General features: G+C 39.9%; 1 protein-coding gene across 1 annotated transcript; it reads right to left on the reverse strand.

The window, feature by feature from the left end:
- Positions 1-8,409: 8,409 nt before the first annotated feature.
- cntn3a.2 (contactin 3a, tandem duplicate 2) lies at positions 8,410-50,418 on the reverse strand. The gene is made up of 23 exons (XM_023266954.3): positions 49,873-50,418; positions 47,152-47,289; positions 46,311-46,446; positions 41,565-41,740; positions 39,691-39,786; positions 39,308-39,511; positions 38,359-38,461; positions 37,813-37,997; positions 35,882-36,018; positions 34,606-34,735; positions 33,971-34,121; positions 29,698-29,825; positions 28,276-28,445; positions 26,899-27,016; positions 20,535-20,693; positions 18,689-18,838; positions 18,525-18,595; positions 17,640-17,874; positions 17,025-17,134; positions 14,553-14,739; positions 14,159-14,271; positions 13,831-13,999; positions 8,410-11,482 (listed from the first exon to the last, which is right to left on the reverse strand). The coding sequence occupies exons 2-23, from the start codon at positions 47,204-47,206 to the stop codon at positions 11,385-11,387; spliced, it is 3,081 nt and encodes a 1,026-aa protein (XP_023122722.1). The 5' UTR covers positions 47,207-47,289; positions 49,873-50,418; the 3' UTR covers positions 8,410-11,384.
- Between the last annotated feature and the right edge of the window lie 8,287 nt (positions 50,419-58,705).

Here is a 58,705-nt window from a genome sequence, read left to right on the forward strand (position 1 = left end):
CACATCCATTCAAGTTACATGGTTCATTAAAAGAATCAAATTACAGCATTTACATTTCTGTTAAAACACTTTGTCAACAGGAGCCAGTTGAAGGCTGCAGTGATTTTAGTGACACTACAATGTATAAGAGTGAAGTTATTGAATATTTGTCTCTCTTTACTGTTGCAGCGGTTTTGCAAATTGCAGACGGACCCTGTTCACTCCATAGACACCAATGTTATTCCTGTAGCTTGAAAGACAGCTACTTTTGATAAAACTGGGCTTGTAGCACATTGTCTACCTTGCAACAATGGGAAAGAGGCACCGTTTATGTTTTGACAACCTAAATCTAACGAGTTATTGATGCTGGAAGTCCCAATCTGTGAATATCTTTCCAACTTTACTGAACTTGGGGCCACTACCACCTAAGGAGTGATATATTTAATTTTGAAAAAAGCATTTAGCCATACTTAAAGCTTTAAGTGCTTTATTAACACAGAACTAAAAAAATTTGTACTGTTTTATTATCACAGGTTCTGTCTGAAAAGAGGTGGCATCATTTTAAACAGTGAAATCAAACTAACAAAATGTAATGACCAACCAGTGAACAATACTGGATTCTGCAAAAACATAAACAACTTTTTAAAAATCTAAATCTTATCTTAACACAGTTAATGTATTAACTTATTTATGTGTGTATGCATGTATTTATTGATTTATTTAGTGCTGTTAACATATCAGAGTTCTGAGTGAATTTTTCTTAAGATAGACAAAGGCCATTTATTGATTACATATCCATCCATCCATCCATTATCTATACACCGCTTAATCCTCACTAGGGTCACGGGGGGGGGGCTGGAGCCTATCCCAGCTGACTCGGGCGAAGGCAGGGGACACCCTGGACAGATCGCCAGTCTGTCGCAGGGCCACATACAAAGACAAACAAGCACTCACACATTCACACCTACGGGCAATTTAGAATAATCAATTAACCTCAGCATATTTTTGGACTGTGGGAGGAAGCCGGAGTACCCGGAGAAAACCCACGCATGAACAGGGAGAACATGCAAACTCCATGCAGAAAGATCCCGGGAAAGCCGGGACGTGAACCAGGGATCTTCTTGCTGCAAGGCGAAAGTGCTAACCACTACGACACTGTGCAGCCCTTGATTACATATAGGCTGTTAAATGTTTATTAAAAACTGAAAAGCACTTTAACAAAACCAACTTAGGCATTTATTGATTCACTAAAATACTGTACAGTACAGACCACATCAGCATGATTATAAGCATCCTCTGGTAAATTAACAACCAGATACTGATGTCTGTCACCATATGGACTTCAGGAGATGACTGGGGGATGATAAACTGTGACCTACTGGTTGGATTCTCTCTGTTCTCATGTTTCTTACATGTTTGTCCCATGACAGCCGGGTCCTAATGTTTTTAGAGCAACACACCATACTATGACGTTTTTACAATGATGGTTCTACTATGGAACCAGTTTGACATGTTCAGGTGTTCTTTGTGTGAAAACTCAGAGATTTCAGGGATCAGAAGGTGGTTTTCAACTTTGTTAACTTTCTGCTTCAACTTTAAACTAAATTTCCTTGACTAAGCCAGCCCTCTGGACTTCCAGGAAGCTGTGTTCCTATTGGCTGTCCAGGTGGCTGTGTTCCTATTGGCTGTCCAGGTGGCTGCTTGGTGTTATCAGGAACACCTGAGCAGCTCATTGTCTTCCTGCTTTATTTAGCTGCATACAAACATTTCCTCTGTTTCTCTTCACCAGTGAACCGGGTTTGGCTCCGTTGCTTTAGTTTGTTCTTTAGGCGTTGGCTTGCAGCTTCCAGCAGTAAAATAGACTTTAATGTGTTTCTTGCTGTGTTTTAGGGCTTTGTACTGGATATTTGTCTTGGTAAATGAGGTTCTTTAGCCACAGTTAGCACATGGTGCTGATGTGTGCAGTAATTAGTGGATTTGCTGCAGCTGAGTTGTGTCTTTATCTTGGCTGTAGTGAGTCTTTAGAGGTTTTTGGTCAGACACATTCTGTATTCTTGTTTGAGAACCAGCATTGGTTGTCCAGAAGGTAAGAGTTTCTGTCCTGATTCTCTGTTCTCAGAGGTTCTCTGGTAGGCTGCAGGAGACTTTAGCGTTTGGGTTGTGTTAGTTTGGTTTTTGTATGGTTTCATTTGGACGACTATCTTGAGGCCCCTCCATGTGGTTTAGTGAGGTTTTCTGCAACAGTTCTACAAAGCAACCTGCAGCAGAAGAGACTTTGAGAGTTTTTAGGAAGTTCTGGAGACCAGACTTTAGAGCAGCACAAACATTTATCAGCAGTTTGAGCAGGAGAAGGTGATCTTCAGAGTAGAAATGAGACGGAAACCTTCTTGATCCGTGTGGTGAGGTCCTGTACCAAGAGTTTGAGCAGGTTGTGAAGAGTCTGTAGTTCTTTGGTCTGAAAGCACAAGAAGAGTCGACTCATTAAAGGAGAAAACAGGAGATATTGTTGGTTCTTCTGTCGCTCTGCAGTTTCCTTAGACTGAATATCAAGTTTATATTTTAAATGATTTCCCATGTGAGCCCAAGAAGACTTCAATAAACTCCCTCCATCCCCTGGACACAACATATTTTATTACCATGTTAAATCTTTTTTTTTTTTTTTTTTTTTTTTAAATGTTTTTGAGTTTTAATCATAGTTTTAGCTTAGTTTTTTCTCTTTGCTTGTTTAGTTTTGTCATCTGTGTAAAAGGTGCTAAACAAATAAAGTTGAATTGATAAACTGAATAATTGACTAACTCATGATTGTGACAACAGAAGTATTTTCATTGTGATTTAAGGGTTTATTTCATTTTTAAGGTTGGGGTTAAAATCTTGACAGAAAAAGAAGATTAAAGAAATAAACTACATAACAAAAAGCAGTTAAATCAAAGGAAAAAAATTAATCCAATAAAACTTTTAAAGTTTTATTATTAAAAAGATTTAAGAAATTTAAGATGTAATTTTCTAATTAAACATTTAATTTTTTAATTAAATGTTTTGTCTTTTTAAAGGTTTAATGATCTAATTAAATGTTTTGCATTTTTTAAAATGTTTAATATTCTTCTTGTTTAAATTGTATTTTTTAAATGTTTAATTCTGGGAAATATTTTATCTGTAATTTGTAATATTTGTATTTGAAAAATTTTGTTTAATTTCATAATGACATGTATTGTATCTTGTTGAATTATCTCATTCAATATTTTGTCTGTTTAATAGAGTTAAACATTAAATACAATTAAATGCTATTAAACATACAAAATAGTGAATGAGATAATTCAACAAGATACAATACATGTCATTATGAAATTAAACAAAATTTTTCAAATACAAATATTACAAATTACAGATAAAATATTTCCCAGAATTAAACACTCACTGACTCACACTGAAAAATAGCACAGAATGAATTGTTACGTGTTTATTTTATTTACAATTTAGGTTGGATTTTTTTTTTTTTGTGCGCAGCGCAGAGTTTCTGTGCGCGGAGACCGTGTCAGCAGTGCGCAATTGCGCACGCGCACAGCTTAGAGGGAACAGTGTACATGACATATTTCATGTTTAAAGTATAAAAATTTATATCTATAGCTTTTTTTATAGTGTGTACCTAAAATAAAAAAAAACTGAACCGCTTTATTTTTACTTGCCTTTGCTTTAATGTTGGTTAGTATTCAGATTGAGATCAGCTTTGGCCCCGAATCCTGTCATTTTAACACTGTCTCTGGACGCCGGTGCTCCCAGTCAATGCGGTGACACTGCAGACACAGCCCTTATCTCCCATGTGTTGCCTCACCCCATCCAGCCTGACCACAGCGGTGCACCGGGATGCTGCTACCATGGGGGGGCAGTATTGACATTTACAATCTGCAGCATGAACCCCACATGCAGCATCTGCTGCATTGGGAGGTAATACACACCAATCATGTCTTACCCAATATCTATATAAGAGCTATCAAAACCACATCTGAATCCAGATTCAGTTTTGAGGTAAACGTGTGACAGCAAAAATACCTTTTTGTTAGTGTCTGGTGCAAAACACAGTTACAGTGGCCTGGTGTTGTGATTCAGTGGTCAATAGCATGTGAAGAGTCGTGGCCAAAGTATTGACATACCAGCTCATTATGGATGATCTGTAGTGTGTGGAGAGAAACCTCTCTTTTCTTCACTTCCCCTTTGTATTGATCTCTTCACAGGGTCCTCTCCCTCTTATTATCTTAAAAGCATCTCTGCAACACTGGCTCAATCAATATTTCACAGTAGCTTTCCATGTCATTCTCTTGTTTTAGTGGAAGGTATCTGGACCTGAGCAGATACATGCCCAAATAAACCCAAGAAATGAATCAGTATTCTTTGCAAAAAAGCTGCAGCACAAAGGCAACTGCTTGATGTGTTAGTTATAGATTTTGTATTCTCTCAGCTATTGCATGTGACGTTAGTATTCAAAACATATGATTATCAGCACTGATAGTCCTTATTATATTCTATGACAATACAATTAGTAAATGCAGCAGAAAAAAACCCTCCATGGATGTGTTCTCTATCCACACAAAAGGGACGTTACTGCTGCCTTTTACTCCCATTTATATGCTTTTTCATAATATTATGCATTTTATAGCTTTGATGGTGCCCCAAGGCACCACTCAAATTCTTCCTGCAGTAAAAGACACTAAAACTGCTGATGCTGAAAATGACACCATCCCACACATAATTCAAAAAAAAGAAAAAAAAAATCCAGGAGAAAATCCTCAGTGAATTGTTTTTATTAAGTCCCTCATTTAGAAAACACAAATGCACCAAACGATATCATACATGCACAGCTTCAGCATATCAAGATCAGCTGATGACTTTTCAATGTGAAAACTTTCACTTTGCCACGATCTCACGGAGATCATCCGGACGTCAAAATACTGAGGAGTCATGACAGAAAGGCCAAGCGTTGTCACCCAGAGGCTTTTTTTTTGGTTTTGTACAAATTTAAGGGGAAAAAAATGACTCGTTTTCTGATCTATTTTGCCTTTTTCTCTGAAAATTGTAAAGCTGTACTTGGTATAAAAAAGAGAAAAGGTACGAGCAGATACTTGTGTCTATCCACCGTGAACTACCTTGTAACAGGTAGCGTTTGTGTCACTGCACCAAAAGGCTGTGTGTGATAGCAGCTGCTAGGAAACGTTACGCTCTGCTCATGTATTTTTCAGATTCCGGGTTTGACTGAGAATTACAATTGGAAGTAGGACACCACAGTTTGGTCTCCCAGTTGGGGGGGGGGTGGGCGGCTGTTGCTTCAGATCACAACAAAAATACATACAGTATGTACAGTCAGCACACTGTATGAAGGCAAGAGAGATCTCAGTGCACTGGCTTTTCAATTAGCAAAAGCACTTGCTCCTCACTGATATTTTCCAAAACAACAACACTTGACCTTTGTGCAGAATTTTTGGAAGGAGAAAAATAAAAGTAATCGGGAACCATATCAAACATTAAAAAAGAGAAGAGAAAAAAAATCATAGTCAAAACCAAAAAACATCTCCACAGTACCGATACATTACAAAACAAAGAGGTTGGCAATGCTTCTATGTACCCAAGACACAAGTCCATGAACCGTGCTTGTCTTTTTTCAGTTCATGTGATCAATAGAATCTGTCAGCAAGATGCATTTCCTCGTGTAAACATCTTGTTAGCTTAACAATGACATTCTGTGACAAAAGAATGTATACAGATTAACCACACGTAAAGCCACGAAAACAACAGAAGGGGGGATTCGAAGACAGCTCTCGGGTAGTTATCGACACTCATCTGGCCGTTCAATACAAGCCAAGATGCACCTGACGTGATCTTGGATTCTTTTTTTCCACCTGTTCCTTTGCTCTGGCAATTTGTCAGGAGAAACAGACATTTCAACTTCTCCACGGGTCAAACGTGTTCTATCCGACCTCCCACATCGGCCTTGTGTTATTCTATTTGCAAGTCCTCAGTGCTGCAGTTGCCCAAATCCTTGAACCACGGTTAAGCACAAGAAATGAGTTTCAACTATTTTTATAGCAGGATGCAGTGCGGTCTACTTGAAAACACTCGTCCATGACACCGTGGGCTCAGGTAATAACTATACACAATCCACACACTCTCGCACACACACCCTTCCTGGTGTCATCTTGATGGGATTGTCCTGATTTAGTTTTCCCTAAATCCTGATCTATTAGTCTTGTGACGGTGTCATTAGTGCCATTACTCCTGATGCCCTTTTCCCCACTGAAACCCCTCAGGCCTGCTCTAATTTATTAAGATGTTTTAATGTCTGCTAAATCACGGCACATATCAGGCTTTCCATTCATCAAGTCAGACTGTTAAATAGACCCTTGTGGCCCGCACTGACACATTTCTGATCCGTCTGCTCGTGCCATTTTTCCAGCAGCTGAACGACAGAAAGAGCGAAGCAGGTCTGAATACCTGAGCAGAGTGGGACGGGGTGGGGATGGGGGTTTGGGGGGGCGTTTCTGCTGAAAATACATTAAAGTAAACAGTGACGACACATACCACGTTTAAAAAAGCTCAATACGACCGACGAGTAAGGACAGATCCACGAAATATTAACACAGCTGACCGTACATTTAGCCAAATAATATCTAAGCTGGTGGCTAGATTTCAATTATCAGACTGGCACAATTGGCAGCACTTTAAACCTCTCGTCCCAACTGCGATGGCTGATGATGTGCGCTAACTGGCACTGGCTACGAGTTGCCCAGATGGATGTAGACGAGGGGTGCAACTAATGAATGTTTTCACTAGCAATGAATCAGTGGGTTGTATTTCCCATTAATCTCTCAGCCTCTGAAACGTCAGGAAACAGTGGAAAATGCACATTTCCCAGAGCTCAGGGTGACGTTTTCGGATCACTTAACATAAAAAGTTGCCATTTTGCCATATACTGCACTATATAGGCTGATAATTCTGGATTCTGATTGGCTACCAGGTGTCCTTTTGTGTCTCGCAACAAAGCAGGATAACCAGACTCATGCTTTTTGTTCTTATAAATGAGCACATCCGTCTTTAAATTGCTTCGACAAAACAGGCTTCACTCAAACTCCACAGCGTTCTACCACAACTTGCACTCTGAACACCAGGGGCAGAGACTGAAACGGGAAAATAATGCAGGTGAAAGTTCCCAAACAAGCTAAATAGATCTTCTTTTGACATTATTCTCTCATTTCTCTGCTCTATGTTACTTAATTTGTTGAAAATAACTTAAATAATTATTTTAATTAGTAGCTGGAAAGCCTATTTGCTTGCTTTTATTACTCATACTTGCACATTTCCCAGAGATCAGGGTGAAGTTTTCAGATCACTTTACTCCAAAAAGTTGTTAATTTGCCATTTTATCATAAATTGTGCGATAGAGACTGAGAATTCTGGATTCTGATTGGCTAGCAGGTGTCCCTTAGGATAACCACACATTTGTTCTTAGTTATTATAAATGAGCACCTCCACTTTTTAACTGGCTTAACTCAAACTCCACTTACTAGATTTTTCTGGAGCTTTCAATCACAACTTCTTGTCTTCGACATCAGTGAGGACGAAGAAAAAGTAGTTTAAAGTTCCAAAACCAGCAAGTAGATGAGATATATTGTCATTTCTTTACACTATGTTACTTCATGTGTTAAAAATAACTGAAATAATTGAACTTGGAAGCTCATTTGCATACTTTTTTTCCAAAACTTATTTCAGAGAATCAATACCAGCAGTCTCTGAAATGTCAGAAAATGGTAGAAAAATGCACCTCTCCCAGATCTCAGGGTGAAGTTCTCAGATCACTTAATACTACAAGTTACTGAATTTGACATTTTACCATTAACTGTACTGTCTAAACTGAGAATACTGGATTCTGATTGGCTAGGAGACACTTGCTCTTTGTTCCTATGAATGAGCACATTTGTCTAAAACTGGATTAACAGAATAAACTCAACTTAAACTCCACTTACTAGATCTTTATGGAGTGTTCAGTCTTAACTTGCAGTCTTAACAACAGGAGTGGAGATTATTTCACCATTTCTTATACTATGTTCCTTCATGGGTTGAAAGTAACTGAAATATTTATTCTAATTAGAAGCTGGGAAGCCAATTTGCTTGCTTTACTACTCATACTTATTTAACCCTCCTGTTGTCCTCATTTACAGGCACCAAAAAATATTGTTTCCTTGTCTGAAAAAAATCCAGAAATTCAGCAAAAAAATTCCCCAAATTTCTGAAAATTTGCAAAACCTTCAGGAAGAAAATTCCAATAATTCCTCAAAAGTTTCCCTTAAAAGTTTTATTTATAAAAAAAAAAAAAAAAAAAAAAAAAAAAAAAAATAATAATAATAATAATAATAATAATAATAATAATAATAAAAATCTCCCAAATTTGGCAAGAAAATTCTTGTAAATATTTTCAAAAATGAGTAAAAATCTTTAAAAAAAATCCTAAAAATATCTGAAGTTATTACATAGATATCAGTAAAACTTATATTTTCTTTGTGAATGTTCTTAAGAAACATTTTTAAAATTTCTTTTTCCCACCAAAAAATGTTCAGAGATTTCCCAAAAATGTTGAAAATGTGGACATCAGAAGGTTCACTGTAAAAATCTATATTTTTTCCACATTTTAAAACTTTAACCCGCGTCAATTTTGACCCGCAGGACGACATGAGGGTTAAGAGAATCAATACCACCCTCATCTGTGTTTTAACTATGGAGCCAGAAAAAAAATGGAGCCAAAAAAAAAAAAACATCCCGTACGACATGTTCAACCATGTTGAGAAGTGAGAAGGTAAAAGGGGAGAAATGCAACTCGGTACGGGGATAACGGCACTTATGTTCCGTCTTTCAATGAAGGCATTTGTAATGTTTTGCCGAGTTATAAACACAAATCCGCGTGTAACAAATAAAAGCAGAACAGCTTCACCTCCACATGCCTGGAGAATCGCGGTGTGAAGTGGGTGTGAAGTGAATGTTGGATTGTCAGAGGAGTGATACTCGCGGGAGCAGCCCCCTCTTCCACTGGCGCTGGACAGGTGTGGGGGTTTTACCATCTGACAAGCACCTCTGATGAAGTATGCAAACAAGATACTAAGTGAGTTTCAGAGGTGCTCGTAGGTGTAAGTGTGAATTTTGGACAGAGCCGAGCTCGCAGCTTCTCCCCACCCCCTGCTGATTTTGCACATCGACTCCCAGCTCCACAGTGAACACGCTGACGGAGAGCGGTATCAGTATTCTCTTTTAACTCTGCAAGAAGGCATCGAATTAGTAGGATTTTAGAATTAAACTCTCCTATAGCCTCATATATAGACTGAAAAACATTTAGTTTCACTGTAAAAGGTCCATAACCGGGTTAGAAACTCAGATTTGTGAAACATATCCCTCCCTGTGTTCGGCTGTTTGGTGCTTTGCTACACGTTACCTAGCAACGCAAGCAGCAGGAAGTCGAAGACATAATAACTGCGTATTTCATGACAATACTCAAAAAACAGGAAAAGGAGATAAGAAATTATATGTAAGTAACTGAAGGACTGGTAGTCTTATTTTGATTTAGAACAGTAAACTGGAGGCAAATGGATTGTAATGGACGTGTTTTTGTGTTTGGCTTGAACCCTCTGAACCCCAAAATCCACTGTTGGGAAAAAAAAAAGATTAAACTGTCAAAATTACACCATTTATCGGAACCACAAACTGTAAACACAAAAAGATTTGTAGGATTCTTAACTTTCTTTCAACTTTTCTTGAAACCAATTAACCAAATCTAAGCTTTAATTGTAGATATTTCATCAAAAATCACCTTATACTAAATTCTAATTTAAAAATTAGCCAAACATGAACCATTTGGAAGAATCGGATTCTGTAAAACATGAAAAATTTTCCACTCATCAGCGCATCTGAGAAGCCATGAGTGATTCAGCTGCAACTGACCGCCATGTGAGAAAAATTCAGAGAGTTTTTGGCTGAACCTGGGCTGAACTGCAGGCTGTGTATACACAGGAAGTAAAGAAACTAATAAAACATGCAAGGAATAAAATATCTGTAGTATGTGGAGTCACCATGTTGTAAATTACTGGTCAACACCAGGAAGTAGTTGAGAAAATGTTGTACATTTTTGTAAGATTACAAATTAAAGAATTTTTTGTTTTGTCGTCTTTTATGATCATGGCAGAATAACTGTCATATTGCACAAAAAACATTTTTCTGTTCTCTCTACTTCTAATAATATTTGTGCTGTTTCCATTGAGATGCAGGACTTTATACTGCAGTAAAAAAAAGAGCCAAAGTGTAATAAGAGCAAAAAAATGCTCGATAGATGTTTGGAACTCAGAGGGTTAAACTGAAAATACAGAGAAGCAACAAATTCCGACATTTTAGAAGCTGGAGCCAGTGAATATTTGGCATAGGTTCCTTGACAAATGACCCAAATAATTGCTGCCGATGACTTTCCGTTGACGGATTACTTCAGCGTTACAGTTGGGGGAAAGAGAAAGGAAATCACTGCTTGATGCACACCTCTGATGCTACTGCTGTGTACAGGCAGTTGTAGTTTGTGTGAATGCAGAGTGAAGTCTAATCCATCAATCAGCAGCCTATTACAATAACTAGTCTGAGACATTTAAACCCTTTAGGAGCCTTCATGGTACATTCAGCTCTCCACAATCAAATGATAAAAGGCAAACGGCCAACACAGACACTATGAGGTGTTTTATGACTTTCACCTGGGACACAACCAACTTTTAATGGAGCACGTAAAGATAAAAAAATGGCTGCAGTATGTTCCAAAACACTAAGTATCACTGACGAGTGTCTATAAGCGACGCCGTTACGAGAATCTCCAAAGGCACGGGCACGGGTGAATGGAAATGTTCCTACTCTCGATTTTACTTGCGAAGAGGAAAACGGAAAATTCTGAAATACAAAATTAAACATTTCATCAGGGCCCTCTGCAAGGTGCGCTGACACCTTAATAATAAGAAACTGTGAGGATTAAAATGTCGAGGAAAGCGTGCAGCTATCAGAGCAACAACAACAAGAAGGCTGAAACTACTTTGGCACATGAATGGAAGTAAGGCATCTGTATCATTCTAGAGTCAAAAGAAGAGTTGAAATGGAGCATTGTTCCCAACCAGGCAGAAAAAAAATGTCAAAACAGATCTATGTTGTAAAAAAAGAATGAAAAAGCAAGCTTTTAGTGTTGATTAAGAGTCTGACAGCACACCGCTCCACTCTGGCGCTGCTTCCGTACTTGCAAAATAACACCGTAAAATAATATGTGGTCAAAACCTGGCCACTTTTCACAAATTAAAGGAATAAAATACCAATACTGAATGATGAAAAATGGAGCAGAGTCTGTCATCGTGTCACAACGTTGACCTGAATGTAGATATTGTGACGGCGAGGAGCAGGGAGAGGGGGGAGGCGTCCAGACTCCAGGATCTGGAGCCGCGAGCGCTCATACCTGGAAAAACAGCAAAACCATGATCAGATATCATCCATCTCATATAGCCATTTATCATCTTAAATGTGAGCTCTCAGCTATTTTAGCTACATATACAACCAAAAACTGATTATACTGAGAAAACAAGATACTCAGCTTTTAGAAATATGCATTCTGATGTTTCACACTGGTGCTTAAAAAGTAGTAAAAACTCAATTATGTCCTGGATTATGACTGCACTTCTAAGTTAAAAAATGTAGTAAGGAAACAAGAAAACTGATGCAGTTTGCTCTCATTGCTAATTTTTCAAGACATTATATAAGCACACTGTAGAAAAAAAAATCCTAATTCTATCATAAAAACACAGTATCATAAAAACACATAATATAATACAAAATTTAATGCCATTTGCACGAGTATATTACCCACATTGGAATTCTGTGTGCACTTCTCAAAGCGACCTTTGTTAAAAAAAAAAAAGGTAAATAATAATAAAGGAAGATCAACAGCAAAAGAGAAACTATAGAAGTATACATTATAAGAATAAAATAAAAAACACATTATAAAAAAGTGCTCTTTTAAAAAAGTCTTTAAAATTACAAACATTATCTGTAAACGAACAGGAGCTGGAATATTGTTATTTAGAGAATAATTTAACATGTTATTTTTGGAATTTAAAAAAACATAAATTCCACACAAATGTATGTAAAATGTTAATTATTATTGGATTAAACATGTACCTCTGTATATAAAGGTTTATTCCTATACTATCAATTTTTCCTCATAATCTTAAAGCAAATTTTATTTGTTTTCATCTTTACTTTTACTTTCAACCTTTGTAATTCAGGGGACAATTTATGATGCAGTTTGCTCTTATTGTGCACTGTGAAAAAAAAAATCCAAATTTTACATTAAATAAATCTAAAATTTTACAAAAGTATTAGAAAAGTCTTTAAAGTAACAGAAAATATCTGTAAATTAATAAGCTGGCAGTTATTTCCAGTATTATTGTAATAAGGGCGAGTATTTTTTACAGAATAATTTAATACATTATCTATATATTTTTTAAAAAAGTTGGATTCCATACATCTTTATGCAAAATGCTAATCATTATCTGTGATTAAATATGTTACATTTTACAATCCTTTATTCTCATAAATTTTTCCTCATAATTTTAAATTAAATCATACTAGTTTTATCTTTTTGTCAACAATTCTGGGTACAAATTGAGCAAAGTTTTTTCATTACATACAACATAAGGCACTTTTTTAAGAGTCCAGCAGAGTTTCTGGGAGGTAAATGGGTTTAATTGTCGTAGCTATAAAAGGCAGCCCTGGGGGTCTTGTATTGTCACCATACTATCACCACTGGAGCTCACGCGGCTGCTTTTATTTTTGGACCTTACCCCCTTGACATTTACTTCAGCTATTTATTTATTGCTGGGAGCCGAAAGTCAGGATAAAGGCCATTTTTTAATATTTCAATTCCTTCAGTGGGGCTCTGCAGAATTATGTCTGTATAATTGTAAATTTTCACCTGAATAAATCAAACAAAAGGGTTTTGGAATCAATAGTGGTGTCAATCAATAGTTGTCTTTCAAAATAAAACAATCTTAAACGTGTTAAGATTTTATTGAAGGTGGTTGATTGGAATAATTTAAGAAAAAACTGTAAAACAGCAAAACATGTAATTGTACTGCTGTTGCATCTTATTTAAATTCTTAGATTTTATTTTAAATGTACAGTTTTTTTGTTTGGCCGCTGTTTGCCCATTTTTCTAACAGCGTAAGTCAAAATGTTCCATTTCGCCTGCTGATGTGTTTTGCCCACATCTTTTACTTTCAGGTATCCACAGACTCTCTGGGAAAAAGCAGCACATTTTTCAAGTGAAATTGAAATGAAAAGCCGGTGTGAAATTCTGCCTCTCTCAACTGCTGTTTTCAGGGATTCAACACAGAACTTCAACAATGCAAAGTAGCATTTAGAGCAGAAGAAGAGAGCATCTCCTGGAGTCCCGCAGGACAGTAATGGCATCTAGTAAAGAGTGAGTCTGCGACAGAGATGGATTGCGCTGCATATTTCAGCAAAATGTAAGCCCAGAAGAGCCCAATGGGGGTGGCTGGGGACATGAGTAATGGTGAGTCAATGGAGGACAAAATGTCCCTGTCAGATTTAAAAAGTGTTAAGTGACTTCATTTACAAAAGTAGGTAAATAACAAAAAAATAGACTTTCTGACAGAGGGAGGTCCCAGCGGATTTATAAGGGGGGACATCAGCACTTCTCAAGAGCAAAACAAACTCAGGTTACTCCTTGGATTTTTCTATTTTTAATCACCAAAGAACTCATAAGAATATCAACCGCGAGCTCACTTAGTTGGTGGATCCGTATGGGCTCCGAGGCCGGGCCCAGGCCTCCTTCACTCAGCGTCTGGATGCGGATGATGTAGTCGTCGTCGTCCTCGGGGAGGGTCAGCTCGGCCGTCCAATTGGCTGTTGTGAGCGTGTTTACCTCTTTGTGTCTCTGTCTTGTGTATGACAGCTAAATGGGAGGAGAGAAACAAGGTGGCTGCCACATTGTAAATATGTATTTTACAAGCCTGACAGGTTTAGAGGGAAGGTCCGGCCCTTCGCTCAGTCCGATACATAATAAAGGAATAAACATGGTACCGTGAAGCATACAGAGTAAGGAAAAACTCACTTGGTAGCCTGTAACTTCGGACTCGGATTCCGTTGCCACCACGGGTTCCCAGTAAAGAGACAGGTGAGAGCCAATTAGGGTCCACTCAACATTCAGTGGCGGTTGGGACGGCGCTGCATGATGTAAAAAATAATTCACTTCCATATGTCAGCACTGAAGCATAATGCTGTCTCAACAACATACCAGAATTATCATATTCCTCTAATGAGATAAGGCTACTTCCAAGAATAATATTGTGTCTACCATCTGACTTGTGTGATATGAACATGCAAATACGCCTCAACATGTATAGTATCAATATAGAATGGACTTCTTTTGAACCTTCATATTTCCCCCTGCGGCTGATAATCAGCTTGGTTACTGATTTAAAGCGCGACTGCGTGTTTCGACTTACGTGGCTTTTTTGTGGTGACATTGATTGCAGGCAGGAACGGGCCGGTTCCCGCTGTGTTGAAGGCGCTGACTGTTAGGAAATACTGCGTGTTTCCTGCCAAGCCGCTCACCGTGACTGAGGTTTGGTTCCAAGGTACTCTAACCTTCCCCATGGTCTCCGGTTTAGTGTCATCCTCCCAGTAAACAACCTATTTGAAACGGAGCCGCTTGTCATTTTGGGATATATCATGACATACGGGTTTGGACTGGAGGAAAATGTGTACATCAGTGTAGCACAAAACTGTATGTGTAGCTTTTTTTGATGTCTTGAGAGAAATGTGGTGTTTTTTAAATGATCGCCTCTGGGTGTATCTTCTTAAGAGAGATCATAGTTTTCTTTTATCCTCCCAGCTAGAGATTTGATCTGACGTTACAAATCCTTTATTTATTTACTTTTACAGGTCATAAATAAAGGATTTGCACAAGTCCAATACTGTTTCAGTATTGATCAGACACCAGTTGAAGAATGAACCAATAATTTATGTCAGAAATTAATCCTTATTGCCACGCATTTCCCACTATTAATTCATCTGCGATTATTCATTTAACCCACTGAACCAAAAAAACCCCCGGAGGGTTTGAAAAGCATATGGCTTTAAAAAAAATGTCAACATTAGTAAGAGCCAGAAACTGAAAACTGAAAAAATGATGGATTTTAACCTTTGTGGCAGTCCTTGAACTGACCATCTGTGACATGCTGATCCATCAGGGAAAACAACCAAATCCAAGCTTAAAATTCTAATATTTGATCAAAATCATGTTATCGTACATGTCTCATTTAAAAAATTGCCAAAAAAGAACTGTTTGTTCTAACCAGAGTCTGCAAAAAACTAAAAATTTTGCACTCTGTTTCAACTTAGAAGCTATCGTTGTCTCAACTGTGACCAGCAGTCAAGTCACAAAAATTCAGGGACTATTCAACTGGAACTGATGTTTAAAAATATAAGTAGTAAAATATCTGCAGTATGCAGTCACCTTTTTCCCCTCAGTATTGGTGAGACCTGTGGCACTTGTTGTAAATGTTGATTACAGGATGCATTCAATTTTAGTAAAAATAAATAATTCAATAAATTCAATTTCATTCTTTTCCTTTTGCATGGCATTATAAGTGTCTCATACTGCACACAAGACATTTCTGCCATAGAGGTGCAGGACTTTATACTGCAGTGAGAAATGAGCCCAAAGCGAGTAAAAATGCGACAGGAGCAAACAAAAAAAAAAAAAAAAACCTCCCAGACACTGCTTGGGGTTCAGAGGGTTAATTAACAAAATGTCAAAAGCCATAAATAATGTCCTGCCCAAGGTAACACCATCAAAGTTCTCTTTCTGTCCAAACAGCACTTTAAAACACAAAGCAGTAAATCCTCGCAGGTGAGAAGCTAAGACTGAGGAAGCATTTTTTGATTATTGACTGAATTAATTAATCAATTATCAAAATTAGCAATCAGCCTTTTTTTTTTTTTAACAGCTCGACTAATGGATTTATTGTCAAATTGTTTCATTGCTACAATACATCAGTGTTGTGTAATATTGTATGAAATATTTATTTTCCCACTAATGAAAGTGTGACTGATTGAAATCTACTTTTAAAGAGATACACTTAGTATCGAGAGCCAAGTGAAGTTATTCATCAAATAAATAAGCGACTGCTTTGCTGTTACCACTCCTACCCATTAGCATGACAATAATTCATTACAAATGACATCCATCCTGCTTTATTTACCGATATGTCATCATTATTTAGTGCTTGCTGATGTCGACATCACAGCTAAGATGTGAAACGGCACAAAGCTTGCTTTCCCGAACGGAAATATTACAGCAACTTTGGTTTTATTGAGCAAAAGAGTAAGAAAAAACATCTTACATTAAAGCCCTTTGATCAGCCTGATTATTCAGTCAGAAGCATGCAGACAAGGCAATCAGGCTGTCCCAGATTTTGAAGGTAAGACAGAATGCAATCAAGCGTTCTGGGTTTAAAAATTTAAAAAACAGTTTAATATTCCGATTTTATTTAGAGAACAATGACGAGACTGCAGATCAATTCCCAGAGAGCTGCTGCGTTCTACATTTCTCCAGTCTGTGCTATTTCTGATGTGGTCTGGTGGCATTTCTCAGTATTCTAACACAAGGTCTGGTATAGTGCTGCTATCATGAAGCTCGGTATCATGATATCCCGTAAACGACAGCAACATGAAAAGGCATGCGGACAGGCAATTTTCTTTTGTTCTCTTGAAAACGCTTTGACATGTTTTCCTGTCGTGTTGCTACAAAGAACTGTATAATTTTGGCTGTAACAGTCGCCCAGCTGAAATAGCCATTTCCATGGCGACACCGAGTTGGGAAGTGATGGCTTTGAGGTGCGCCGGGGGTGATGACAAGCATTTGAATTGTGTTGTGTGCGATTCTGTTTCCATTTAAAAGAGTAAAAATGTACCTCATAGCCCAGAACCCTTTCAGGGGTGAAGGAGAGAGCCTGCCAATTCACCTCAATCTCAGAGGCTGAGACACTTCTGGCCCAAACTCCCGCTGGCATCCCACTTGGCTCTGAAAACAGACAACAGGAGACTGAGCGCTGCTGCCGTCTTCCAACAGCACACAGAAAAGCAGAACAAATCTCTTCAATTTTTTTACATTTATAACTGTGCAGCTTTCTTGTTGATCTCTGCTTAGCTTAATCATCACACACAGGTGCTGCCAGTAAATAGACAAACGCCGCTCTACACACTGACCCCCTCTCAGCAGGATGAGAGGGAGCATAGATCTAAATGCCAAGCGGTTTTTACTTTGGCAGAGCCATTCAAAGGAGTGGTGATATTTGGAGGCAAGCAGCCTATTCTTACATAAATGTGTTGCAATTGTCTGCCTCATTTTTCCCCCTTTGTTTTTCTTGTTTTAAAGATTTCTGCAGATTTATTTTCCTGCATGTCTCTTTGTTGAGCTCAGTCCAATATAGCAAATGCAATAAAACCACTTTCATGATCTTTGTCCTCTTCCAAAACAGTAAAAGCTTCTGGAGCTCGGCTAAGACACCACACATTCATTCCGTTACCTATCTCTGCAGAGTAGATGGTGATCACGGGGCTGAAGGGACCCTGTCCTTTGCTGTTGTAAGTGCCAACCTTGACATGAAACGGGGAAAAGGGTGCGATGCTGTCGTTGCGGTACACGTATCGAGATGCACCGGGGGCGGAGGTGGCCACGTGGGTCCAGCTAACCTCTCCGAAGGCGCGGAAAGCAATGATGTAACCAAAGCTCTCACCATTCTGCAGTTCTTCAGGAACAGGCTGAGAGTGAAACACAAAACTATAGTGATATTAAAACATATACAAACCACTCACGTTCACGCCACCGCCGGGCTCCCACAATCACCGCCACGGCTCACACGGTGCCAAAAGAAGAGCATGACCCACAAATTGCTTTCGTGACCCACCTGATGAAATGAAATGAGCAGTAAAATGGCATTTAAAAAGGAAAAAAAAATCCACACTCATTACAGAATATCCGTGCAGCTTTTAAAATGAGAAGTTATTCCGCATTTAATGAAATGAGAAAACTCAAACAATGAGACAGCTTAGCACCTAATGACTTCTTCTGTGTTGACATTATTTTTCCCAGCTACCCGACTGCTTTACTTTACTTCTAGATGTGAGCATCCGAAATTTGGCAGAACGACAGTAATTCATCACAGATCTAAGCCTCCTAAATGACAATAACTGTCAGACTCAGCGTTGTGTTGTATACATTGCCGCTGCCTTACATGCAGACCCTTTAACTCAGAAATTACCACGACTGCAGCGCAAATTTATGACCCACGAGTCAAGCAGAGCAGCGGCTTTGATTTAGCGAGAAATACTAAGTACCTCTAGCCAAGGATAAAAAAGACTGACTGCAGGCACTTTGAATAACATACTAGAACATAAGACTGATGACTTACCTCCCACGTGATGACCAGTTCAGATCTGCTTCCACCTCCTCCACCCACATCACCTGGTGCCGCATCTGGAACTACAAAACGCTGACCTTGTTCACACCTCCTCATAAAAGCACTTGTAAAAAAAAGAAGTTGTAGTATGAAAGCTAAAAGGAAATGTACTGTACCCGCATCTTCCGTCCTGGTCTTGACGGATACAGGACTGGGTTCTCCAACGCCAACGCTGTTTTTGGCCAACACCCGAAACTCGTACTCGACCCAGGCGTTGAGGTCGACCACCGTGGCTGTCAGAGTGTTTCCATCGATTATCTCGGGGACTAGAAAAAATACAAAAGATATATGTACAATAAGCATGTAAGAAAACAGAGGAAAAAAGAGAAAGAATAAAGAATTACCCCCTTGCGGCTTAACACTTCTGCCAATCAGTTGAGTTCCAGTTTACATCCGCGACTATCTAGACTTGGCCTTTGACACTTTTGGCTATAAAATATTGTCATGTTGTCATTCTATCCTATTAGTAATTTGTGTGAAATTGCACCATAATTAGTGTGCAAATTATTCACCAAAAACCTGCTTTGTGGGGACGCAGTGACCTTTGAAAATTCTAATCAGCTCATCTTTAAAATTCAAGTGATTGTTTGTGACAAATTTGAAGAAATTCCCTGGAGGAGAGCGGGACAGATGGACGGATGGACAAGCTGAAAGCATAATGCCTCCGGCCTTGGCTCCCACTAGTGCGGAGGCATGAAATGTAAAGGTAGAAAAGTAATTAAACAGGTAGAAAAGAGAGGTTCGTAATTAAAGTGTGGAATGCGAGCTTTGGTCTTGACTTGTCGAAGCTGTTGCTGCTAAACACGAAGGACAGATGAAATGCAGAGGGCAGAGATAAGATAAGTTAGGGTCAGATGAGATTGTAAAGCTGTGAGTGCTGCAGTCTGCAACACACAACTTGAAACCGGCTTTAATTTGTTTGCTTCTTGGGGTCAGCAGTGTTGTAGACGACACTATATTGCCAATCATCTTCAAGTTTATACAGGCAGCTACAAACCAACAGTTGCAAACATCCAGCAGATCCAGAGCAACACATGTCCAATGCTTTTTCTCCTTTTGGTTTTGCTCTCTGCTAATTCCTGATGGAAATATCCGGCTCTTTAGATGCTAAATGTTCCAGTATGTTCACCACATACTAGCTTTGATCTTGTAGTGAAAAATACTGGTGCTGTCCAATCTGCCTTTAGACTTTTTCTGCTGAAAGGTCTGACTGTTGAAACTACAACCATCACTAATGTGAACCAAAACAGCTGCAAAACAACAACAAAAAAGAACTACAACACATTAAACAGCTATGTAGTCAGCTGCAAGATTGATGATTTATGTTTGGATTCATCATTTAAAGCTACCCTTTTACTATCAAACAGGCATCTAACACAAATATACAACAATATTCACTATGGAAGGTTTAAGTTGATTCAGTGTTTTCCTTTTACTTACTTCGACTGTATTGAACTGCATTGTTTTGTATTGTAACGCACACTTCGGTGTATTTTTAAAATGATACATTCTACAAACTAGCCTTTGAGCTAACTCTGGCAGATTTATAGGTATTATTACAAGCTTTACCTGTGAAAAATGACTATATTGCATTCCCTTTTTGGCACCTGCATTTGTCCAAAGACATCTAAAATATATACTTTCAATCTTTGCACGAACAAGAACCAAAATGGACCTGACCTAAGCAGATAAAAAGGGACACCGGCTTTGACTGAGGCGAGTGTATACAATAAAGTGGTTCAGATGAAATAATATAAAAAGCAGCAACTGTGACCTCCAGGTCTCTGGAGTAAGACCCCGAATCCCCACCATCTCCCGAGTCCTCTTAGTGTAGCTGACCCTACACACTGACCCCGCCGCCAAACGGGGAGGAGAAATAACAGAATTTGCCTGTGGGGATCTGTGAATTTTTCTGAAGATGTGCTAGAAGACGGAGATTCATCTGGAAGCGCTGCTGCGTACCTGTGTTAACCCTCTGCCAGCCCACGGTGAAGGGAGTTCTGGTCTGGATGAGGTAATTGGTGATGGGGCTGCCGTTGTCTCTGCCGGGGCTCCACGCCAGCTGAGCTGTGCTGTCTGTCACCTCCTCCACCGTCACCGAGTCTGGGGGGCTGGGGGGGCCTGGCTCAAACACAGGAACACACACTATGAGGCCATCGCACATATAGAGCCGCAGACGGCACTAAAAACCCGGACATGAATGTGTGTCCTCGCACATTCTGTGTGGAAAATATGAGCAAGACGTACATTTGCATAAACAACACATTATATTGCGACGTGCTCTTTGTATCTCGAAATCAACACTAGCGAGAGAACATTTCAGTGGAGAAAAAGAAATGCCCTTCACGAGGAATTAAAAGTTAATTCAAGATTTATCCTCCAATATTCACCCAACTTGTAATCCTTCCCTTTCATGGTCCTCCTGCTAATTGATCGATGAAACAGCCGACGTAAGTAGATGCAGGGAGTCAAATTAAAAGGTAAAAGATGAAAAAGGGCCTCATAGCCCTGAAGAACCAGAGTTTTATCATTTATTTTCATTATCCCACCAATTAAGCGGTGTGATGTTTTACTTTAGCCTCATCTACGGTTTCCTGTTCTAATGAACGTGTCGGCTCATCAGAAATAATAGACCACTAGAGAGCTGTGAGACAGACCGCAGAATAATAACGCCCCGCGCTCTGCTCACACTCCTCACCAGCCCTCAAGTGCTTTTCTAATCTGAAGCAAAATATTCTAATTATTAAAGTGTTAAATGATTACTTTAATCAACAATCAATGCTCTGGAAGCACAAACACATTATTTTCTGTTTGGCATTATGCAGCATTAAGGCGCCGTGTGCATAAATGCATAGATTTATCCGACTGCACTCCACATGAGCGCTTAACAAGTAACTGCTGAGCTTTTTGTTTACAGAAGCCTTGAATGTACTGCCCTCATACATTTGGCCTTAAAGCCCTGGCTTTAAAGATATTGATCTTTGTAAAACTCATTAGCAGCTCTTGATAAAAAAAAAACAACAAAAAAAACCCAAACTTTAATACACTGGCCTCATTAATACATATTAATGGAGCACACAATCAAGGATCAATTCCTTATCCTCTTAATTATATTTCATTGGCTGAGGCAAGAGGGTGCTGCCAGTGTCTCGAGGGTGTTCAAATAATCTGTTATTAATATGGACAGACTATCTGGGCTTTTATTGTGAACTTGGCAGGGGGAAAATTAATATCTGGCTGTATTTACAGACACGGCCATATTATTTTGATCTGTGCTGCATATTAACCAAATCTGTGCCCTATCAGATGTGTTAGAAGTCAATCTGCACAGCAGTATGGCACAAAAGTGATGAAACAATGATGAGAAAAAGCACAATTGTATCGCGGTGCAGTGACTGTCGCGAGGTGTATCTCCCCACACGCTATCTTTCAGGATAATGGTGATGATGATGATGCAACTGTCAAACAAGCCCGAGTGCTCAACAAGTGGTTTGAATGCTAATGTTCATGATGTTATCCTTACACCGTGACCTTCTCCATATTCACCATCACCACCCAGTGGAGTGTTTGTGAGGCAGCACGGAGTGGCATCTAAAAACATTTTCCAACGCCACTGTGAAAAAACAAGAACCCAGATGATCACTCGAGTGTCTTTGTGTCAGGAGCGATTATCATTGACCTTCAGCGCCGCCAGAGGAGGGGAGAGAAACAGGGTTAGAAATAACACCCTGCCAAATTATTCAGCTGGATAATACACCTGATTGCAAAAATATGTCCATTGCCAATAACAGCAATGATCACTATTGTTGTAAGTGGAATCATAAATGTGCTGCTGGAGCCACTCTGGCTTCATCACAGCAAAACGAGATTCATTTCCAATGTTGTCTTAACGTTAAAACTGTATCACAGCTGATATTTTTGCTGTTTTCAGGCCTAAAATCAACATGGCCATCTATAGCCAAACACCACATGGCATTTTTACAGAAAGATTCTTCTAAATATTATATATATAACTGAATAAAAATTAAATTGAAAGTTATTTATAAAGATATTGCAGTAAACCTGTTGACTACTTTATATTAAATAACTCAGAAAGCCTTGGAGTCTGGCCAGTCTTTTCTTCAGGAGGAAATGACATCATGTGGAGCAGGTCATGTGATCTGGAATTAACACACTTCCTGGAGAGGTGTTTTTGTAATGGGGAACTTAGTTGAAAGTGATTTCTGGGACACAGATAGAATTTGTTATTTTCCATATAAAAGCTGATATATTGCCAAAAAATAAATATCTGTCATGATTATCTCAACTTAATAAAAAGAACACAATCAAAACTATTTCTGAATCAGCTCATTTTATTATTGTTTATCTAATTAGAAAGTGGTTGTTATTAAATTCAGATGGTTATTTAGTTGACATTTTAGTGATATCCAGTCATTTTTTATTAATAAGTGATTGTCTCCTGGGGCTGCATAGTGGCATAGTGGTTAGCACTTTCGCCTTGCAGCTAGAAGATCCCTGGTTCGCGTCCCGGCTTTCCCGGGATCTTTCTGCATGGAGTTTGCATGTTCTCCCTGTGCATGCGTGGGTTTTCTCCGGGTACTCCGGCTTCCTCCCACAGTCTAAAAATATGCTGAGGTTAATTGATTATTCTAAATTGCCCGTAGGTGTGAATGTGAGAGTGCTTGTTTGTCTCTGTATGTAGCCCTGTGACAGACTGGTGACCTGTCTAGGGTGTCCCCTGCCTTCACCTGAGTCAGCTGGGATAGGCTCCAGCCCCCCCCATGACCCTAGTGAGGATTAAGCGGTGTATAGATAATGGATGGATGGATGGATTGTTTCCATAATAAATAATTATGGAATTTGTAAAGGGGGCTGCACAGTGGCGTAGTGGTTAGCACTTTCGCCTTGCAGCGAGAAGATCCCTGGTTCGCGTCCCGGCTTTCCCGGGATCTTTCTGCATGGAGTTTGCATGTTCTCCCTGTGCATGCGTGGGTTCTCTCCGGGTACTCCGGCTTCCTCCCACAGTCCAAAAATATGCTGAGGTTAATTGATTACTCTAAATTGCCCGTAGGTGTGAATGTGAGAGTGATTGTTTGTCTATATATGTAGCCCTGCGACAGACTGGCGACCTGTCCAGGGTGTCCCCTGCCTTCGCCCGAGTCAGCTGGGATAGGCTCCAGCCCCCCCCGCGACCCTAGTGAGGAATAAGCGGTGTATAGATAATGGATGGATGGATGGAATTTGTAAAGACATGATAATAATGAACATAAAAAAACATTAGTCTTTTTCCTTTTAATAAAAATGTATGCAAGATATATCCATGGACTTCAAAAGTCCCTCAGTTATACACTGACTGAAGTAGATTCTGCCTTAAAGGTAGAGGAAGCACTTCTAAATCAATACACTTTTTGCCAAATTCTTGCTGTGTCTATATGGAAAGGAAATCTGGTATTTACAGACAATGAATCTGGCATATGCAACCAAAATATGTTTACAAACCAAATGTATCTTTTCTTGATTGTTTTCTCACCATCCTCTCACATTATACAGCCAAGCAGATATATCTGGATATCAGTAAAGGTTTTAAACTACAGTAGTAATGTTGAAGTTTCTGTCTCCTTCACAAAATAAGTGTGGGAGAATATATTTTTTTTAGATTAAAGTTTAATTAATTTCCCTGCAACATTTCTAAATTGTTTTGAATAATGAATAATACACACAATGGGCTAATTTACATTTTTTGAGTTGATAGTTTTTTTCTGAAAACATCACAGGTGGTCAGAAGTAACTAAGTACACTGAAACAAGCACAGTATTTAAAACTTGTGCTTTACTTAACATTGTCATTTTTGTGCAGTTACATGCGTATCACAGTAAAAGCTATTTCTAATTTCACAGTTTATCTGTAAGATCTCGGTTAAAGCGCTAAATTACAGCCTCAGCTGTTTTTTTATCTACATCTTCATGGTCCAGAGATGGAAATGATCCAGTATTTCACAGAAAAAGCAAAGATTGGTGAAAATTAAAAACAAAAAAATACAAATTTATGTAGTATCTAAATTAAAAAAAAGTGATCCAGCACAAATAATTCCTGAAAATGAATAATGTCACAATGGATTCCAAAAATCCTTTTACAACCACTCAAATTTAGTTTGTGTGACCCTTTACAGGGTTCTCTGTTATGATGCTGCAAACCAGCAGACAAATTACATCAAAGTCAATAAAATTATGAAAATTTGTTCCACCCCATTCAGCTACATTAGTAAAATGCTGCAGTATTAATATTCTAATTATGGCCTCCAGTTATTATATTGATTGCAAGGCAGTTTTTCTGCCAAGCAAGTAGTTTTACATTTCATTGATGACATATTAGAGATCAAACGATGTATCAATACATCACCAATATGTCTGATAATCACAGATACAAAAATGTGTTATTTTACAGGACATAATGCAGAAAAGGGTGGATTAATATGGAAACGTGTTATCACAGCTGAGTTGTTCAGACTCGATTGCTTCAGCCTTTCAATGCTGTCTGCAGCACATGTAGCAGAGTACATATAGTGGTGTGGAGAAAAGCAGCATCGTCACAGTACGTTTATGAAATCCATTGCAGGATGTAATAAAAAATGACCAACCCCATTATTTTCCTTTTTCAATATGACACTAATAATATACAGTATATATATTCATATTAAAATGTAAAATAACTCCCTAAGATTTATACTGCGAACAGCCTCAAAATTCTGTATCAGTTGGGTTCTATTACATATATGGGGCTTTTACTTTACATTTCTACTTTTACTTGAGTAAAAGATGACTTCAATGACTGGTTATGGTCTATTACATCAGCATGGCATCTCAGAGAAAGATAGATCACAACCAAAGCATGGCTTCATCCCACTAGATTTAAGTCATTTGTGTTTGTTGGCTGGTTTGTATTCTTTATGTGCTTAGTATAGTGCTGCACATTGATTCAAATAGTTGCCCGTGCCCTTTATGGGTCACAAGAATAAAAGACAGCAGCGGTTTCCAAACAGCACAATGAGTGCAACACTGCTTAGACTGGAAAATAATACTCTAGTCGACACATTTGTTAGAGGTCTGCAGTTCTCTGCATTGATCAAAAAAATACATTTTTACCCCCCTTGACTGGTTTTCTATCCAGCTTCATGCTTTGCTGCCCAACATTTGAAGCTATTCGATCCAAACAATGAGACATCGATGACAGCTGTCGTGAGCAGGAAGAGTAAATAATGCACGGTCTGAGTCACAGTCAAGTTCTGTCTGCAATCAGTACTATGCCAATCCATTTCCCCGGCCTTGATGTTGCTTCTACTTGAAAAACAGCACTATTTCCACTTAGTCCTCAGCTGTTTGGAGAAGAGCGCCTATTAATGCCATTTGCCTTGAAGAACTTCAACATGCCAAGCTGAATAACTGGTGGGTATCCTTACAAGATAAAGATATGGATCCAACCTTTTCAAATCTTGACACCAAAATCATCCCTCACCTCATCTGACATTTAACATATTTGCGTAGCGTCAATTTGCTGGGCTATTTGATATATTGATATATTGATCGGAGCCAGAAACATCCCTCCTCTCGCTCCACACACAATACCGAACCTGCCACTCCCCGAAACGCATAACAAAAGTTATTTTGTTCTGCCCGCTGCTCTCAACAATTGTGCCTCTCTGGAGCAATACATACTGCATGAGTGAGCAGAGACAGGCAGCTAAACATTCCACTGACAAGCACATCGCAACGATATTGAAAATTGGTCATTAGAAAGAGAGAGAGAGGAAACTTATGAAAAAATGTAGAGCTGGTGTTCCTTGACTTTAACACAGTTGTTCAAGTTTCCTACTCCCACAAACATCCTTGAATGCAATATAAAAGAAAAAAGCCTCCTCTGTTTGATGTAATCAAGCGACTGCTACTGGAAATAAACGGGCCATAAGAACTGCAGATTCTGATGATATCCAGGATGATTTTCATGAGAATACAGGCATTTTGGCCACAACGCAATCACATCCAAGACAAAGCCATTTGAGTTTAAAAACCTACGAACATTACACGGCCTGGAAGTCAGCATTCCTTTTCATTCTCAGTAAGAAACATCCACATAATGTCTTCAAAATGTCTCTAACGTGGTTTTATTTGGGAGCGCTACAGATATGCTTTTATTGTGGCGACATCCATCAGACGCAGTTAAAGTCTCGAGTTTTAATATCTCCTTTCTGAAAAGAGGAGCCCATTAAACAATCCTGGCTGTAAGCCCTATTTTAATTAGTGACTGCAGAGCAGAGAGGAGGTTTTCTTACCTTTCACAATCAATACAGCCACGGCTGACAGACTCTCCACATCCGTGTCCACCACGCAGATATATTTGCCAGCGTGGTAAAGCTGAATGTTCCTGATCATCAGATCTCCTGCTGTTCTCTACCAAGGAGGAAAGAAAGCTTTATGTAGCATGAAAGATAACAGACCTTGTGACAGCTTATTAAAGAATGCAGTGAAGCATATCTAAGGTGCAGTAAATAGCGATCCCAAAAGCCTTTTTCAGATAGACGTCCGTTGGAATTTAGCGAAGGAGTTTGCAGGAGGAAAATTGCAAAATTTCCAAGAAAATTTCTGATTATAGAAAACCGGGTTCACATTAAATGGACTTTTTGTGTCTGACAAGGTCTCGGCTACCTCACTTGCTCGTTTCAAAGGTCACCACTGTGACCTTCAAGACCTGTTGCAAGAAACTGCACGAATAAGCTGCTACTTCTCACTCAGTCTTCGCTCCAGTGGAGACAGAAAAAAGACCCTCTAAGTTCTCATCTGAGAGGACACCCGTAAGCAACAAATGGTAAATTAGTGGTGAAATTGTTCTCTTGGCATTGGCAGCAAAATGTGGCAGTGGAGCCAATGTGGTTTAATTATGGAAATTAAATTCCCTGAAGCAGCAAAGTTGAGTTGATAATCTCTTTGGACTGGGGACATTCTAGCATTTCTGGGGAAGGAGCCTCTTTTCAGATAAGAACATTGTCAGTCAAACACACACAGGAAGAATGGGGTAATCTCAAAGGGTGTGAGGGGGTTCTGAAAGTGTTTTGTCATTTGGATCCCTGCCATGCTTTGATTCCTTTAAAAGACACCTCTAATAATGTGTATCCCCTTCCTGTTACAAGGGGCTGTGCAGCAGGCCATGTCAAAGCAGAATTTGAAGAGAATTCCAGCACCAGCCAAAGTATTAAAAAATAGATTACTTCAGAAGGCTGAGCTTGAGTAGGAGAAGTGTACTCAAAAAAGATGACAAGCTGTCACAATGGCTGAGCAACTAGCGCATTACCTACATGATGATTTTCATGTAGGAATTGTATTTTGACACGGCCATGGCCGCGTTTCTAAAAAAAATAGAAAGTACAGCTGGAAGCTTCGAGGATATGAATGATCTAATAGCACTTCCTTCCAAAGATTTTTACATTCCCACAGCTTATTATGCCTCCGAGGAGACTTTTAGAATTGCAAAAAGGATGGTATCACACCAACTGCAGCAAAAACTAGCAGCAGTAAATCTCTCCGAGAACCATGATGTCAAACCGCAAGCTGTCCCTTTTAACTAACGGCAAGGGACGGACTGGAGCAAGACGGGAAGAGGCGCCAACTGCCCATTCACACGTCCTGAAGAAGCACGACTGCGGGTCACTCACCCCGCCCACTAGCTCAAAGTGACCGTCTCCTTTGGCAATGAGCTGCCCATTGAAGGCCCAGGAGAACGAAACATCAAGGACGGGGTCACTGGCGACCTGGCAGGGCAGCACAATGCTCTCGCCCACAATGATCTCCATGTCCACCGGCCCCTGGATGATTCTGGTTGGATCTGCCCCAGGAAAAAAAAAGACATATTTTCAGAGGAGAAGGTGACAATCTTATATGGGACATGGGTTATTTCATTCCAAGCAAACGAGCAGTCCTTTGTAGACTTTCTAAAATAGAAACAACACTTGCTGGAACACAGGATCATGCTCTGTAGCACGGTGGTGTTGTCCTCTACATAAAGGAAGGTCTCATGAAAGTCTCAAGTCCAATAATGTGTGATAACACGCAGCTTGTCACTCCTAAAATGCCGTAATACTCCGGGACGATACAGCTCCCATAATCTTCTGAAATCCGGATGGCAATTATAATAGAACGTGGATCAGATATGGCTTCATGTAATGGGCTGCTTTGTGCATCCAGTACAAAAAATGAGAAGCACTGCTTTAAAGTCTACTACAGCAATCCTTTGACTAAGCCTTCTGTGCCTCAAAAGTCAAGATAATGAATCTGCAGGAATCAAATGAAGAAGGTGAAACACAAAGGACGAGGATTTGCACTCTTACTTCTTACCCTACTGTCAAGTGATGAAAAAGTCACATGTAAAAAAGTGTTCCCTCACTTCTTAAGCTGGTAATAATCAATGTCTGGGTCACGGCCCCGTGTCACCGACTGCATTATAGCCGTAGAAAATAGTCCCGTAATTTGAAAAAATAAGCGGCCTTGGCAGTTAAAGCGGCAGACAATATCATTCAGCACATTAATAAAACCAATAAGAAACTCGGAGAACACTCAACTTCACTGGAAACGCAACAATAACAGCATTTGTAACATCACCTCAGTAATGCTTTCATTGCCTCCACTCAGGGCACATTCATTTGTTGCAGTAAACTGGTTGTTTCAACTGCTTTGAGGAAAACAATGATCGAGTATTTTTGTCAAACACCTCGCGAGTGCATTACTGCAGCCGCAGCAAAATGCATCCGGACAAAACAGCTCAATAGAATCAAACTGAAAGACAGGAGGTGTTTTTTTTAAGCTTTTGGTAATCACTGAAAAAAAGCTGCATCATCTGTGGTAGTTATTTAATTATGCAACAACTTTATGTCCAGCTCCTCATGCAGAGACTCCCCAAAAAGTTCTGACACACTGCTCAGAGCAAAACTTGGAGTTTGTTTGTGTTTTCTACCCACCAGTTATTGACCCGGGTCCTTGCGGTACAGTAGCTCCCTCCCTGCGTTAATCTATACTGAGCAATAAATTCTGCCTACTAAGTGGAGTGCACAAACAGTGTGCTATTTAACAACAGAGCTTACCGGTAACAAGGAGCCTTCCAGTTGTACTTGACATGCCAAATCTATTCCTAGCGAAGCATGTATAGCTGCCCGCATCAGACTTGCTCACGTTGGCAAGCCTCAGCGTTCCATCTGGGGAGAGCGTGATCCTATAGGAGAGCACAAACAGAAAACAGCAGTTTACAATCCAACTTCCAAGAACAAAGACTCATTTTATCAGGAGATAAACAACGATTTCTGCATTCTCTTCCATGCCATCATGGATGTCTTGCGGCGGAACAGTGGGTGTGTATGAGGGGAGAATATTGATTAGATCGAACATAGCTGGGATAAATAATGCACGTATTCTGATATCGCTCATGCAAGAAAAAATAAACTAACTTGTTTATGTGTAATGTTTCAGGACAATTACGATCAGTTCTGTGGCTACCTGTCATTGGTGTGGATGGGCAGGTTTCCTTTCTTCCACAAGATGCTTGCGATGGGATAGGCCTGGGGTTTACATTCTAAAGTCACTGTAGTTCCTGCCTTGGCTTTGAGCAAAGCTCGGAGGACGTTCCCTGTGAAGTCTGGAGGAGAGGCTGATGGGAAACAGTAAACTGGCTTTAGTACAAGACTGCAGCAAATCTCACAGGGCATTTGAAGCAAGATTCAGTTTGATCTGTGAAATTCATCAAATCGCAAAGTAATGGAGACAGACATTTTACACATTTGTAACGGCCATCAGACAGACATAAAGTTGAAGCATTACTGATGAATTTGAGTCCATTTTGTATTGTGAAAATGATTTATGATTTATCTTTTAATAGAGTTTCCTGGAAAAGATCATGTTTATTGTCCGTGTGGGAATTCTGTATCTACCATGCCATCCTCATCACAACATCAAAGTGAAGCACATCAGGAAGGGAGAAATGTATTTAAATGTATTTGACCCCACAAAACCATCCACACTGACCCCATTATCCGCTAATCCAGGCAACCTTTAAGAATGACAGTAAGATGACCTTTAAGATTCTTTGGCAACAATGATTTGAGGATTTAAGAGCAAGATAAATGCCATCCTACCTAAAACCATTAGTTCAGCAGCAAAATATATGACGCCGTGTTTATTCTCAGCCACACACTGGTACATGCCAGCATCAGCTAGCGTCAGCACCGACACTGACAGGACTCCGTCCTCCACATGGATCCTGTCCTGTAAAGAAAAAGGATGAAAGAAAATCAATTATTGTTTAAGACTTAGAGGTAGCTTTCGCTCTGCTGCAGCGAGCTCTGGCAAATCTCAGCAAACACTGGATCGGGTTAGAGGCGCTGTCAATGGGCGTAGATCAAATCAGGATTATGTTGTACATAATTAATCAGGGAGAACACAAGCCACATTTTTGTTATCCAAATATAGCCTTGCTCATTTTCTTAGCATCATGTAAACCTGCTTTAGCGTGTTGGCTGCTGCTGCTTCTGGCTGTTTCCAAAAAAAAAAAAAATCACCTCGAGTGAAAAGTGGGTTTGGAAGGTTTGTGTCTGAGTGCATAAACAAAGGTGTCCTGGTATAACATGCATACTCAAACTGCATGTTTGAGGTGCTACATATTACTAAATATGTTAATTTAAACATATACGTTACAGTTGTCTGCAGTATTTTATTGCGTATGTGAAACTGTAACGACATAATGTTGCACCCTTCATGGTAAAAAATGCTTTCAAACTAATGTAACAGCAAGATATTCTAAAAATTAAAAAGATGCATGACATTTAAAAAGAGTCTTTTTAATAACAGTAAAACACTGGTTATATTTGCAGTCTAATTCAAAACAGGTAAAACTCACCCTGAGCATTATTAAGTAGTGCTAAGAAAATAAATCTCTGCAGTGTGCTAGACTCAGCCAAGTTTAAAGCTCCAAAATATTCAAGATTATGTGTATTTCTCTGGTGGTCTGAAGTAAGGTGTGCTGCTATATACAGTATATTTCACAGTAGATTAAGTCTATTGTCCTTAAATCTGAGGGAGCTTAAACATGCACCATGAATAATGAAAAACAAGCACAGACTCCATTCAGATGAAATGGAGCAATCTCTGGGGAACTACACTGATCCACTCTGTAAGACTGTGTAATCTGCCAAGGTAAAGCAGAATAAGAGACAGTTACATGCATGTCTCATCACTGGCACACCTCAGCAAGATGTTTACACTCTCCTCTCATCTCACTCTGAATTGCACTTGGAGAAAACAGCAATGTGTTTTACGCCAGGCTCTCTAAAATGAAAGGATGTGCCGAAGCTGAAGATTAAGTCTTTTAAAATGAAACACTTGTAGGTGGCAGACGACAGGCGGCAATTTACCTCTGAGAGGAGCTGTTGGCCGTTCTTCAGCCACGTGTAGGAGGGTTTGGGCCTGCCATTGGCTCGGCACTCCCAGTCAAGCCTCTCCTCTATGGCCAGGGCCGTGTCCTTCATGGTCTGGATCCACTGAGGTTTGGCTGAGGACACAAAAACATCCTCTGGTGAAATATCTGACAAGGACCAGAGGGCAGATTCCAAGGAAGCGGCATTATCTCATTAAACATGCTGCATCAGAAATAGTTCAAAGGAACACACACGAAGATTGGCAGCTCAAATCAGTGGGAATCATAAAAACGCAGAATGGGCTTGTCTTAAAGAGGCCAGAGGAGAGATGAGTGAATGTAGGCTATCGGTTTCATCAGTCAAATGTGTCAGGAGCCTGTGGCAACTCAACATTAAACAACCCCAAAAAACGAAAAGCTCTCACGACTGGCGAAGACATCACCGTTCGCCCCGACCTGTCACCTTAATTCTGTGTATAATAAACACCCCCCCCCGTCTGTTTCCCATCCGCCACACAACTCCCTGCATCTCTTACATATTTACAGTTTTCCAGGAAACTTCATGGTTAGACTGCTGTGCACATAATAAGCACGGCTCACTTTGCAGGCACTGTACATACTGTCAGTTTCAATTTCACAAGTGTCACTTTTCCCTCTTTCACAAATTCACAGGAAAACGCAGCAACTTGAACCGAAACCAAGAAGCCAAAATTGAAATAACTGCAGTAAAATTAAACACGTGGGGTTTTTTTGTGTTTTTTTTGCAGCTGTGCACGTAACAATGACCTGTTAAAATTGCAGCAACAATCAGATTCACAACTTTTTACACTGTACCAAGTCCCACACAAACAGTGGTAGCATTACAAAAAAATCTAAATATTGCTTGAAAAATACCTTTTTTGATGAAACTCAATATATATAGTTCTTTAGAGGTTAATAAATTCAGTTTTGTGATGTTGAACCAAAACCAAGAACCCCAAAATGCAATAACTGCAGTAAAATTATAAGCAACAATAATTATCATCTGGGAAAAAGGTTTTCTGCTGCTGTGTGTATAAAAATGAGCTGTTAAAATTAGAAAAACAATCAAATTAGGCACGATTTACACTGAACCCTACAAACCTGTTGTTGGAGTCCAATACAAATAACTGCAGTATTGAAGAAAGTGTAAAATATTACTTAAGAAATGCATTTTTTATGTGTAATTTAATATATATAGTTCTTTATATCTTAATAATTTTACCACTAGTTTTGTTTTGTATAGCAAGGGAAACAGAAGTCACTGTACATGCACTGATTATTAACTTGAAAAAAAAAAAAAATATATATATATATATATATATATATATATATTTGCAGCTGTGTGTATTAAAATGACCTGTAAAATTAGAAAAATAATCAGATTTGCAACTTTTAACACTATATCCTTTAAACCGACTCTTGATGTCACATATAAATAATTGCAGCATTAAATAAAATTCAAAATACTGCTTGAAGAATGCATTTTTTGTGCAATTCAATAAATATTGTTCAGATTTGTGTTGTTATACTAAAAGAAACAAAAGTCACAGTGCAGAAAAAGCAGCAGCTTAAACCAAAACCAAGAACCCAAAAATGCAATAACCGCAGTAAAATTAAAGCCTCAGCGTTCCATCTGGGGAGAGCGTGATCCTATAGGAGAGCACAAACAGAAAACAGCAGTTTACAATCCAACTTCCAAGAACAAAGACTCATTTTATCAGGAGATAAACAACGATTTCTGCATTCTCTTCCATGCCATCATGGATGTCTTGCGGCGGAACAGTGGGTGTGTATGAGGGGAGAATATTGATTAGATCGAACATAGCTGGGATAAATAATGCACGTATTCTGATATCGCTCATGCAAGAAAAAATAAACTAACTTGTTTATGTGTAATGTTTCAGGACAATTACGATCAGTTCTGTGGCTACCTGTCATTGGTGTGGATGGGCAGGTTTCCTTTCTTCCACAAGATGCTTGCGATGGGATAGGCCTGGGGTTTACATTCTAAAGTCACTGTAGTTCCTGCCTTGGCTTTGAGCAAAGCTCGGAGGACGTTCCCTGTGAAGTCTGGAGGAGAGGCTGATGGGAAACAGTAAACTGGCTTTAGTACAAGACTGCAGCAAATCTCACAGGGCATTTGAAGCAAGATTCAGTTTGATCTGTGAAATTCATCAAATCGCAAAGTAATGGAGACAGACATTTTACACATTTGTAACGGCCATCAGACAGACATAAAGTTGAAGCATTACTGATGAATTTGAGTCCATTTTGTATTGTGAAAATGATTTATGATTTATCTTTTAATAGAGTTTCCTGGAAAAGATCATGTTTATTGTCCGTGTGGGAATTCTGTATCTACCATGCCATCCTCATCACAACATCAAAGTGAAGCACATCAGGAAGGGAGAAATGTATTTAAATGTATTTGACCCCACAAAACCATCCACACTGACCCCATTATCCGCTAATCCAGGCAACCTTTAAGAATGACAGTAAGATGACCTTTAAGATTCTTTGGCAACAATGATTTGAGGATTTAAGAGCAAGATAAATGCCATCCTACCTAAAACCATTAGTTCAGCAGCAAAATATATGACGCCGTGTTTATTCTCAGCCACACACTGGTACATGCCAGCATCAGCTAGCGTCAGCACCGACACTGACAGGACTCCGTCCTCCACATGGATCCTGTCCTGTAAAGAAAAAGGATGAAAGAAAATCAATTATTGTTTAAGACTTAGAGGTAGCTTTCGCTCTGCTGCAGCGAGCTCTGGCAAATCTCAGCAAACACTGGATCGGGTTAGAGGCGCTGTCAATGGGCGTAGATCAAATCAGGATTATGTTGTACATAATTAATCAGGGAGAACACAAGCCACATTTTTGTTATCCAAATATAGCCTTGCTCATTTTCTTAGCATCATGTAAACCTGCTTTAGCGTGTTGGCTGCTGCTGCTTCTGGCTGTTTCCAAAAAAAAAAAAAAATCACCTCGAGTGAAAAGTGGGTTTGGAAGGTTTGTGTCTGAGTGCATAAACAAAGGTGTCCTGGTATAACATGCATACTCAAACTGCATGTTTGAGGTGCTACATATTACTAAATATGTTAATTTAAACATATACGTTACAGTTGTCTGCAGTATTTTATTGCGTATGTGAAACTGTAACGACATAATGTTGCACCCTTCATGGTAAAAAATGCTTTCAAACTAATGTAACAGCAAGATATTCTAAAAATTAAAAAGATGCATGACATTTAAAAAGAGTCTTTTTAATAACAGTAAAACACTGGTTATATTTGCAGTCTAATTCAAAACAGGTAAAACTCACCCTGAGCATTATTAAGTAGTGCTAAGAAAATAAATCTCTGCAGTGTGCTAGACTCAGCCAAGTTTAAAGCTCCAAAATATTCAAGATTATGTGTATTTCTCTGGTGGTCTGAAGTAAGGTGTGCTGCTATATACAGTATATTTCACAGTAGATTAAGTCTATTGTCCTTAAATCTGAGGGAGCTTAAACATGCACCATGAATAATGAAAAACAAGCACAGACTCCATTCAGATGAAATGGAGCAATCTCTGGGGAACTACACTGATCCACTCTGTAAGACTGTGTAATCTGCCAAGGTAAAGCAGAATAAGAGACAGTTACATGCATGTCTCATCACTGGCACACCTCAGCAAGATGTTTACACTCTCCTCTCATCTCACTCTGAATTGCACTTGGAGAAAACAGCAATGTGTTTTACGCCAGGCTCTCTAAAATGAAAGGATGTGCCGAAGCTGAAGATTAAGTCTTTTAAAATGAAACACTTGTAGGTGGCAGACGACAGGCGGCAATTTACCTCTGAGAGGAGCTGTTGGCCGTTCTTCAGCCACGTGTAGGAGGGTTTGGGCCTGCCATTGGCTCGGCACTCCCAGTCAAGCCTCTCCTCTATGGCCAGGGCCGTGTCCTTCATGGTCTGGATCCACTGAGGTTTGGCTGAGGACACAAAAACATCCTCTGGTGAAATATCTGACAAGGACCAGAGGGCAGATTCCAAGGAAGCGGCATTATCTCATTAAACATGCTGCATCAGAAATAGTTCAAAGGAACACACACGAAGATTGGCAGCTCAAATCAGTGGGAATCATAAAAACGCAGAATGGGCTTGTCTTAAAGAGGCCAGAGGAGAGATGAGTGAATGTAGGCTATCGGTTTCATCAGTCAAATGTGTCAGGAGCCTGTGGCAACTCAACATTAAACAACCCCAAAAAACGAAAAGCTCTCACGACTGGCGAAGACATCACCGTTCGCCCCGACCTGTCACCTTAATTCTGTGTATAATAAACACCCCCCCCCCCCCCGTCTGTTTCCCATCCGCCACACAACTCCCTGCATCTCTTACATATTTACAGTTTTCCAGGAAACTTCATGGTTAGACTGCTGTGCACATAATAAGCACGGCTCACTTTGCAGGCACTGTACATACTGTCAGTTTCAATTTCACAAGTGTCACTTTTCCCTCTTTCACAAATTCACAGGAAAACGCAGCAACTTGAACCGAAACCAAGAAGCCAAAATTGAAATAACTGCAGTAAAATTAAACACAAGTGGTTTTTTTTGGTGTTTTTTTTGCAGCTGTGCACGTAACAATGACCTGTTAAAATTGCAGCAACAATCAGATTCACAACTTTTTACACTGTACCAAGTCCCACACAAACAGTGGTAGCATTACAAAAAAATCTAAATATTGCTTGAAAAATACCTTTTTTGATGAAACTCAATATATATAGTTCTTTAGAGGTTAATAAATTCAGTTTTGTGATGTTGAACCAAAACCAAGAACCCCAAAATGCAATAACTGCAGTAAAATTATAAGCAACAATAATTATCATCTGGGAAAAAGGTTTTCTGCTGCTGTGTGTATAAAAATGAGCTGTTAAAATTAGAAAAACAATCAAATTAGGCACGATTTACACTGAACCCTACAAACCTGTTGTTGGAGTCCAATACAAATAACTGCAGTATTGAAGAAAGTGTAAAATATTACTTAAAAAATGCATTTTTTATGTGTAATATATATAGTTCTTTATATCTTAATAATTTTACCACTAGTTTTGTTTTGTATAACAAGGGAAACAGAAGTCACTGTACATGCACTGATTATTAACCAGAAAAAATAAATAAATAAATAAATAAATAAATAAATAAATAAATAAATAAATAAATAAATAAATAAATAAATAAATAAATAAATAAATAAATAAAAAAAATATATATATACATATATATATATATATATATATATATATATATATGTATATATATGGCTGACTATATAGCAGCAATGATTTTCATCTGTGAAAGTTTTTTGTCTGTTTTCCAGCTGTGTGCTTAACAAAGGCCTGTTAAAATGAGAAGAATTATCAGATTAGCATTTTTTTTACAATGTACTATTAAAACCAAATCTTGATTTCACATGAGAATAATGGCAGCATTCAATAAAATGCAAAATATTGCTTAAAGAATGCATTATTCTCTTTGTATAGTTAGCTCTTTGTATAGATCATAATATTTGACTGCTAGTAACAGTTTTGTGCTGCTTTTGTTGCTAATTTTAATTGTAACACTTGTTTTTTCTTTATCTTGTAACACTTCCTACTGATTCTCAACACTTGAATCTACATATCAGTGTTTACTGTTATGCACTAAAACACCAGGTCATATTCCTTGTATGTGAAAACCTACTTGGCAGTAAAACCTTTCTGATTCTGGAAAAAGAAGCCACAGTACCGTAAAAAGCCAGTCGACCGGTGGCTGTGTTCTTCCCCATCTTGTTCTCAGCGACACATTCATATCCGCCGGTGTCGTCCTGCTGGAAGCTGGGGATCTCCAGCACGGCGTTTGAGTACTTCATCTTGACTTTGCTGGGGAAGGGAACGCCGTTCGCCCTCCTCCAGGTGATTTCTGGGACGGGGCTGGAAGAAAGGAGAGGAAGGAAACCTGAGCGGATGTTGCGATTCGAACTTCCTTTAAACTCGACTTCAGAATCTCTGCTTGTCGCTCAGGTTGCAAGAGCCTGCAACAATCCGGCAATAAAGTGTTTGATGGGGTGTTAAAGCCAAACTCACTGGATGAATGGTTCAGACTTTACTCAATCCGACAACAAGTAAAAAAAAAAAAAGCTGTCTCACATTCCTTTTAGACCAATCATGGCTTGATGCCACACTCTAGGAAATGTAATTGCAACAGCGACTTTACTATAGAAATCCGGAAGTTCCTTGTCTGGAATGAAAGAGTGCGGAAGATTGAAAACATGCTTCAAGGAATCCAGCTTACTTCCCAAGGGCGAAACACTCCAGCGTAACTGTTGATCCTTTTGCAGCGGGTACATTGTCTGGGAAATTAACTTCTATTTTCGGCTCATATTCACCCATCACTCCTATGAAGAGCAAGCACAAGAACTTGCTCAGTCTTCCATTATTCATGACTTACATGCAATAAGGTTAGCATTATGGACCAAACAACAGCAGTGTAAAACTAACAGAGGAGAAATAAAAGACACATGAGCAAACATTCTCTCGTGGGTAAAACTCAAAGTAGTGCATCACTTAAGTGTACAGTCACTGGGGTGCAGTACCAGCAAGGAATAATTTAAAACTCGTCTTGGTGGAAAACACAGAGTATATGTGAAATCCTGCTTTTTCAGCGACTGTCTCTTTTTATCTATTATTTCAAAGCTTGAGTGGGCAGATCCCAACCCCTGGTGTTTCATTGTTTATATCAGTATTCTGGGAAGACAGTCGAGATCACGATCAGAAAGTGATGCAATGAGATTTAAATTTATGCAGCTACATGTACAGTACACTGAGTGGAAACTAACTGGTTGAGCCACCAGAACACTCAATGTAATGGTCCAGTGATGTATGACTTATGTTTAATTCAAAGGCAATTTTTATTCACTCTTTTTATGAAAGCATAACAGAGAATACAACAACAGAGCACGGCCTGAGAATTCACGTGAAAGCACAGCGAAAGCTTTTAAAGGGCTCTGCGAATTATAAGAAAGCAAAGTCAGCAAAGAAGAGATTTGGGTGCTTTGTCTGCTGGCCTACATCGAGGAGCAACTATTTACTTACAGGCATTAGCGCTCGGTGACTCAACTACAGCGAGGCACAACGGGACAAAGAGCACTGACGCTACCCTGATGATTAAAGCTACCTTCAAATGAAAGATCCATTATACAAGGCTGAAAGGCACACTTGTCACAGCATAAGCTGCATCTTACCATCTGTCCTGAGGATCAGAGATGTAGGTGAGCTCTGAACCTTGCCCTTCGTGATGCTGTTCATCACCGCACAAGTGTAGTTACCCACATCTGAGGGCTCCACCTTGGCAATGTAAAGGTTTCCCGTCTGCTGGGAGACGAAACGCCGATTGTCTTGCTGCACAAAGTACGGGTACTCGTTGAAGACCCACGCATAAGTGAGGTCTGGAAGACAAACAAGGACGCATCCTGGAGACCGTGTGATATCAAATGTGATTAAAGGAATTAAATGTGATTATGTAAAGGCTAATCGGTGGCAGAAGGATTAGGTTTTAATCTTGTCAAAACACCTCCCTAGAACTCTGTGCAAGCGCAGCGTCTGGGGTTACGACCAGAGCGTTTACCTCCTGAGGAAGTGGGCGTTCCACAGAGCAGCACCACTCCTTGTCCTTCTCGGACTGACACGGCGCTTCTGGTGTGAACTTTGAAGTGATCTAAGTCTGGGGGGAGAAAAAAACAGAAAAGAAAGATCAGTGCAGGATCTCACATATCAAGAAGGCTGAGGAAAAACTTTCAGAAGACACTGACACAAACCCATAAAGTAAACTGTAATAAGAAGTGCACTTCTGCAACACAACGCCTCAGAGAGAGAACGGAAGTGACTGGGGGCAGACAGATGAGAGTTTGGGAAGAAATTTCAACCCAGGACATAAAAGAGGTATTAGATAGATTCATTTTATGACATGGCAACCAGGCTGTTAAGAAAAGGCTATAACTCCAGTACATATTTAAAAACTACAGCTTCTTTCATTCTTTTTTTTTGGTTTTACATACATTAAAAAACATCAAATTAACACATGCATCATTTTTCCAAGGGCCCAAACTTGTTATCAGTACTCTAAAAAACACACTGGGCTTACACATCATAGATATTTTACAGTTTGCATTTTTAATTTGTTCCCATACTGGTCTACAGTTCAGGCCAGTTCAGCAAAAAAAGTCCCTGAATTTTTGTCATGTGTCTGTTGGCTGCAGCTGAGTCACTCATAGCTTCTTGGCTGCACAAGGGAGCACATAATTATTAGCTTTTTACATAATCTACCTAATGCAGATGGTTTATTTTTGGTGAATTTTGAAATAGGATGTGTATAATAAAGGGATTTTGATGAACTGTCACGACATTTATTGTTTCTGGCTCTGATAAAGGCTTTCATTTTTGCATATTTTCAAATACAGCATGCTGACGAATACTGTAGCATCACATTCAAGTAATACTAAGAGATAAAACTAACCAAAAAGGATCATTAGGAGGATTATTAGTACATTTGTTGCTGTTTTCAGGGTCAGGATCAAGAGAAGTATTTGCAATGCAGTCCTCTCTCAGTTAGTTTGTATAATCCACAGACTGCTGCAAACATTTTTTATTTAAAGGTCAAAACAGGTACAAACTCTTATCAGCAAGGTTTGCACATCATCCAGTGTAGCCAGGTCATTATTTTAGTTTCATTGTTTCTGAGGTTTTTAAATGTCATTACTTCATGTTTTCGAGCACCACAGATCTCAGCGGTGTGTACCTTAAAAGCTTGTCAAATAACACCAAAAATATCTGCATGGACAGATACCACAACCGAGTGCAGGTGTGAAAAGCGGCTTTTTTGTGATCTGCATGAAAGGAAGCCTTAATGAATAGTACATAAATAATAACTATTCATTTGGTTATTCATTTGAGATGCTCACTCGTTTCACTACCTGATACGCGAAGTGAAAGACGCTTCATATACTGTCGATCTTATTATTTTTTGGCACTGCAGTTCTAATATAGGGTTTTTGTTTGTGCTGTAGCTTCCATTCATGTGCACTGCTCTTTCTCTCTTTGTATAATAGCACCGGCATATTATGTTCCAGGTTTTTACTTCAGGCTTCAGTCCTTATTAAGACATTCTTCAAACACTCCTTGTGCATTTTTGCTGGACTACTTTACCCCAGAGTACCTCCAATGAAACAGAAACGGCCTCTGATTGCAGTAAACAACACAAAGTGAACTAGTTATTCTTAGTTTGCATGTGTGACCATAAGGAAAGACCAGTCACCACTAAAACGGTTCCCATGTTCCTTTAACATTTAATGCAGCTTCACACAAAAGTTGCAGCACGCTGATAAATACTGCAAATATCGCCCTTTTAGTTTGGGACGCGTCTGCAATTTTGGCGGCTATTTGCAGTGAACTGCGGTCTGCACTTCCATCCCTCCTCTTAGTAAAAAAGTGGCTGTAACTTACAGGCAAACTGCAGACTCGCTCTCCTGCTCAGGATAGCTCCTCCAGTGTTGTAGGCCATACACTGGTATATCCCTACATCCTGGTAGCGGTCCAGACTGCTTATAATGAGGTTGCCCCCAGACAGACGCCGCCGACGATCCAGGCCCAGATTTATGAGAGTCCCATTCAATGACCATCTGTGAGGGCAAAGACACCATCAGTCCCTGGCAAAACGTGCAGTCCATTCCTTTCTACCATCCAAGGTGGTCTGACAGGAGGTGAGCTGAGAACACAACTCACTGTGTTAACTCACTCGGAGTAAGAATAATATACTGTGTAAAATGCGATTTGTGCTGATGTCGAGGAATTCTAAGTGTCTGTGGTTGTGGTTTTTGCTGATAACTTTCTTTCTTGTCATATCTCCTGACCAAAAAGCTACAAAAACAAGTATCCTCGAGTGGTCAATTGATTATCAACTGGGCCAAGGGGATATTTAGCAATTTTCCAATTATCGGTATTGTTTTTTTTAAACCAATTACGGCTGAAATAAATTAATTTACAAATGTGCTACACTGGCTCTGATGCAGCCACCTCAGACTCTGTGGTCTGGAACAAAGTCCTGCCAACAATATTATCTGATTTCATAAGTGATAGCCTATCAACACTGAAAAATACACACTGGAAAGTTTTCAGATTTAACATGTAAAACATACAGTCATGAACAAAAATTTAAATAAACTTATAAAGACCATGTTTGTCATCGTAGTCTATCATTTTCCATGATGAACCATTGAAACACAATGTGTCTTTGTCACAAAAACACAATCATGCATTTTGGTTCTTTCGCAGATTTATTATAGGTGTTCTGGAAATACAAAAAAAAAATAAGAGCCACTTGAATTATCAGTTTTGGTGTTGCTGTGGTAGCCCTTCATCAGGCAAGTGATCATATTTGGTAACTTCAGCACACATTAAATATGGCGCTGCTCCCGCCTCTCAGTGAGGTCAAGAAGCATGTGCATCTGACCAATCAGCAGAGGCCGGGAACGTATTAAACTTTCTCTTTTCTCCGAAGTTGGAAAAAGACAGACTTGCGGCTCGGTCGTCTTCCATATTTGCCGTTGAAACGTCAAAACTAACCATGGTTAGTTGACGAAACGCACACATTTTACGGTTGAGTAGTTGTGCTAAGTGATGATATATACATTTCTAGGAAGGTTTTTTTTCTTCCACTGCACAAGGAACCATATATGGTAACTTCATTGATTTAATTTCAACATGAAAATTACAAATTTAGAAAAATGTCTCAACAGTAAAAAAAAGTCTTATGTCCTCCAATAACACTCAAGGGTTGAAATTTTGAATTTCAAAGTATTACAATTAGTGCCTTTTAAATTTTCTTAATGGCATGTCCTCTTAACTTCTCGTTAGTGACTGCGATTGACTACAGCTGTTGACTCCTCTGAGTCAATTTAAATGGGACTTATTTGATGCACTCTTTAGACTCAGCCACAAACACTACAGTGGAAAAGACTGGGGAGCTCAGCAAGGATATGAAATGGCAAATCATTCACTTCAAAAAGTCAGGAAAGAGTCGGAGCCATTTCAGAACAGCTACAGAACCCAAAGTCAAGGTGTAAAGTGCATGGTACAGCCATGGCACTGATAAACATGATCTTTTCAAGTGGATGTAAACTTTTGTTCACTGTTGTAAACAAACAAAGCATTTCAACTTCCATCGGAGTTTGTGTTATTCTAAATGTTGACATTTTCATTCTTGCTGCATATGTATTCTACTTCCAAATATCAGTTCTCAGTCCTCCTGATTACTAATGATGTCTATATGGGCCCTGAAAAAAACAAATCGGTCTTCTTCAGTCACACAGCCAATCAGCAGACAGTTGACAGATGTGTGCTTGTCTTTCAGAATTCAATATACTGACAGGTATTTGAATTGTCCCTGCAGTCTTAGTCACATATATGATTGATAGTGTTGTGATTCTGCCTATCGTATACATATGTTTCACTGCTGCCACGTTATTTTTGTCTCTGCAATCCAATAATACCACCATCCAGGATGCTGCGATATTCATCCAGAAGTCATCCGATTAGCTAACACATGCTCTCCAGTTATTAGTTATGTATTTATCCAAAACTTGAAAAACAAATTTCTTCCTTATGTTGTACTTTTCTGTTTTCAGTCTGTTTTTCTTTATTTAGCTCTGTCAGTACTTGCTGCTGCAGCTATCCCATTTCCCCCACAGGGATCATTAAAATTTAATCTTAGAGTATCATACACAAAGCTGTCCGCTGCTATTTAAAGGGAGCAGAAGATAAAGGTTTTAGAAGCCCTGCTAGATATTATCATCACTCTAGCCTTAATCACCTCTTCTCTGTCACATTATATTTACATAATGTGACATTATTCCACCTTTGACTTCTCATTAGGACAAAACATTAGCACTTGGCAAGAGGTAACAGTGGGCTGATGTAACAAAGGGTGCCTTTTAAACTCTTTTTCACCCTCTATCATATCCTTCCCACACTTAGCAGGTGTGGGAATTTTAAAAATAATACTTTGCGCAGCAGGTTTCATATTGCGCTATCAAACAAGTGAAGCGGGCAAAAGAACTCTTAAAATCATGAGGTTAATTCATTGATTTTAACAAGTCCCATCATTCAGTGGGAAAATACCTCTTTTTTTCCTTTTAATTCTCTGCCATCGCAACCCTCTATCTCTTTTTAAATGCTATTCAAAACTGAGCATTGATGGGTTCAAGGACAGTGCACTTTTCAAGAATTTTCCATCGTCTTTCTCTCGGCATAAAAAAAGTTGCTATTTCTTTCCTTCATCCACATCCTTCCTTTCTGTTTGTCCCTAAGTGGAAATGAAAGACGTGGAGGCCATAATGGCTGACTTTCCAAAAGCTTTCAAGACTAACCTTCAAAACAATTTTCTAAAGAATCTATCCGAGCCATTGAATGTTGATGAGTGTTGCAGCCGCGTTCTACACACTTACACTCGACAGCTGTGTCACCGCATGGACTGAGATTAAGCCTACTACTCCTTAAGACTGCGCGATGAAGACCTAAAGGGTTGGATCGACTTGTGATAGATGCCTGTGTGTGTTCAGGTGTCTGTGTCCACTCATTCGCTCACAGCTCTTTATCCCTGAGTCACCGTTTTCACCTCTTTTTGACCCACTCTGTAGTACCTGTGTTGTTCCACGGTGCCATCAACATAGGGCAGATGATTGAATAGCAACTGGAAAACTGGAAAATTACTCCTCTAGTAAACTTGAGTTTTTCTGGATGATCCTGCAGTCCGGAGCTACAGGATTCAAACCTCAGGTCAAGTCAGAGATGGATGAGTCACCATCTGTTCAGATTTTAAGAAACTCTGCAGCGGTGGTACTTTTCCATACGAGATCAGGTTTGTCTCCCATATTATGCTGCTCCGGTGTGCATACAATGAAAGTCTCGTATCTTGGAGAGTGACAGGAGTGGCAGAGAAAAGGAAAAGGGGGGAAAAGTGAAGAAGGGGGGAGGGAGCAGTGCGAGCCCATTTACACTTCAAGAGAGAAGCCGGAGAGGTGCTCAGGGCGTGCAGAGCCGAGCGCAGCCGGCTTGACAAGACGCCACGTTAAACACGCTCATCTCACCTTTAATCAGTACATGGAAATACCTGGTCTTAGGGTGGGGAATGTGAGAAGACTGAAATAATGAGTGTACGTACTCCACATTGCTATCATTCAGCTCATCTGTGCGGGCGGCGCTGCGGCAATTCCAGTGCTGAACGCCAAAGACACTTTGTAATCAACGCCCGTTGGTACCAACTGGTGTCTAGCAACCTGCATTGGTCTCGTGGCGTTTTTATAAGAGGAGATGATCATTAGGATGCTACATGTGTGTGTCACTAAGATACCGGCTGGTGAGACAAGAGGCAGGTTGCTGGTGTGTTAGTCAATATAAATTAGTAAAGCTATAATGACACCGCTGCTCAGAGTGTCGATGTGCAGCTCAGTGTAATTCGGAGAAAACGAATCGAACAGAAAGCGCCTTCCTTTTCCATGTGAAAAACTGAATTGATATTACTCAATTTTGAATGGGTATCTATCTATCCATCCATCCATCCATCCATCCATCCATCCATCCAATGTGCTGTTGTTTGTTCCAAATGAGAAATGATGAATGGAATTCACAAAAACTATATTGCAGCAGTTTTTGAGTAGAGTTTTCTCATTGTGCACTTGGAAACCCAAATGTTCTGGGGTAAAACAATAATTTCTTTAAACCTAAAATGAGCCTTGTTTTGGATTGTTTCTTTAGTTTTTTTATTTTGACACTTGTTTTTCCAATTTTTGGTTTGAAACAAAAAGAAAAATCCATTTTGTTTCCCCTTTTTGAATTACAAATTAATTCTGGATTATCCAGTGACATCCAGATTCTATCTATCTATCTATCTATCTATCTATCTATCTATCTATCTATCTATCTATCTATCTATCTATCTATCTATCTATCTATCTATCTAGACAGAAATTGGAACACAGTGCAAGTAAATTCTTAAATCCGTCCACATTCATGAAAAAATTGCAATAAATAAATACTTGCCAAACTAAACAGTTGTGCAGAATATGGTGTTTACAAAAATCCAATTTTCAGAGAGATTATGCAAATGTTTGACTTGTACATCAGGTTTCACTTCTTTTCCAAATCAAACTAACTTAAAAACCTGAAATAATGAGCTGTGAATGAGGCTCCTACCTGTACTGAGGAGGTGGTGTTCCCTTCGCATCACAAGTCAGAGTCGCCTCTTCTTCTATGGAGTCGACAGGAATGAACAAGTCGCCTGGCTCCATCCTCCATCGAGGACCATGGTATGATCCACTGTCCAGACAATCTGTCAAGAGAAACATTTACCAGGCTGAGCATGGAGACAGAAAAAGGGCCATTTTGATGGAGTCAGGCCACCATTATTCTCTGTTTTTCTGGTGGAAATAGTATGTTCAGTGTCAGAGGGAGGATTTTTCAAAATATGGAGGTTTGGACATCAGTAAATGCAGAGGGTGATTCAGTATGTTTCTTGAGGTGGTAAAAAGTGGAGAAGGAGACAAAATGACTATAAAAAATATTTGTATTTTCATGTGATTCTAGAGAGAATTATAATTTTTAAATAACATGAAGTGGTGCACACTATATGTCAGTTGAATTAGATATTTTTCAGTTTGCTGTGAATCCAGACAAGCAATTCTTGCCGTCTATTCGGGATGAATAAAACCGCTATGAATGTTATTGACAAGTGCATTTCTTTAATAGAAAGGAAAACCTTTGCTCTGCGTTTTGTGCTGCTTAAATCTTCTTCTCTGCGCCAAGGAAAGCAGTGTACAAGAAACGGTATGTGTGAAGGTGCAATCGCAGTGGAGTGAAGAAGATTGAGAGCATTGTGTCTGCGTTGTGAATGGAAGTCAATACCGAGGAGTGTCCCTTTAAACTGGGGCCATCCCATCATCTCTGACATGATTTTGGGGCTCTTCACACATCATCCCGTAACTGTAAATGTCCAAGTGTGAAAAAAAATCATTACTCATATAAAAAGGTGGTTTACCTGTCAGACAGTCGATGATTGATAACAGTAGAAGCTGTTTCCATGGCAACGTCATCTTTGGCAGCCAAGGGTAAATGAGACTTTCATCCAATAAGCTTCGAAATGGCACTTGTGTTCACTGGGAAAGAGGAGCTTGACCTGTTGATATTAGAATTTGGTTGTAAAATGCAATATTTCAACATTTTTTTATCTCATTCTGCCGTTTAATCACCAATCAGGAGAGGACAGAGGAAGTGTGGGATTCCTGGTGGTGGAGATATGATGACAGTAGAATTGGATTGTTCTTCTGTCCATTCTCACATTTCTAATCAGCAAAGATCCCAGCAATATCACTTTGTGCCCTGCGTTGTGGCCAACTTACACCCGGAGATATCTGAGGGTGACACCAGAGGCATATGGGAGGAAGTCCATGCCAATCTATTAGGGGAGCTACCAACGCCTAAGCTCATCCTTCACTTGGACGGATTCGCTCTCTGGCTGCCTGAGGAGACTTGGACCTGGGAATTGGGTGCCATCCAATCAATTAGATTCACCCACAGCAGCATGTGTCTCCCCACATGCTGGGGTGAATCAAGACAGCCTGATGAGGAAGCCATTCCACCCAGGTCCATAATCAAGGGCAAGAGTCTGTCTGCTTGTAGCATGTGTTGCAAATTGCGACGCACCCGCTTCTTGCAGGAGGAGACTGAGCGAGTAATGATGCAATTATGAAATGTCAAACATACACACAACGGAGTGGCGGCAATAAACACAGCAGTTAAAGCGAGCGGCCGCACACAAACACGTGTGAAGAGCGTATGCAGATTTTATGTACATCAGCTTGCACCTGCGTGGAGGCAAGCAAGTGGAAAAAAATAAAAAATAAAAAGCTGGTCTGCATCCACACACACAATACACATTTCTTCAAGAGGTGTTCAAGACATATTAAGGGCAGGGGCACATAATAAGACCAATCTGCTAAATGTCGCACAACCCACACACACCTACACACCAAAGTTGCTTTCTCACCATGTACGACACATTTAACAGCCAGCCTCCACACACACACACACACACACACACACACACATGCACACACACTTTCCATTTAGAAGACATAAGCTGTGATGTGCGGCTCATTTGTGGCCTAATCCCGAGGCAAGCCTGGTTCAGAGCGCTGCTTATGGAGGGTCTAATTGTTTGTCAGCTGCCTGGATGTCAAATCAGACACGTGGGGTCTCAGCCAGGATTTTTTTTTCTTCTTCTTCTCTCTCTACCTTTCATGTTTGCTCGCTTCTTTTTCCTTCACCCCCCTCCAAAGTCTGCAAAATTGGATTGGTACGCTTCCTCTCCAGAAGAGTCCTGCATGCCATACCTCAGTGATAGGCCCACAGTGTGCAAAGTGCTGGCACCTCAAGGACTGAGGATTGGGTGTGTGAAAGGTACAGTGGGTATTACACTACTGTCGACTTTGCATGTTATGGTTTGCATTAGTAAAGGGGTTTTGTCAGGGATGGCCCCATGCTGCAGCTGATGCTTCCCCTTTTATATACAGCCCTAATAAATAATTTACAAATGCAAATATGGAAACACACTGTACAGAGTTGCTCACACATACACACAACAGATAGGTGTCCACCTACCCACACACACACATACACATATTCACACCCACATTCTCAGCATGCACTCATGGATAATGGTTTTAACAATGGCCATGACTGAAGGTGGTGAAAAAGCTTTCCGGGGGTGAATCACTCTCAATCAAGGAAGGCTACCTTTAGAAACCAGCTCACCACTGGGTTAACTGACACACACGCAGAACAAAATTAATGTATAAACATGATATCTACCACCTCCATCACACTCTGCCTGCATCCAAGTAACATGCTGCTCGAACAAATTGCCCAGCTGGAAGAGTGGGAGTGTACTTAGTTTGAAGGCCCGAGCTGCATTCATCACAGATATTCCAGCTGACATTGTGGAATACAAGTATGAAATTACCTGCTGGACTGTGCAAGATAGAACACTGCATCCCAGGAGGCGTAAAGTCCCCTTATTGCTCAGATTCTTCACAATTTTTTGGTCTTTTTAAGAGCATCCTTCATAACACATGTTGGGTTCTGTTCCCATCAGCAAGTCCAACCCCCAAAGGCTGATTTAGCCCCTAAAGAGAATGCACTGGTCTTGGCCCTGCAGTCTGGCTATATATTTCAGAAGGTGAGTTGATGTGGAGCCAGGCTGCAGTGTGGCACCACACCAGGTAGGAACCACAGGGGCAGTTAAGAGGCTACAAAAAATACAAGAAAAAACAGTCTAACTGCAGCCCTTCATCACTTTTCACAAAGAAAGGCATGGCTGAGCCTCAAAGCAACTCCTTATTAAGAGAAGAAAACGCCAAGAAAGTGTCTTTTTAAGGAAAGCATGCCTCTCCAGAAAAAAAATCAGACTGCTCGCTGTGGAGGAATTGGCTGCAGTTGGGAGGGCACGTCACGTTGCTCCAGCCTAAAACAAACAATTACTATCAAATATGTGCCTTTAGGAAAGAAAGGAGCAAATTAGGAAGAGGACAACAGGCCGACATGTGAGCCTATGAGAGTGGAGAAATATCTGGACATAAAGATGTACAATAATCTTAATAAAAGTGTAAATAAATGATCTGATTTGCGTGCGTAAGAATTGCAAAGCGCATCATCTGGGCTTGTATTTTTTACTTATATGTGAATATATATTTTATCTTACCTCTTATCCGGAAATATCTTGAGACCAATAGGAACCAAATTCAGCCCTCAAGGAAAAAACGACAGACTGATCCTCCATGGAAACCTCGTTAGGAAAATTTCGGTCACAATTGCAAGGTCGTTCATACAGGTGAAATTGAGCCGGTGGTCAGTCACAGATAACAGCAGGAGGCACAAACACACGCGTTTCATATCGCTGCTCTCCTCCTTCTCCTCCACTCCCCGCAAAAAAAGAGAAAAACATACACACACACACACGCACGCACGCACGCACGCACGCACAGACACACACACGCACACACAACACCCACGTTGTTTGCTGGTGCTGAATCACATTTGCAACATCCCCTCAGTTACGAGGCTCGACTGTCGCCCGTGTTTTGTGCTTTTTTTCCTCCAAATCCAACACGTGTAGGTCTGGAATTTGGGCTCCAAAAGGAAGAAAAAAAACCAGAGGGGAAAATCTTGCAGAGATGATTTATTATGCGCATCAAGTCAGCTCTCCCTGCGAGGAAGGAGTGGGCTGCACGGCGGCGAGGAAGGCGATGGAGCAGCCAGAAGCAGCAGCGCTGGGATGGGAAGGTGCGGGAGGGAGGAGGAGGAGGAGGAGGAGGAGGAGGAGGAGGAGGACGCACCTGGAGGAGAACTGCGCCTCCCTGCGTCAAAGCGCCGCAACGTTGCACACTTTAGGAGAGCGTTTGTGTTTGCTTTTTTTAAAAATAGCGTTTCTCCAAAAATTTTGCAAACAAGCCAACCAAAAATGAAACACAAGAGGATGTCTTTGGTTTGACTCATATGCAGCCTGTGATTGAAAGATGTGGTGCACAGTTACCCAGAACTGTACATCTGTGCACAAGGCAGTCAGGATTTCATTCTTTTCAGTTCCAGATCTTGAAGCATAAATACAACTGACACTTTATTCTGCAAACCAGCAGTGGTGAGCAATTTAAGGTGTGACTTGAATCATCAGCGCCAATCATGACCAACAGAATGAGAATATGTCTTTATTAAAGACTGAAAAGTACAACACACAGGTTTATGCTGACAACATATACACCGACCAGACATAACATTATGACCACCTGCCTAATATTAAGTTGGTCCCCTTTGTGCTGCTAAAACTCCTCTGACCCAGTGGGGCATGGACTCAGGACCTCTGGGGATGTCCTGTAGCACCCACAGTGAATTCTGTGGGTCCTGTGGGTTGCAGGGTGGGACCTACCTAGATCAGACTTAACCTGGGACATCCCATAGATGCTCAATAAGACTTGCAACTGGGGAGTGCAGAACCTGGATGAACAGCTTAGCTCTGTCGTGTTTCCCAGGCCACTCCTGAGCAGTTTTTGTGGTGTGTCAGGGTGCATTGTCCTCCTGAGGGTGGCCTGCTGTTGCCATGAGGGGTTAGGGGGTTGCTTGATCTGAAATGTTTAGGTGGGTGGTACACGTCAAACATCCACATGAATGTCAGGACTCAAGGTTTCCCAGCAGAACGTTGCATTATAACCAGATGATGGATGTTGTTCACTTCACTTGTCAGTGGTCAGAATGTTGTGGCTGATCGGTGTACATCATATCAGTCACTCTGAATGAATGAAGGTTTTTATTTGGACATGTGAGAGAAAAAAAGCCACAAAAACAAATCAAAATATTCAAAACAACAACAAAGCAAACAAAACAAAACAAAACAAAGCAAAAAATAATAACCCAAATAATAATCCAGCATATCCGAAAAGGAGTAGGACAAAGTAGGACGATTATTAAAGTCACACATGTACTGTGCAGATATGCATTAAACCATAACGCTGGAGTAAATTTTCCTCCTGGCTCATTGTCTACCACTGACTGCACAACAAAGAGGCACTCTAGTGTTCCAAATACACATCGGTCTGTGACTCTTTGTAGTCATAAAGTTATCACAACAACTTAAAGTCTCTATCCATCCTGATACAAAAAGAGCACAGAAGTACATTGGGTCAATGTATTCTAAGCGTATTTCTTCCTACCCTTCTCCATCTCCATCATCAGTCACTCAGTACCCCACTCCCATAGTTATTTATCTACATATTTACTCTCTGAAGAAGTTTTCGCTCACAGAGTTTAAAGATGTTCAGCTGAGCTAATGAGACTAATGACACTTTACAGATTTAAATCAGTGGTTTTCACTCACTACAACAGTGTCACAGTTCCAGGTGTACGGTGATAAGAAGTGACAAAGAAAACATGATTTCTCCGATACTAAATTAAAGGGAAATTGCTTTGAAGACTGTTTTTTTAAAAAAATTTAGTAATTAATTTCAAACAGGGGCGGTGTGTAATGATAAAACATTTCTGTTAATATATTTGTTGGCCATGGGCTGATTTCTATCTGTAGTCCCTTGTTAGAAAAAAAGCAACACAACCAACATCACAACACACACATGCACACAAATTATAAAATGTTTTTTTGCTGTTGTTACATACCGTATATGTGACTGTTTTTGTTCGATTTTTCTCTAATGGCCTCTTACTATGAGTGTTAATGTCTTATCTGAAATGTCAAAAAACAAATTTTCTCCTGGATTTAAAGGGGCTCAGTCTGGTAAAGGCGACACTTTGTTCCATGCACAAGTCAGGATTTAGCAACTTATGAATAAAAATCTGGTGACACTGTTTTAATGACAGAAAATAGGAGTTTTTCAGTGTTAAACACAAATTTTTTACTGTAAAATGAATTTGGTCATGGCTTATTTTTATGTTTCAAACGATATGTAGAATCACAAATATGATTTAAAATCATCAGGCAAACACATTTCTATAAACTCAGTTGTGACTTATTATATTATAGATTATAGATTAGAGACCGGTCTACATTTGGCTTACCAACCCAATTGTTTGAGAGAACATCAAATATGAGCTGCCTGTGGCTCTATGATAAAGGTAGTAGACACTGAAATAGCATTAGCTTTATTATTTTCATTTGGAAGGGGTTAAAGTTGTATATGAGCCAAGAAAAGATAATTAAAAACACAGTTTGGGGCTTTGGTAAATTCTATATTTGTTTTTAAGCAAGAGAAGGTTAATAAGCAGCTGCATATCTGCCCATTAAATACAAAGCTAAAGCCAGGAGATGGTTAGTTGCAGTGGCAACAAATTTCCAAGCCTCTTTAAAACCCACTGACTAATCACTGGGGTTTTGTTGTCACTGTAAGACAACAGGCAGAAACTGCAACATTTACACTTCAGCTTTTGTGTGCAATAAACAAAGGAGGTGTTAATTGTGAGCTCTGAAAATGTCAGTTCAGTTTTTGTGCTAAACTAAGCTAAAAGGCAGCTGGTTCTATAATGAATGTCTGGCTCTCAGCAAGAAAAAAATTACTTCAAAAAGTATTCCTTTAATAGTGACCAAAGACCTGTGAACTGGACCTTTTTTTCACAGTGGCACCGACAATAGTGCCAATATTAACACCTGTTATTATAAAAGGTGTTGTTTAATGTAAAATCAGAACAATGTCATACCTCAGAGACTCTTTGGAAAGAGAAAGTGTGACTTTGTCAAACTGTCATTTGGCTATTTTGGTCTGTTCTGTACACACAGCAGTGCCTGCTTGTCCATCCTGGAAAATGACTAACTGCTCTGTTGCCCTTCCTGAGGTTTCTTCCATTTTTCTTCTTGCGAGGAGCTTTTTCATATTCAAATCAGGGGTCTAAGGATGGAGGATGCTGAATTAAAGCTCTTTGAGGCAGTTGTTGTGATTTGTGATATTGGGCTGCATAAATAAAAGTGACTTCACTCTGTTTTATTCTCAGCAAAAATCGAGATATTCACCGCCCTAATGAGACCAAGGATGTTTTATAATCTGCTGTGTTAACTGCTTCTATTTATTACTTTTAATACATTTATTAGACTTTACTTGACATTTGTGTAAAGCGGCATTAGGAGATTTCTCACCACCGGGGGTCATTAAGTGTCTGGATGTGGTTTGCCTCGGTTCGACTTTTTCCTCACCATCTACTTGTTTACTTCAACAAGCCTTCATTTCACACTATACAGGCAGCATAAAATTGGATGGACTTGTGCAAGCTTTATGAGGTAGGAGTGGCTGCCAGTTATAATATGTGGGGTTGGTGAGAGCCATTAGAACTCGAGTATACATGTAGCAGAAGACCAATATAATGAGCTGCAAGTGGCTGAAAACACAGAGCCGCAGAGTGGGGTGTTAAAATTACCCAGAAATATGTGGATGTGGCTTTTTCTTTGTGTGCAGGTTGGGGTTTGCAGAGAGGCTGCGTAACATCACTCAGAGTGGCTTCTGATTGGATGAGATTGAGGTGGTGTGGGTATGACCAAGACTGCTTTTCAACTGTACCACTTACTGTACGGAAAAAAGCATCTGGTTGTCACGAAAATGTAGTAAAGCGGGTAAAATATGGTTAAAACAGACAACATACTGGATATATAACTGAATTTAAATATATCTGAATTAAATGGAAGTTATTTACTCACTTACTTACTGGCGTCACTGACGTCCACTGATCTCCAAAATGTATTGTTTGTCTGTTGTCACTGTCAGACCATGACCTTCAGCGGCACTGGAGAGGTTTGCAAGCGAGTGTGAAGCGAGTGGGGATCAGCACCTCCAAGTCCGAGGCCATGGTTCTCTGATGGAAACTGGTGGACTGCTCCCTCAGGGTTGGGGGGAGTTGCTTCCCCAAGCGAAGGAGTTCAAGTATCTCGGGATCTTGTTCATGAGTGATGGGAAAATGGAGCATGAGATGGACAGGCAGATTGGTGCGGCAGCAGCAGTAATGCTGGCGTTGTATCGAACCATTGTGGTGAAGAAGGAACTGAGCTGCAAGACAAAGCTCTGGGTTTACCATCCATCTAGGTCCCAACCCTCACCTGTGGTCATGAGCTCTGGGTAGTCACCAAAAGAACAAGATCGTGGATACAAGCAGCTGAAATGAGTTTCCTCCGTAGGGTGGCTGGGCTCAAACCTTAGAGACAGGGGGAGAAGCTCAGGCATCCGGAGGGAGATCAGAGTAGAGCTGCTGATCCTTCGCGTCGAAAGGAACCAGCTGAGGTGGTTTGGACATTTAATTCTGATGCCTCCGGGAAGACTTCCTTTGGAGGTTTTCTGAACACGTCCGCCTGGGAGGAGGGGAAGGACGAGGAGGGGAGGGATGTCTGGAACAGCCTGCTTCATCTGCTGCCACCACAACCTGACCCCGGATAAGCGGAAGAAAATGGATGGATGGATGGATGGACAGATGGATGGATGGATGGATGGACAGATGGATGGATGGATGGACAGATGGATGGATGGATGGACAGATGGATGGATGGATGGATGGATGTCTGTTGTCAGTCTCCTATCCTGCTATCCTCTGGTCGAGGCAGATGGCCGCACACTCTGAGCCTGGTTCTGTCAGAGGTTTGTTTTTAGCCCTTTTCCAGTCAAGTGGAGGTTTTTTTTTGTTCCCTCCCACTGTAGCCAAGTGCTTCCTCAAAGGGAATCTAAATGACTCTTTGGATTTGTAGTGTTTCAAATTTGTAGCATCTTCACCTTACAATATAAAGTGCTATGAGATGACATTGGTGCTGTATAAATAAAATTAAATTGAAATGAACTCAGCTTCATCCAGGTACTTCCAGAAACCACAAGCTCTTCTACACCATATGTGCCAAACATGAGGCAATACTCAAGGACACCATTCACCTATATAGGAGAAAATGCAAAAACACAAAAGGAGAGAAACATTGACAACATGTGCACAGGGGAGACAAAAGGGCAAAAAAAGAGCCTGAATCTCCAGAATATACTATCCACAGTATCTGAAAACATATATTTTTCCATTTGTGTTATGCTGTTTTTTCATTGCTGTCATTCTGACTCACAAGGAATGTTATTTTTATGAGTCAGAGTTGCACTAACATTTACATTAAAAGCAGTGAATTCTACCATGATGCTCTGACTCAATCCCTGAAGTGCACATGAACACTGTCATGTCACTAGCTCCCCAGCAAACATTCATCAATAATATAAAATGTAATAAAACAGAGATGATGCAAAACACATTGTAGAGAATATGGAATTCAACGACAAGATTTAAGAGTTTAATTTGTCACATGCTCACACAGTGAAATGCAAAGTGACTGTTCCACAAGGCCGTGCAGTAATGTCAAGACATCAGAAAAAATAGTCCTAAATAATAAAGAGTAAATGCACTGTACATTGTGCAAGAGATTGCATTGATTCAGTCTGTAAGGTTTTGTCCAGTCTATAATTGCACTTTAGCACTAGTTAACTCCCAAATTCCTTTGTGACTAATTTTAAATCTTCTACTATCTACTCTCTGTATACACAAGCTATCAGATGTCTGGAAATCCTGAAGGATGCATTCATTTGCCCCCTCACTTACCCAAATCCAGAGTCTAAAGTTAAAAAACAAGTTGATTTGTGTTGTATAGATGCTCCTCTGAGAGAAGTTTATTAATTTTCTGTGAAATTTTGTGAGAGAAAAGTTGCTTGACTTGACCATAATTCAACACTGGCTTCACCAACAGAAAGAAATTGGATTGCAGTAGTTAGTGAGTTGCAGAAAGCTGACGTTTCACTGTGTTTTTTTTTTTTTTTGATAAGCATCCGCTGACAGCTTTGGTTCATTGTGAAGAGATGTATTTCCCCAGACAAGACTGGGGGAGAAACTGCTCTCTCTTCCAATTCTCTTCTTCTCTTTCTGGTCAAACTTGCCCACTCCTTCAGATAAACAGCTGCCCTTCATTACTCGGCCTGTCTCTCTTATGTCTGCTGGTCTCTTTCTCGGAAACACAAACACTGAACTCCTTTTCTTCAACACTGCAATCATGTTACCCTTCTGGACTTTACCTCCCCTCCCACACAGGCCAATATCTGTGCTGTGGGCCTCAGCGGAGTCTGACAGTCTTTTTGTCGGGTCGGTAGTCCCTCGGTCTAATAGGAACCCCATTAAACCCACATTGATCATTCTCATTTCAGGCCCAGGTTTCTTTAACATGGCCGGAACATCGTTAATAATGCTCCATACAGCAGCCATTTGACATTTCCTTTAATTATGCCTGTAATTTATTCATGCACTTGATCCTAGGAGCTTGTTGTGAAAAGCTTCCTCGAGGAATATTTTATCCCGCTCCTCTCGAGGCCCACGGATTAACCATCTTAATAGCAAACCCCTAAAGGTATTACTTCATGCAGTGCACGAGTCTATCTGCTCGTGTGTGTGTGTGTGTGTGTGTGTGTGTGTGTGTTTGCATGATGCCAGTGAGCATTGTGCCTCGAATGCACGTGTTAAGCTGCAAAAGTCATTAGGTCTTACTTTTCAACCATTCAAAGGATTCAGTGTAAATTCTCCTGCATTACTTTGGGTCTTGTCTAATTTTTTGTGGGGGAGCATAAAGAAAAGAGCAAACGATTGCAAGACGTGCGCTTATCGCACAATGCAGCGACCCCCATGTTTAACCCAGTTTTGCAGAGAAAAACATTGCCGCTTAATTTGCTCACTCTGCAGGTTGGCTAACAGACAGTGAAACACAGCAATTTCCCACAAAGTAGAGAAGGAAATTTCAAATGCACACACCTCAAATGGGATTTAAGATGTTAATTATGATGTTTTTGATCACAGAACATTGCTCAAATCCTGACTGTACACCTGTCGGCAACTCTTCAGGCTGTGTGTGGGGGAAAAAACACTTGCATTTGAAGACTGGAAAGTAGAGTTTCTTGTATGAAAGGCCACACATGCTACGCACACACACACATACACAGGTAGAAACGGAAGGCAATTTGTCACTTGTAAATGGAATGTAATTTCACAATTTGTCAGCTTGTCAGGACTGGAGGAAACACTATGTAACCAGCTTTATTATTTCATGAAAAATGTAAGAGCTACTGCTGCATACATGTAAACCTACATCACTTTCACGTTGTAATCAGTGTTCAGAAAACCATAAATCCCCTTCACGTTTCAGACCCATTTGTTCCGCTGTGTGATGCATTTAAACCTAAAAACATCCAAGTAGTTGTCGGCCTACTTGGGTGGTTTTTCCTCTACACTTAAATATTTCACACAGGCACTCTTGAGGGTTTCTTTCTCTTTTTCTCTCTTTCAACTAACTCATTAAGTTTTCCTTGTTTTTCTGTGTGTTTTTTTTCTGGTAGCCTGAGTTCATTAGCTTGACTCCTTTCAACAGCTTCGCATAGAAGACTAATGGGCCAGCATACCTTTTATTGCATACTGCAATTCCATGGCCGTGGAGGATCAGGAATTTACTCTCCGCTGTTGCTGATTAGGAGGCCTTGCTAGGGGCTACCGAAGGGAAAGATTCACTTTGAGATAAATCCAGCTTTTGGTCAATAAGAAAATTCACTTGGCTGCAGAGGAGACCTGCAATTAGAAAGCAGCATGTGAGGTCTGACCTGGGCTGAGTCCGGTACGTTCAGCAGGGAAATGCAGTGCATCTGTCTGTGTATGTATGGAAATGCATATGGCAGAAATGCATTTGTCATATTCAGCAGTAACAAATTCATAGTCAGAGCCTAAATAGATGCATTTCCATTGCTTATTGTGCAGCATAGATCATAATTTACCAGCACTGACAGTAGATCTACTTTAAACAGAGATTACTACTGATGACATCTTCCACTATCTCATCAATTACGTCAAAATAACTCAAATAATTTCCCGTAATGAAGATATATATCGAAATATATTCCAAATCGCCGCTTTTTAGGACCAGCTCTTAACGAAATGTCCCTCCATTTTTATACCACACAAACAAATTCAGTGAAGCTCATTATGGTCGGTTGTGTTGGAGTCTG

This window comes from Amphiprion ocellaris, chromosome 8, assembly GCF_022539595.1.
Source record: "Amphiprion ocellaris isolate individual 3 ecotype Okinawa chromosome 8, ASM2253959v1, whole genome shotgun sequence".
NCBI lineage: Eukaryota > Metazoa > Chordata > Actinopteri > Pomacentridae > Amphiprion > Amphiprion ocellaris.

Bases quoted from the DNA above. Each gene is read 5' to 3' on its own strand.
- cntn3a.2 (XM_023266954.3), bottom strand. From the start codon at position 47,206: ATGACGTTGCCATGGAAACAGCTTCTACTGTTATCAATCATCGACTGT. The intron at 41,741-46,310 runs GTAGGAGCCTCA...TTGCCCTCACAG, and splicing joins ACACCACCTCCTCAGTACAG to ATGGTCATTGAATGGGACTC. The intron at 14,000-14,158 runs GTGAGTTTTTCC...CCTCCCATTTAG, and splicing joins CCGAAGTTACAGGCTACCAA to CTGTCATACACAAGACAGAG.